The 72,089-nt window shown below is 39.2% G+C and overlaps 1 protein-coding gene across 2 annotated transcripts; it reads right to left on the bottom strand.

The window, feature by feature from the left end:
• Window positions 1-29,914: 29,914 nt before the first annotated feature.
• Window positions 29,915-70,013, bottom strand: HNMT (histamine N-methyltransferase). Of its 2 annotated transcripts, none has more exons than XM_055397464.2 (6): window positions 69,576-70,013; window positions 59,489-59,541; window positions 43,217-43,252; window positions 41,587-41,717; window positions 37,312-37,405; window positions 29,915-31,086 (listed from the first exon to the last, which is right to left on the bottom strand). In XM_055397464.2, the coding sequence occupies exons 1-6, from the start codon at window positions 69,710-69,712 to the stop codon at window positions 30,731-30,733; spliced, it is 807 nt and encodes a 268-aa protein (XP_055253439.1). In that variant the 5' UTR covers window positions 69,713-70,013; the 3' UTR covers window positions 29,915-30,730. The 2 variants fall into 2 exon arrangements, with proteins under 2 accessions (XP_055253439.1, XP_055253438.1); XM_055397463.2 differs by having other exon boundaries at window positions 43,145-43,252; window positions 69,576-70,005.
• Between the last annotated feature and the right edge of the window lie 2,076 nt (window positions 70,014-72,089).

The following is a 72,089-nucleotide window of genomic DNA, read 5'->3' as shown; positions in this document are numbered from 1 at the left end:
TTATCCTCCACAATAGATAATCCCATAGCTTCTCCTATTCTTCTCAGTTATTAAATTCTAATTCAGTGAAACATTTACACTTCAATTTCTTAGACTTATACGTCTTAAAGCTTTTTACATTACTCAGCTTGGGCCTGCCTTAGGCTGTAAAGACTGCACTGGGCAAAGAGAGCAAGATCAGCTTCTTTACTATTTCCCTAGTTTGCATACCCTCCTCCCCCCACTGAAGGATATAGGCTTCCTGTGTCTTCTTTAGGATTGAAGCAAGGGCAGAGCAAGATGGGACATAAAAGGAACTTATTCTACTTGGGTAATTGTAACCTGGCATCAGGGCTGTCTACATGTTGTAGACCTGACTGTGACCTCCAGCTAGGATGCCTTCTCTTCAATTTTCTGATATAGGTAATGCCTTAGATGCTCGTTGATTATACCTTCTTCAGCTCCTGGCTTCCTGTGGCCTCTTCCACCCAAACAGCTGTACTGGGGTCTCCTCGTTCCTTTGTCCAATATACTTTTGAGATAATCCAAATACAGTTCCCTTTTGCAAAGACTATATCTGGAACAGAGAAAATTATTCAGCCTTACATTGCCAACCCCAGCACATGCAAGACTGTCTCAATCCATTCAGTCTGCTACAACACAAATACTAAAAACTGGGTACCTTATGAACAACAAACGTTTATTTCTTACAGTTTTAGAAGCTAGAAAGTCCAAGGTCAGAGAGCTGGCAGATACAGTACCTGGTGAGAGCCCATTTCCTCAGTAATTATCATCTTCTCACTGTAACCTTACATGCTACGGGGGCAAGGGAGCTCTCCAGAAACTCTTTTATGAGGGCACTAATCCCATTCATCAGGGCTTCACCCTCATGACCTAGTCATTTCCTAAGGGTTCCATTTCAAAATTTTACCACATTGGGGATTAGGTTTCAACACATGGATTTTGGGAGGACATATTCAGATCATAGCAGAGACATATAAATGAAACCTGCTACCAAAGGTTTCACAGGATTGGTTGGAGGCACAAAGCCATAAGTAGTAAGATATCAGAACCTACGTCTCCCAGACACATGCTTTCTGAGGATGAAGGAATTGGCTCCCCAACACTGGGCTGCACTCTGCCAACACGCTATCAATCTGTACCCCCAGTCCTCTTTTGTTTCCTGTTCTTCATAGCCAGGAGGTGAGTGTTGAAACAGATGGCAGAACTGACTCTATCCAGTCTTTTTGCAGAGCCAGCATAGATGGTCTAACACTAGATTTAGAATTTGGAGTACATTACACCTGCTATTCTCAGCTTTAAGGCCTCAGTTAAACTCTAAGACAGGGAAAGCCCCATTTAACACCCTGTTATTCTTCTCCTTTGGTCTATAACTCTCACTAGACTATATACTATTAAAACTGGTATCCTGTCCATCTGGTGCTAGATGACTCCTCATCATCTAGCTCAGTTACTGGCACATATTTGTGACCAGTAAATATTTGGTGAGAAATTTATAGTGCTGCACATATAAGCATTTTTCTTAGTCCCTTTATCTGTAAAGTTTGTTTAAAACTTAACTCTCAAGAAAAAAAAGACTCAAAATTTTGCATACAGAGAAAAAGTAGGGGACCGATGTTTGGATTATAACCTTTATTTAAGATCTGAAGGGTCTCAGAAGTCAGTATCAGGGATTTACAACCCCCCATGGATTCCCTACAGGTCTTTTGTTTAAAATGTAGTATTTAAACTCTTTAGTACTTTTTTCCTACCCAATTCCTGGTAAAATCTTCCCATCATTCATCTACACACTTGTCCTCCCTAGAAGAACTGTTCAACATAAAATGGTCTATGTACTGATAGTTCTGTAAGGTAAGAGACCTTTTCTCCCATCAGGCAGGAGTCAGTTTCACCAACCCTGTCCTGCTTCAGCTGTCCCTGCCTCCCTCCCAGGAGTTCAGAGATCCAGAGCTGTAGCTCTCTGTCTTTACCTGAGGCAGGAAAAAGAGAGTTCCCTGGAAAGTTTCCTCTGTTATTGAGTGATCAACCAATCATAGCTATGATAATAATTATTATCATCAGTATTATCATGTAGTTGTTTTTGTTTAGTTGCTCAGTTGTATCTGACTCTGTGATCCCACGGACGGCACCGTGCCAAGCTCCTCTGTCCTTCACTATCTCCAGGAGTTTGCTCAAATTCACGTCCATTGAGCCAGTGATGCTGTGTAACCATCTCATCCTCGGTCACCCCCTTCTCCTCCCGCCCTCAATTGTTCCCAGCATCAGGGTCTTTTCCAATAAGTTGGCTCTTCGCATCATGTGGCTAAGGTATTAGAGCTTCAGCATTAGTCCTTCCAATGAATATTTAGTATTATCATGATATGTTAGTAAGCCACCCTGCCAGAGTCTATTATGTCATGAAAGTAATGAACCTCCTTTCATCACTACTTTCCTTTGTCAACACATATTGTTTCTCCAGCTAAATAAGAAAACTAGTATGTATTTTCATGGTCAGAGTGAGCAATATGTTCTGTAAAAAAATGTTCAAAAGGATGGAGTGTCTGTCAGGAAGGCCTGAAGATTCCACCCTGGAAGCTTAGCTGTCTAAGGAGAGGGCCTCAGCTCCCTATGGGACTCCCTATGTGTCAGATAATGATTTTGCTGGATCAATGCAGGTGAAAATGCTGGGAAAGTGAATGGTAAGTGTTGGGAGTAGAGGGCTGTAATTTTAAACAGAAAGTCAGGGAAGGCCTCATTTAGTATGAAATTTAAGTAAAGACCTGCAGGAGGTAAAAGAGAGGGTCATAGGTCTTCTGAGTAAAGAGCATTCATGCAGATAATAATAATTATTATCATCAGTATTATCATGCAGTTGTTGTTGCTCAGTTGCTCAGTGGTGTCTGAGCAGAGAAATGTAGCGGTATGAATCAAAGAGGCAACTCAGGAAGGAACATAAGGTTTCCGGCCAGAGCTTTTGGAAGGATGGCATTCTTATTCATTTAGATGGAGCAAAGATGAGGGATTAGATTTGGGGAGATTAGGAGTTTAATATTTATGCATATTAAATTTGTGTAATGCCTATTACATGTTTAAGAAGAGATTCCACAAAGGTAGTTGTGTCTGTAAATCTAGAATTGAGTAGAGATCTCAGAGTTGTCAGCATATCAAGAGTACTTAAATAAACCAAATGAAAATCTCCAAGGTAGTAAGAGTGAGCATCAGTTCAGTTCAATTCAGTCACTCAGTCATGTCCAACTCTTTGTGACCCCATGGACTGCAGCATGCCAGGCTTCCCTGTCCATCACCAACTCCCAGAGCTTACTCAAACTCATGTCCATTGAGTTGGTGATGCCATCCAACCATCTCATCCTCCGTTGTCCCCTTCTCCTCCCGCTTTCAATCTTTCCCAGCATCAGAGTCTTTTCAAATGTCAGGCCAAAGTATTGGAGTTTCAGCTTTAGCATCAATCCTTCCAATAAATATTCAGGACTGATTTCCTTTAGGATGGACTGATTGGATCTCTTTGCAATCCAAGGGACTCTCAAGAGTCTTCTCCAACACCACAGTTAAAAAGCATCAATTCTTCAGCATTCAGCTTTCTTTATAGTCCAACTTTCACATCCATACATGACTACTGGAAAAACCATAACTTTGACTAGACGGACCTTTGTCGACAAAGTAATGTCTCTACTTTTTAATATACTGTCTATGTGGGTCATAACTTTTCTACCAAGGAGAAAGCATCTTTTAATTTCATGGCTACAGGCACCATCTGCAGTGATTTTGGAGCCCACAAAAAATAAAGTCTGTCACTGTTTCCATTGTTTCCCCATCTATTTGCCATGAAATGATGGGACAAGATGCCATGATCTTAGTTTTCTGAATGTTGAGTTTTAATTCAACTTTTTCACTCTCCTCTTTCACTTGCTTTTTTTTTTATTGTATTGTCTTTTTGTTTTCCTTTTCAGATTTTTAAAAATTTTTATTTATATTGGAGGCTAATTATTTTACAATATTATATTGGTTGGTTTTGTCATACATTGACATGAATCCGCCCTGGGTGTACATGAGTTCCCCCTCCTGAACCCCCCTCCCATCTCCCTCCTCCCCTTATCCTCCCTCTGGGTCATCCCCGTGCACCAGCCCCGAGCATCCTGTAACATGCATCGACCCTGAACTGGTAATTCGTTTCACATATGAAAATATACATGTTTCAATGCCATTCTCCCAAATCATCCCACCCTCACCCTCTCCCACAGAGTCCCAAAGACTGTTCTATACATCTCTGTCTCTTTTGCTGTCTCGTATACAGGGTTATCATTTGCATCTTTCTAAATTCCATATATATGCGTTAGTATATTGTATTGGTGTTTTTCTTTCTGGCTTACTTCACTCTGTATAATAGGCTCCAGTTTCATCCACCTCATTAGAACTGGTTCAAATGCATTCTTTTTAATGGCTGAGTAATACTCCATTGTGTATATATACCAAAGCTTTCTTATCCATTCATCTGCAGATGGACATCTAGGTTGCTTCCATGTCCTGGCTATTATAAACAGTGCTGTGATGAACATTGGAGTATATGTGTCTCTTTCAGTTCTGGTTTCCTCGGTGTGTATGCCCAGGAGTGCGATTGCTGGATCATATGGCGGTTCTATTTCCAGTTTTTTGAGGAATCTCCACACTGTTCTCCATAGTGGCTATACTAGTTTGCATTCCCACCAACAGTGTAAGAGGGTTCCCTTCTCTCCATACCCTCTCCAGCATTTATTGCATGTAGACTTTTGGATAGCAGCCATTCTGACTGGTGTGAAATGGTATCTCATTGTGGTTTTGATTTGCATTTCTCTGATTATGAGGGATGTTGAGCATATTTTCATGTGTTTGTTAGCCATCTTTATGTCTTCTTTGGAGAAATGTCTGTTTATTTCTTTGGCCCATTTTTTGATTGGGTCATTTATTTTTCTGGAATTGAGCTGCAGGAGCTGCTTGTATATTTTGGAGATTAATCCTTTATCCGTTGCTTCATTTGCTATTATTTTCTCCCATTCTGAAGGCTGTCTTTTCACCTTGCTTATAATTTCCTTTGCTGTGCAGAAGCTTTTGATTTTAATTAGGTCCCATTTGTTTATTTTTGCTTTTATTTCCAATATTCTGGGAGGTGGGTCTTGGAGGATCCTGCTGTGATTTATGTCAGAGAGTGTTTTGCCTACGTTCTCCTCTAGGAGTTTTATAGTTTCTGGTCTTACATTTAGGTCTCTAATCCATTTTGAGTTTATTTTGGTGTATGGTGTTAGGAAGTGTTCCATTCACTGTTGCAACGAAAAGAATTAAATACTTAGGAATATATCTACCTAAGGAAACAAAAGACTTGTACATAGAAAACTATAAAACACTAGTGAAAGTAATCAAAGAGGACACTAATAGATGGAGAAATATACCGTGTTCATGGATTGGAAGAATAAATATTGTAAAAATGAGTATACTACCCAAAGCAATTTATACATTCAATGCAATCCTTATCAAGCTACCAACGATATTTTTCACAGAACTAGAACAAATAATCTCACAATTTGTATGGAAATACAAAAAACCTCGAATAGCCAAAGCAATCTTGAGGAAGAAAAATGGAACTGGGGGAATCAACCTGCCGGACTTCAGGCTCTACTACAAAACCACAGTCATCAAGACAGTATGGTACTGGCATAAAGACAGAAATATAGATCAATGGAACAAAATAGAAAGCCCAGAGATAAATCCACGCACCTATGGACACCTTATCTTTGACAAAGGAGGCAAGAATATAAATTGGAGAAAAGACAGTCTCTTTAACAAGTGGTGCTGGGAAAACTGGTCAGCCACTTGTAAAAGAATGAAACTAGAACACTTCCTCTTTCACTTTCATCAAGAGGCTCTTTAGTTCTTCTTTGCTTTCTGACACAAGGGGCATATCTGCAGATATGCTGATGACACTTATGGCAGAAGAGTGTGCACAGGTAGACAAAGCAGACTCACGATAGAATATTTGGCACTCCAAAAGGAAGAGGTCAGGGAGATGAGGAGGAACTCAAAAAGAAGCTGTGTGAGTCAGGGTTCTCCAGAGAAATAAAACCAAAAGGAGATATAGACATCCTTTGTTGCTGCTGTTGTTTAGTTGCTAAGTTGTGTCTGATTCTTTGTGACCTCTTCCCATGGGATTTCCCAGGTAAGAATACTGGAATAAGCTGCCATCTCCTTTTCCGGAGGATCTTCCTGACCCAGTGTCTCCTGCATTCACCACTGAGCCACCAGGAAAGCCCACAGACATATTTAGAAAGAGATACATTGTGAGGAACTGGCTTACATTATTGTGGCAGCTAAGAAGTCCCATGATGTCTGCCCATAAGCTGGAGGCCCAGAAAGACTGATAGTGTAGTTTCAGTTCAAATCCAAGGGTCTTTGAACTAGGGGAGTCAGTGGTGTAAGTCTGTCTGAAGACCGAGAGCATTGATGTCTGAGGGCAGGGAGAAATGGATGTCCCAGTTCAAGCAGAGAGCAAATTTGCATCCTCTGCCTTTTTATTGTATTCAGGCACTCAATAGATTGGATGATGTCCACCTGCATTGGCAAGGCAATGATCTTTACTCAGTCTACCACTTCAAATGTTAATCTCTTCCAAAAACACCCTCACAGACACACCTGAAAATAAGGATTTGTCATCTATCTGTGCATCTCTCAGCCAAGTCAGTTGACTTGTAAGACTAACACAAAAGCTTAGAAGTAGCGGCAAATGAGGTTTAAGGCAAAAAGGAAAAGAGTTGTCCTGAAGGTCACAGGAATGTGTTTCAAGATAGAAGGTAACGGTGCTGCTAATAAATAGCATAAGTTGAGGACTGAAGGCTTACCATTACATCTAGTCATCCACAGATCACTGGTGATGCTGAAAAGAGCAGAATCTGTGGAGGAGCATGAATTACAGAGGCTGCGTTTATGGGAGAATGAAATACTATGAAAATGAATGACAGCGAGCATCGAGAAAACTTGAGGAAAGTTTCCGTAAAAGGAAGGACAGAAATGTAGCTAGAGGGGGAGGTAGAATTAGTTAAGACATTTTAACATAGGAGAATAAACAGTAAATTATGATGTTGATAAAATGATCTAACAGAGAAAAGAAAATCATGGTTCAGGAAAAAGAGGCGGTAATTGCAGTGTCTTTGAGCAGACAGGAGGGGTTGGCACCCAGGACACAGGTAGAGGCATTGGTGTTAGCTAACAGCGTGGATAGTGCCTCCAAAGTACCAAGAGAGAAGGTGAATAGGAATAGGCAAAGATAGGTACAAAATGTGTGGGGGATTGAAGGAGTTCTCTTTGGATGACTTGTATTTTTCTCAGTAAAATATGAAGCTGAGAAAGATGAACTAAGTCATCAACTAACAAAAGAGGATGGGGAAGAGGTGTTGGAGGTTTCAAGTATGGAATAGTCCACTGGTAGAGTGGGAGAGAAACAGATATGGAAATATAATTTCCAGTTAGCACTAAGAGCACATTTGAGATAAGTGGATGAATCGATAGTTTTATGCTTTTCTTCAATAGTGTTGAGATGCACAGTTGCAGGCATGGATATGACAGTTGGATTTGATTAAGGGCTGTGTTTTTGCCTATAATGAAGCTGAAGAGGGGTTAAGAAGCCATGGATATATGCAAGGGAGGGTCACAGAATTATTGGTCACAGAACTAGCCTGAATGAGAAAGGGAGTGAATCCAAATAAATCAGGAGAAATGAATCATTGCTATCATTGATAGATTTTAGGTCCTGAATGGACTTAAACGTAGGTTGGAGGGAAGATACTGGAAGGAGTGGGATGGAAAGATAGGTGGTTATCAGACAGTGTGATGCTGGGAACACAGAATATGGAAGGGACACAGTTTGGATAATGACAAGGTCTATGGTATATTCATGAGAACAGAAGGCTGAGGAATACAGAGGAGTGGATCCTGGGAAGAGACGAGCTCAGGGACTAAGAAGCTGGGGTACTAGAAGGATCATATTGGACTAGAAGAGCACTGATATCACCAAGAAGCAGAAATGGTGCAAAAGAAAGTGATAAAAAGCCAGGATCAAAAATCTGCAAAAATTCAGAAGTGGCATGAGTATGAATTGATGATTACTGCAAGGAGAAGTGGTGTGTGGAAACACCTGATCATCTCAGATTCAAAGTGTTTTTGTGGAGAAGGAAGAGAAAATACAAAGGAAGGCGCAATGAGGGATAAAAGGACACTCATGCCTCCTATAAGCCCAGTGTAGTAGACTGCAAAAGAGCGAACAGTTATCATCTGAAAGGGATATGGGGAAAGAGGTATTCCTGAGAGAGAGTCAGGGAGCTTCAGTTATAATAGACTGGGCATTCATTAAGTCTCAGTGGAAAAGTTTAGGAACTGGGGGGATTCCCCAGTGGCTCAGTGGTAAAGAATTCACCTGCAATGTGGGAGACCCAGGACACGTGGGTCTGATTCCTGGATTGGAAAGATCTCCTGTAGGAGGAAATGGCAACCCACTCCAGTATTTTTGCCTGGGAAATTCCATGGACAGAGGATCCTGGTGGGCTACAGTCCAAAGAGTTGCAAAGAGTTGGATGCGCTTGAGCACAAGCACAGTTAGCAGATACACTCAGAAAATGATTTTGTGGTATTTCACATATGAAATATAGAGAATGATGAATTCTATATGATCTGTGTAATGGTGGAGACCAGGATTTCTGGGGTGGCTTTCTTTTGTTGAAACTTTGAATTTCTTTAACTGCTGACTGATAGCTTTGTCTGATTATGGAGGGACTAATTTCTTCTCATGGGGCAAGATGCACAGGCCTGAATACATATGTACTGGGCTGTGTTTAAGCAATAATCTTCTCTGCACTGTGATACACTGTGCCTAAGAAATAATGTATGGAAATTGTGTGGAAAGCAGAGTTTCATTCAGGATAGCAAGATCTCTACAGATTAAAAGAAATTTTCATGAAAGTGGGAAGAAGGGCTTATTAGAGTGTAAAACAACATATCTGAAATCAAGCCTGTCTTATTGTTATGGGAATACTCCTTCCACTCGCCCATCAGGAACAACATGACATGCCCTGGTATCAATAGATTTCAAGGGTTAGTTGAATTCTTCCATGAGTGACAGATATTTTGCAAGTTGCAAAAGCAGAATTTTAACTTATTTTTTCACAAATTGAACTTAGTTCCTCTCTCTTTCAATTTCATTTCCACCTAAGGATGGGAATGTGAAAAGGGCTTCTCTGGTGGCTCAGGCAGTGAAGAATCTGTCTGCAGTGCAGGAGATCTGGGTTCGACCCCTAGGTCAGGTAGCTCCCTTGGAGAAGGGAATGGCAACCCACTCCAGTATTCTTGGCTGGAGAATTCCATGGACAGAGGAGCCTGGTGGGCTACAGTCGAAAGGGTTGCAAAGAGTTGGACGCAACTGAGTGGCTGACAAGTGGGACAAATAATCGATTTGTCCAAATTCAGACAACTGATATATTACTTAGCCATTGGAGGAAAATTTCAAATTCAGAAAGTATTTCTCTACCCATCCCTCTCTGTAAGTTTGGAGGGAGGGAGAGTTTGGCTTTCCCTCTAAGGGAGAATCAGCACTGATATTTGATCTGCACAGTGAGAGTCAAGTAGACAAATCAGTGCTGCAGCTTCTGTCAGCAATGTTTCCTGATCGCTGGCATCCACTGTGCTCTCAGTGCCTTCCAGCCCCTCTCCCCAAGCAACCCCCTCTGGGGTTCTGATCTTCTCAGTATCTACAAAATATCTGATGAAGACTAGAGGCTATTTCTTAACCCTTGCACACATTGAGTATTAGAGGGCAGAGTGGATATGGATCTTAGAAATGCTTTTCTGTGCCACTCTTGGGCTTTTGAGAACATCCTGGAGTGTGGTGTCTTCCATTCCCCTCTCTTGCTCTTATAGGTTGAGCCGTGCTGTGCTAGAAGCGACAGTTTTATTTTGCATAGCTGCCTATGGTTATAGAAAGATTGCTCTATGAGGATTGCAGTCTCCCCTGCTTTCCCAGGATGGAAGACCCAGATACACTGTACTCTCAAATCTCCATATTTAAAAAGGATCTTTTGTGTTACCTTACCTATTTGACATTGAGTCGGGCTTGTGTCGGGCTTATTGGGGTTATTTCCATCCCCCAATAACAAGAATTCTCTCAAGACTAACATTCCTGTTTTTCCGATAACTGTAGTTGCCATTCTGAATTCAAACCATCTTCAGCTCATGAAGACATGGGAATTTGTTTGGGCAGAGAGGAAATCATTATTTACTGAAGTCATATGCTTTGGTTCTTTATTCTTTGGTTCCCATGATGAGAAAACTTTGGCGATATCATTGGATCTGATACACAGTAGGTTTTTACATTCTCCTGCAATATATATTTTTTATTTTAATAAGATGCTTGGGTTGATAAACGAAATAATGTACCTGGCAATTGGCGAATTTTTTGCAAGAAAGGTGCTATGGTAATGGGAATAATTGTTTTAAACTCTTGAGTATGGGAAAGAGAAAATGAGCAGATGGTTCATCATGCTTTCATTGGCTTCCAGGTTGGTTCCAAATGGCAATCTATTGCCTGGGCAAATATTTGGAATCAAAATGACCCTACTCCATTTGTTCAGAATATTTCGGTACTCTGTGTACTATGCAAGTCATGTTATCGTTATAAAAAGGACATAAAACTTGCTAGGAAAAAAATGTGATTTATTAGAGCACTAGGATGGCATTTGAAAGAACAGAGATCTATCACCAGATGGCAAAAATGCTAACAGAGGAAAGTAAGGGTCTGAGCACATTGTGAAATTTGAAGTTAAGATGGCAGAATATTTTATCTAGGTATGGGCAAACTCAATGTGCTTCATTGTTACAGGTCAAAAGTATTGTCAAGTGAAAAGTATGTCTTGAACCATGGATTTTGTTTTAAATAAGTCAAACAGAAGTGAAGTGAAGTGAAGTGAAAATCGCTTAGTCATGTCCAACTCTTTGTGACCCCATACAGTCCATGGAATTCTCCAGGCCAGGAGTGGGTAGCCTTTGTCTTCTCCAGGGGATCGTCCCAACCTAGCGATCAAACCCAGGCCTCCCACATTGCAGGTGGATTCTTTACCAGCTGAGCCACAAGGGAAGCCCAAGAATACTGGACTGGATAGCCTATCCCTTCTCCAGCAGATCGTCCCGACCCAGGAATCAAACTGGGGTCTCCTGCATTGCAGAATGATTCTTTACCAGCTGAGCCACAGGGGAAGCCCAAGCCAAACAGAATATTGTGTAAATTTGATAGAACCAATAATGTTTGAGTAAGAAACATTTAATTTTTTGCTTGTAGTTAAATATGAAATCACTGTATTTTTGGAAGAGTTCTTGAGAATAAAAAGGGCAGAATGATATATGAATGAAAGCATCGGTCAAATTACTTGGAGAAAGAAAGAGGGAGAAAAAGAGGGAGGGAGAAAAGAAAGAAAAAGAGGGGGGAAGGAAGAGAGGGAAGAGGGAGGAAAGATAAAGCATAGTACTTAATACTTGGAGAAGGCAATGGCACCCCGCTCCAGTTCTCTTGCCTGGAACATCCCATGGATGGAGGAGCCTTGTGGGCTGCAGTCCATGGGATCGCTAAGAGTCAAACACGACTGAGCAACTTCACTTTCACTTTTCCCTTTCATGCATTGGAGAAGGAAATGGCAATCCACTCCAGTGTTCTTGCTTGGAGAATCCCAGGGACGGGGCAGCCTGGTGGGCTGCCGTCTATGGGGTCGCACAGAGTCGGACACGACTGAAGTGACTCAGCAGCAGCAGCAGCAGCACTTAATAACATAAACTGAGTTTTGGCTGGTGGGAGCTGGCTCTCTCAATGTTCAACTTTATTTCTTCAGATTAACTTTAAAAATAGCAATTGGGGAGAATAGAGTGTGGCACAGCCTGTATATAGTGTGGTATAGACGCATTGTGCCACTTAATAGCTCTATGATAGTAGGCAAATCTTAACCTACTTTAGGTTCTACAGCTTGCCAAAGTATCAGTTTTTCCCTCTATAAAATGGAAATATTAAAACCTTCATGATTTGTAGGAACACAGTGAGATACATACATTGCTTAGCATACTATCTGGGACATGAGCTTAGGATTTTTGCATCCAGTCCTTCTTAGCGAAGATGCTATGCAGAGACTGCTCTGATATCCCCTGAACTATTTGCCTTTTCTTTCAAAGACTTTTGGGAATAAATTCAATAAAAGAGCCCATTTGCTCTACTTTTTTCCACTTAATGATTGAATAAAACTGAAGGCTCAATATGCCGTTGAAAGAGACTAGAAGAACCTAATATTAGAGTTTCCCTGAAATAAAAAGCAGATTTATTCCTTCTGGCTACAGTTTAGTTGTTCCTCACTCCCTCTAAGCAATTGATACATTCTGGCCACAAGGTGGGCAAACAGAAATTAGTCCCTCCAACCCTAAGTTAATGGTCATTCTTGAAACAGGATTCTATTATTCTCCTCTTTTTATGACTTATCCCAGAAAAGGGATTTGTGCTAGGTGATGGGGTGCGATCGGAGTTGATAAAGAAAAAAAAAAAAAAGTGATGTAATTCTCCAAGATCCTGCACAAAACTGTCCTGTCTCTGAAATTTGTTTCTTTCATTCTCTAATACGAGTTAATTGTGTTACATTCACCCAAGCAGTTTCTACAGCTCAGTTTTGCATTTCTGGCTCACTTTATCTTGTGTTATATTTTTCTTAATTGTCAATTCACCTGAGTAACTGCTGTCATAGATTGAGCTTCTTCACCAGCACTTTCCCATCAAACCTAACTTTTGGTCTTGTGTACAAGTGTCCAAAGTCAGCCCCTGTCAATCATTCCCTCTGTGCAGAACCCCAAGACTTGAGTTTCTTGGTTACAGTGATCATAGTCATAGAAATGCATGTTCTTAATTTGGGACCTGGGGAGATTTTTTCAGGTAACTGTAATTATCTAATTCCCCAGTTTAAAGTAAGAAAGATCGAGGTTTATGGAACCAGTTGCATAAAGCCCCTTTTGGCCCTGCAGGCTTCCAGCTCCTTGGCTGAGAAATACTAGACTGGTAAATCTCGCCTCCAAGCCAAAGGCCTATCTATTTACACAGTTGTAGCTATTTCTGTTTCAATATTACATTTGCTTTTCCCATGATCCTTTCCCGTCTCAGTAATGTTTTCTCACTGAACCATGTAAATTCTTTTACTTTTCAGGTTATTTTATGAAAGGGGTAGAAATGGGGGGCTCTTGCATGGAAGAAAAAATCACTTGGCATATGTCATTACCCTGAATGCCTGACATTTGAGTTTAGTTGTTACTCTCCCAAAAATTAAATAATGTCTTTTTAAGGCACAAAATTGTGATGGTTATAAACTCTGATTTTAAATACTTAGGTATCTGGGCCAGATCTAAACGTATTTTTTTTTGGTGGAAAATGATTATGTTTCACAGGTCCCTTCAAAACTGTTGTGCACATGCCAGCAGACTTCTGTTCCTTTTGATTGGAAAATGTAAATCATACTTAAGAATTGTTCCAAAAAGAGTCTTGAGCTGAGTCCTTAGACACAGAGTTGCAGCTCACCACAGATTCTGATGGTTGAGTTACAACTCACTGAAAATCAGGGTTTTAAAATGGAAGCACAGACAAACCTTCAAGCCAGGGCAGCACAAATGGTGCCTTGATAATTTATAATCTACAGGCAGCTCTTGGGTTTATTATCACAATGACAAATGCATTGTCATTGTTAATAGGATATTTCCCAGCAAGGACTTCTTGTTATGCAAGCCAGGTTCGGTATGTCATGCAGCACGATAGCAATAAAGTCTACAAGAATTTGTAATGAACTTCAATTACTAATAGATTATGGTTAATGGGAAATATGTGCAGTAAAGATATGGGTTTTTATATTCGCCTTCTGGTATTCTACAAGGCAATGATTTATGCAACAATTTATGTTAACATTTTCTACTATGAAAAGGCCCCATTTGGTAGAAAGCCTCTTCATCCATAACAAATATTTAAGATAATTTTGCACATAATATAAATGAAGGCATAAAATTAGATATTAATCTATTTAATTTTAGCATTTTTTTAATTGAAAATGGAGATTTTTTTCTCTCCTGAGTAGCACTGTTGGTTAAAAATTCTTGCTGTAAAACAGAAGCATGAGATATATTGATGTCTTTGAGTTAAATGTAACATTTTTGCATGTTAATTTCTTTTTTTAACTTCCTGCTGTAATTAGGGACCCACTTAAGATTTGATTTATTTCTGGTGTCTTGCTTATGTAAGTATTATTTTAAATTTAGAAAATCCACAAGTATACATGTGAAATTAACATGAATTTGTAATCCACATCATGATTCTCCTTTCCACAGAGATTGATAGCTGTAATATGTGGAAGTGCACATATAAATGATTCATGTTCGTGTGTAAATGGGCAGGTTGGAGGCTGGCATACACACACACACAGACACACACACACATATATGGTTTATATACATATATGCATGCTAAGTCACTTCAGTCGTGTCCGACTCTGTGTGACCCCATAGACGGCAGCTCACCAGGCTCCCCCGTCCCCGGGATCCTCCAGGCATGAACACTGGAGTGGGTTGCCATTTCCTTCTCCAATGCATGAAAGCGAAAATTGAAAGTGCAGTCGCTCAGTCGTGTCTGACTGAGCGACCCCATGGACTGCAGCCTACCAGGCTCCTCCATCCATGAGATTTTCCAGGCAAGAGTACTGGAGTGGGGTGCCATTGCCTTCTCCATATATATACACTTTGACAAAAATTGACAAAATTGAACAGTGCTTACCACAGCCAAGTATAGATCAAAAAAATTAATACAATTAAATTACAAAAAAATGAAACAATTCACTAAAGGATTTTGAGCTAAATGATAGTGTATTTAAAATTATGAAACAGAACAGATACAATCTTGGGAAATTACTAAAAACATTTTCCCATCTATCAGATGTGTGTATGAACATGTTAATGGCCAAGATGTTTTATAGAAAGCTTGAGTTTTAAACTTAGAAAAATATTTTTAATGCTCTTTCAATTCCTGAATTCATTTTTATTTTTTTTTCCTGAGACCAATATGGTACCTTGCAAATGGCAGATGTAGACTAATGAACACATGTGTACTCACTACTGTCCGTACTTGAATAGCCATTGAAACATGACTTTTCTCCCTGATCAACGATAGTGCTAAGAATGTGGAGAGGCCTTAGTATCTCAGAGTTACGCTCCTGGACTTTGGAGCAGAGACCCAGGTCTGCCATGTCTTCAATTGTATTCAAGTCCATTTCAGCTTACCAAACCTCATTATCTTCCTCTATAAAATAAGAACAGTTTGTTTTTTAAAAAAATGCCTTTTTTTTTGAAAATTAAATGAAACTACGTGTCAAAAATTTTATATAGTGCCTGATACATAATCAGTGCTCACTTCATTTTATATGCTGTTGTTTGCAACATTTAGAGGATACTGGTCCAGATATATCAGTGAATGATGTAATATTTCTATAATTGTTACTATTGCGCTAAGTCACTTCAGTCATGTCTGACTCCTTGCGATCCTACAGACCGGAGCCTGCCAGGCTCCTCTGCTCTTGGGATTCTCCAGGCGAGAATACTGGAGTAGGTTGCCATGCCCTCCTCCAGAGGATCTTCCCAACCCAGGGATCAAAACTGCATTTCTTAAGTCTCCTGCATTGGCAGGTGCTTTACCACTAGTGCCACCTGGGGAGTCCAATTACTACAATTGGACTAAGTACAACAGTCCAATTACTATTACACGTTTTTATTACCAATGTTCCGTACAAACTTCCATATCTCGTAGGTTTTGAGGCTCTGATGGGCCAGACAGTCACCTGACTGGTTCATAAAAAGACAGATTCCTGGGCCTCACACATGGTTCAGATCTAGGGTGGAACCAAGAATTTTGCATGACTAATAAGCCTCCCAGGTGATTATTCTGCCCACTGAAATTTTAAAAGTAGGGAGCAAGTATGATTGACAGAATTTATTGATGTTGATGTCTCTGTAACTTGTTGAAATGAACTAAATAGCAATACTGTGATGAATAAGTAATCTGCTAGGTGAATATTTGATATGAAGATTAAGCATCTAGAATTCAGGTAATTGATAAAATAGGTACACTTATCTTGATATTTTGGCTCTACTTGGGGAAAAATAGATTTTTCTTTTTTTGGTAAAAATAGTCTCCTATACGTAATCTGTGTTGTATTTTTCAAAGTTTTTTTTCTTATATCCTCAATATGTCTTTGGAGTGACTTATAGATTAAAAAAGATTATGAAAAGGATGGAAGGACTTGGTTAAGATAGGGCATGGAGTCAGTCACTGTTATTTCAAATAAGTTAGCCTTGTGTGTAGGAGGCAGAGAGTTATATCTGTCTCATAATAGTCTGAAGGTAAGCAGTCCACTCCCTAATGTGGTAACTCTGCTCCATCAGGTCCAGCGACCCAGCTCCTGTTGCTCTCCATTCCCTAGGGCATTGCTCCTCTTGTCTGCATAGTCTGAAGAAGCTCACTATCACATCCACATTCCAGTCATCCAGAAGCAAAAAAAAAAAAAGCAGATGAAGATAACATGCATCTTCCTTTGTTGGCATATACCACAGTGTTAATTCTCACATCCCATTGGCTTTCACTCAGTCATGTGACTATATGTGGCACAAAGGGAGTATGGGAAATATAGTCTTCCTCTAAGAAGCCATGCACCTAATTTAATATTAGATATTATATTATCACAGAAGAAGGAAGAATTGCTGTTAGAAAACAATATCTGCCATATTACATTCAACTCTCTGCCAACTGGAACTGGCCTGGCCTTATGATTTGCCATTGCAAAGTTTCTTGTGTTATGGATACTAAGTGAAAATATGTGTACACAAGATTAAAATAATAAATCAGTCCTCTGGGATTGTCCTGCCCAAGAAGGTAGGCCCCAGCCACATAGGAGCTGCTTTTGAAAATAATAAAATGTTGATCAAAGTTGATCAAGTCAAAAAACTGTTCTCTTTGAACCAGAGCCACCAGATGAGATCAGTCCCCAGGAGATAGAATGAAAATTCAAAGCTAGGAGATAATTCCTATAAGGAAGCTTAGAGAGTCAGGAGAGAAAGGAATCAAAGAAGAATCAAAGATCACCATTAGAGGCAGCCAAGCTATGAAGACTAAGAAAATGATCTCTGGGGTTTTATCTGTATGGGTTGGCATTAGCTGTGAGAATGTGGGGTAAGTTATATAAGCAACTTTATAAAACTTCATTATTTGTGAAATTGTGATAAAAATAATTATTCCATAAGCTTATTACAAGGATTAGATTAAATAATGTAACACAATACCTAACACATAATCTCTCAGTAAATATTAACTATTATTAATGTGAAATCCTCAAAATTCTTTAAGGTCTGTTTTATTTAGCAAAGGCTCTTTCTCCATGATCAACTCTTTTTCAAGCTGGAAATCTATAAACTAGAGAAACCAAAGGAAACACAGTGAAGCAGCTAAGCCTGGAAGCCAATATTTACTCCACCATTCCTAGGACACACAGATGGCAAACCCATGGGTTGCCAACCTTGTCCAGACAAATCATTCCCATGAGGTGTCTTCTGAAGCAGCAAGCCCTAGCTAATTTCCTTGTGCCATTTTCTCATTATCTTTTATAAACTGAGAAAAAAGTCCAAACTCTTCCCCAATAACACCTGGAGAAATAAAATAAAAACCTAATAAGAATAATAATAAACAAACCACAAAGACTGTTACACTTCTCCCCACTATTGTGGGGTAGATGAAGTCTGCGCTTGGAAAATGTGCAGAATGGTAGCAGTCTCTTGAAAAATAAGCCAAGGTTGCCATGTGCTTGTGCTGATAATAAGTAGCATGGTACAACTGCCTCTTCTTCAAAACCCTAGGATTTATGTCCAGTCTGCCTGCATCGGAGACTACAGAATTAACTCATGAAACCCATCCATCAACACATAGAAAAAGGAATCACAGTATCGAAATGAAATTAGCATAAAATTAGTTAGCTGCAGGACATAAATAAAGGTGCTGACATTTTCCGGCATCTTCTATATTAAGTGTCTTTGGAGAACTCACCAAGCTTGGACTGTGGTTGATAGCCTCTGTGATTTATTTCAACATTTTATACCCTAGGCAGATTGTTTGCAAAGTCCTTCAAGTATCATTAAGACAAATCAGGAAACATGGATAATTCTACAGGAGAAGAATATGATCATGGGAAGACACTGCTCATATCAAATATCCACAACATGTCTTTGCAGCCTCTAGAACAGTGCATCACTGTGTTTATTAAACCATTGCTACAGAGAGTGCAGCAATCTGACATGGAGCCCTAATGAATTTTTGGCACATTTGGAAATTGTGACTCTTGTTGCCCAGGGAGCCTCTTAAATCAACCTCCCTTTTACTGCAGTTGCCTTTTCACAGTGTATATCACATTGAGAAATGGATTACACAATCCATAGCTTTAACTCCCCTGCATTAGTTGATTGCATACTATGAATGCATACTGCACAGTGTATGAATCACAGGGAATCTAGGATATAGGTGACAGATTATTTAAACATGAAACAAATGGGTGATGCCTGGAACCTGAGGAATTTTGTTTTTGTTGTTTAGTTTCTAAGTTGTGTCTGACTCTTTTGCAACCCAGTGGACTGTAGCCTGCCAGGCCCCTCTGTCCATTGGATTCTCCAAGCAAGAATACTGGAGTGGGGGTTAGCATTTCCTTCTCCAGGGGATCTTCCCTACCCAGGGATCAAACCCAGTCTCCTGAATTGGCAGGCAGATTCTTTACCACTGAGCCACCAGGGAAGTCCCCTGGTAGGAATAGAGAAAAAAATCAAAAGTTGAAGCAAATGGATCAGAGAACCCAGGCATTTAGGAATGGATTAAAACTAACTTATTAGTTAAGCATAGTGTTTAGAGAGAGTGCTAATTCACCATTCAAGGAAGTGATTTTTTTTCATACTACCCTTTCACCATCCTGTTTCTTCTTCTTTTCTGCGATGAGATCCCATTCAATTTGCAGATGGACATTTGGGCAAAGGCAATATAGTCTGATGAGTCTTACTCTGTAAAATAATCTGCATCTATGATGACCAGGGCTTCCCTGGTGGCTCAGACAGTAAAAAAAATCTGGCTGCAATGCAGGAGTTGTGGGTTCAATCCTTGGTTTGGGAAGATCTCCTGGAGAAGGAGATGGCAACCCACTCTAGTATTCTTGCCTGGGAAATCCCATGGACAGAGGAGACTGTCAGGCTGCAGTCCATGGGGTGGCAAAAGAGTCAGCACAACTTAGCAAGTAAACCACCACTGCCATGATGACAGAGGGTCATCAACTTAATTTTCCCAGTGTATAGATGGAGAGTTGGAATACAGACTACCTTACATTCTTTTGCAAACTGATTTTGAGAGCTGGGCAATTCATTTGATTTAGTATCCCAGCTTCCTCACCTCAAAAATGTGTGTGTGTGTGTGTGTGTGTGTGTGTGTGTGTTACTCGCTCAGTCATGTCTGACTCTGCGAACCATGGACTTGAACCCTGCCAGACTCCTCAGTCCTTGGGATTCCCCAGGCAAGAATACGGGAGTGGGTAGCGATTCCCTTCTCCTGGGGAACTTCCTGACCCAGGTATCTAACCCAGGTTTCCTGCATTTCAGGCAGATTCTTTACCATCTGAGACAACAGGGAAGTCTCACCTCAAAAATGGGATAATAATAATCAGTCTTTCAAATTCATTAAGTAAAAATTAAGTGAGATTCTTCCTAAGTGATCAATGCAAAGAAATACAGGAAAACAATAGAATGGGAAAGATTACATCTTTTCAAGAAAATTAGATATACAAAGGGAATATTTTATGCAAATGTGGGCACAATAAAGGACAGAAACAGTATGGACCCAACAGAAGCAGAAGATATTAAGAAGAGGTGGCAAGAATACACAGAAGAACTATACAAAAAAGATCTTCATGACCCAGATAACCATGATGGTGTGATCACTCACACAGAGCCAGACATCCTGGAGTACAAAGTCAAGTGGGCCTTAGGAAGCATCACTACGAACAAAGCTAGTGGAGGTGATGGAATTCCAGTTGAGCTATTTCATCATCCTAAAAGATGATGCTGTGAAAGTGCTGCACTCAATATGCCAGCAAACTCTGCAGTGGCCACAGGACTGGAAAAAGTCAGTTTTCAATCCCAAAGAAAGGCAATGCCAGAGAATGTTCAAACTACACATAATTGCACTCATCTCACACACTAGCAAAGTAATGCTCAAAATTCTCCAAGCTGGGCTTTAACAGCACTTGAACCAAGAGATTCCAGATGTTCAAGCTGCATTCAGAAAAGGCAGAGGAACCAGAGAACAAATTGCTGACAGCCACTGGATCATAGAAAAAAGCAAGAGAATTCCAGAAAAACATCTACTTACGCTTCTTTGACTATGCTAAAGCCTTCAACTATGTGGATGACAACAAACTGGAAAATTCTTCAAGAGATGGGAATACCAGACCATCTTGTCTATCTCCTGAGAAACAGTTAGAAATGGACATGGAACAACAGACTGGTTCCAAATTGGGAAAGGAGTAGATCAAAACTGTACATTGTCACCTTGCTTATTTAACTTATATGCAAAGTACATCAGGCAAAATGCCGGACTGGAAGAAGCACAAGCTGGAATGAAGATTGCAGAGAGAAATATCAATCACCTCAGATATGCAGATGACACCACCCTTATGGCAAAAAGCAAAGAGAAACTAAAGAGCTTCTTGATGAAGGTGAAAGAGGAGAATGAAAAAGCTGGCTTAAAACTCAACAGTCAGAAAACTAAGATCATGCCATCTGGTTCCATCACTTCATGGCAAATAGATGGGGAATCAATGGAAAAAGTGACAGACTTTATTTTCTCAGGCTCCAAAATCATTGCAGATGGTGATTGCAGCCATGAAATTAAAAGACGCTTGCTCCTTGGAAGAAAAGCTATGACAAACCTAGATAGTGGGTTAAAAAGCAGAGACATTACTTTGCTGACAAAGGTCCGTCTAGTGAGAGCTATCATTTTTCCAGTAGTAATGTATGGATGTGAGAGTTGTACCATAAAGAAAGCTGAGTGCCGAAGAACTGATGCTTTTGAACTTTTGTGTTGGAGAAGACTCTTGAGAGTCCCTTGGACTGCAAGGAGATCAAACAAGTCAATCCTAAAGGAAATCAGTGCTGAATATTCATTGGAAGGACTGATGCTAAAGCTGAAACTCCAATACTTTGGCCACCTGATGCGAAGAACTGACTCATTGGAAAAGACCCTGATGCTGGGAAAGATTGAAGACAAGAAGAGAAGGGAATGACAGAGGATGAGATGTTTTCATGACATCACCAACTCAAGGGACATGAGTTTGAGCAAGCTCTTGGAATTGGTGATGGACAGGGAAGCCTGGCATGCTGCAGTCCAACCAGTTGCAAAGAATCGGACATGACTGAGTGACTAAACTCAAGTGAGATCTTACATGCTCTTCTAACTAGGATATTTGGTGGGCAAGAGTCCGACACCCATATGGATACCTTGGAGGAAGGGGTGCTTGTTTTCAGGCTGAACTCAGACAGGAATTGGAAATGGTAAGGAGAATGACTTAAGACAGCCAATGTGCATCTCCTGTTCAAAGGGCATGGGGTCTTATTATCTCTGTGGGTCTGCTTTGTTTCTCCCTCTCTTAACTGTGGCATCCTAGTGAGGTCCTCCCACATATGGCCACAGCAGTGGCTACTCTGGACTAGAATAGATCTCATGACTTTTCAGCTCACTTATTGTAGAAACTCACCTAGCCTTCTGACTGTCTTTAAGATGTGTCAAGCTCATTCCCACATCAGGGACTTTGTACTTTACATCTTTCTTCCTGAAATGCTCGTCTCCGAATTCTGCACGGCCGCTCCTTCAATTCATTTAAATCTCTGTTCAAATCTTACCTTTTAAAAAAAGTAAGAGGAATACACAAAAGAACTGTACAAAAAAGATCTTCACGACCAAGATAGTCACGATAATGTGATCACTGACCTAGAGCCAGACATCTTGGAATGTGAAGTCAAGTGGGCCTTAGAAAGCATCACTACGAACAAAGCTAGTGGTGGTGATGGAATTCCAGTTGAGCTATTTCAAGTCTTGAAAGATGATGCTGTGAAAGTGCTGCACTCAATATGCCAGCAGATTTGGAAAACTCAGCAGTGGCCACAGGACTGGAAGAGGTCAGTCTTCATTCCAATCCCAAAGAAAGGCAATGCCAAAGAATGCTCAAACTACCGCACAATTGCACTCATCTCACACGCTAGTAAAGTCATGCTCAAAATTCTCCAAGCCAGGCTTCAGCAGTATGTAAACCGTGAACTCCCAGATGTTCAAGCAGGTTTTAGAAAAGGCAGAGGCACCAGAGATCAAATTGCCAACATCCGCTGGATCATGGAGAAAGCAAGAGAGTTTCAGAAAAACATCTATTTCTGCTTCATTGACTATGCCAAAGCCTTTGACTGTGTGGATCACAATAAACTGTGGAACATTCTGAAAGAGATGGGAATCCCAGACCACCTGACCTGCCTCTTGAGAAACCTGTATGCAGGTCAGGAAGCAACAGTTAGAACTTTACATGGAACAACAGACTGGTTCCAAATAGGAAAAGGAGTGCGTCAAGGTTGTATATTGTCACCTTGCTTATTTAACTTCTATGCAGAGTACATCATGAGGAACGCTGGGCTGGAAGAAGCACAAGCTGGAATCAAGATTGCTGGGAGAAATATCAATAACCTCAGATATGCAGATGACACTACCCTTATGGCAGAAAGTGAAGAGGAACTCAAAAGCCTCTTGATGAAAGTGAAAGAGGAGAGTGAAAAGGTTGGCTTGAAGCTCAACATTCAGAAAACAAAGATCATGGCATCTGGTCCCATCACTTCATGGGAAATAGATGGAAAAACAGTGGAAACAGTGTCAGACTTTGTTTTTTTGGGCTCCAAAATCACTGCAGATGCTGATTGCAGCCATGAAATTAAAAGACGCTTGCTCCTTGGAAGGAAAGTTATGACCAACCTTGATAGTATATTAAAAAGCAGAGACATTACTTTGCCGACCAAGGTCCGTCTAGTCAAGGCAATGGTTTTTCCCGTGGTCATGTATGGATGTGAGAGTTGGACTATGAAGAAAGCTGATCGCCGAAGAATCGATGCTTTTGAACTGTGGTGTTGGAGAAGACTCTTGAGAGTCCCTTATACTGCAAGGAGATCCAACCAGTCCATTCTAAAGGAGATCAATCCTGGATGTTCATTGGAGGGACTGATGCTAAAGCTGAAACTCCAATACTTTGGCCACCTCATGAGACGAGTTGACTCACTGGAAAAGACTCTGATGCTGGGAAAGGTTGGGGGCGGGAGGCGAAGGGGACGACGGAGAATGAGATGGCTGGATGGCATCACCGACTCTGTGGACATGAGTTTGAGTGTACTCCGGGAGTTGGTGATGGACAGGCAGGCCTGGCGTGCTGTGATTCATGGGGTCGCGGAGAGTCGGACACGACTGAGCGACTGAACTGAACTGAACTGAACTGAACTGAAGCCTTCCTTGACCATTCCAACTAGTATTATCCCCACCAGTATGCTTTTCTGTTTATCTAGTTTTGTTTTCTTAATAGTGACTGTCATTATCTGACGAATATTTACATTTCAGTTCACCCTCCTGCTAGAAATCAGTTCACTGACGTTGGGAACTTTCTTTACTGCATTAACACCTTTGCCTAGAACAGTGTCTCATACAATTAGTATTGGTGGAATGTGTATTTCATAAATGAGTGAAAGAAGGAATGCTTAATTTTCCTAGATTTGGAATTCTAAAGTTCTAACAGAATTAAAAGGATCACTTTTGTATTTTTCAAGAGAAGCTACTGCAGTCAATTTCTGGCCAGCCTATGAAGTGCCATCCTTGGGGCAGCTGACCACCCTTGGTCTTCTCAGGATTGAGATGGGACCCCTTTTCACAGTACAGAGCACTGGTACTTATAGCATCAGGAAGGCAGATGCCCTCAGGTGGGGCTTGAGGGCCCAGCTCTGGTGGCACTTGGGCTTTGTGAAGCACCAGCTCAGCTCTATCAGCGAGGCCAGCTACCTTTGGCTAGAAATGTCAAGGTCAGGGACTAAATTGATTTCTCCAGGTCCTTGCTCTCTCTCTGGCCTCAGTCATAATTTTCCTTAGTTTTTAAAAATTCATTCTGCATTTTATGTTGAATTTTTATGAGCTGCTAATAATAATCATAGTCAATATTTTTGGATTCCCTATGAGCCTGCCACTTTAGGAGCATATTATGTAGCTTAACTCCTGGATCCTCCTGACTGTCCTCTGAGGTGGCTCTTAGGATTATGATCTTCATTTTGAAGATGAAGAAATGTAAGAATACAGAGAAAGTGAATTGCCTGAGATCTCTCAGTGAGTAATTAACAGTACCAGGAATTGAACCCAGGAAATCTGGTTCTACCTTACAATAACAAGACTGTTTTATTCAATCCCCTGTGGGGCTTAGCAAGAAGTCCTTATTTTCCTAGAAATAACATCCTGATGTGTTAAATACATTCAAATGTGCTTTTAAAATGAAAAAAAAATTCTGTGTAAGCTACTTTTATTAAAGAAATATTATAAATACATTAAATATTCATTTGGGACTGTACTGTTTCACAGACGTAAGATCTAGTGTTTTCTATGATCTTTGCATCTGTTTTTATGGCTACACACCAGAAATTTAAATGTTTTCTTTTGTCCAGATTGGCAGAATTTTCTTTTGTTTTGTTTTTTGGGTTTTTAAAAAATATTTTATTCAAGTATAGTTGATTTACAGTGTTGTAGTAATTTCCGGTATACAGGAAAGTGATTCAATTATATATATTGTTTTTCTTTTCCATAGTCATTTCCATTATGGTTATGACAGGGTATTGAATATAGTTTCCTGTGATATTCAGTAGGACCTTGTTGTTTATCTATTACGTATATATATATATAGTAATTTGTATCTACTACTTCCAAACTCCCAATCTATCTCTCCCCCACCTCGCTCTCTCTTGGCAACCACAAGTCTGTTCTTTATGTCTGTGAGTCTATTTCATAGATAAACTCATTTGTGTCATACTATGGGTCCACACTGCAAGGAGATCCAACCAGTCCATTCTAAAGGAGACCAGTCCTAGGTGTTCATTGGAAGGACTGATGCTAAAGCTGAAAATCCAATACTTTGGCCACCTCATGTGAAGAGCTGACTCACTGGAAAAGACTCTGATGCTGGGAGGGATTGGGGGCAGGAGGAGAAGGGGATGACAGAGAATGAGACGGCTGGATGGCATCACCGACTCGATGGACATGAGTTTGAGTGAACTCCGGGAGTTGGTCATGGACAGGGAGGCCTGGTGTGCTGTGATTCATGGGGTTGCAAAGAGTTGGACACGACTGAGTGACTGAACTGAACTGAACTGATGGGTCCACATGATAGTGATACGTGGTATTTGTCTTTCTCTTCCTGATTACTTCACTTAGTGTGATCATCTCTAAGTTCATCTGTGTTGCTGCAAATATCAAATGGCATTATTTCATTCTCTTTTATGGCTGAGTAATATTCCATTGTATATGTATCACATCTTTTTTATCCATTCATCTGTCAATGGACATTTAGATTGCTCCCCTGTATTGGCTGTTGTAAATACTGCTTCTATGAACATTGGGGTTCATATATCTTTTCAAATGAGTTTTCTCCAGATATATGCTAGGAGTGGGATTGCTCGACCATATGGTAACTCTATTTTTCATTTTTTAAGGAATCTCCATGCTGTATTCCACAGTGGCTACACCAATTAACATTCCCACTAACAGTATAGGAGGGTTCCCTTTTCTCTACACCTTCTTCAGCATTTGTTATTTGTAGAGCTTTTCATGATGACCATTTTGATTGGTGTGAGGTGATATCTCATTGTATTTTTGATTTGCATCTCTAAAAATTAGTGATGTTGAGCATCTTTTCATATACTTGCTGAGCATCTGTTTGTCATCTTTGGAGAAATGTCTCTTTAGGTACTGGGCCAATTTTTTATTGTCTTGTTCAGTTGTATGAGCTGTTTGTATATTTTGGAAATTAAACCTTTGTTGGTTGTAGAATTTGTAAATATTTTCTACTAGTCTGTAGGTTGTCCTCTCATTTTGTTTATGGTTTCTTTTGCTATACAAAGCTTATAATTTTTATTAGGTAATTCAACATTCAAAAAATTAACATCATGGCATCTGATTCCATTACTTCATGGCAAATAGACGGAGAAACGATCAAAACAGTGACAGACTTTATTTTCTTGGGCTCCAAAATTACTGCATATGGTGACTGCAGTCATGAAATTAAAAGATGCATGCTCCTTGGTGATAAACCTAGACAGTGTATTAAAAAGCTGAGGCATTACTTTGCTAAAGGTCCATCTAGTCAAAGCTATGGTTTTTCCAGTAGTCATGTATGGATGTGAGAGTTGAACCACAAAGAAGATTGAATGCCAAAGAGCTGATGCCTTTGAACTGTGATGTTGGAGAAGACTCTTGAGAGTCCCTTGGACTGCAAGGAGATCAAACCAGTCAATACTAAAGGAAATAAATAGAATATTCATTGAAAGGACCGATGCTAAAGCTGAAGCTCCAATACTTTGGCTACTTGATGTGAAGAACTGACTCATTGGAAAAGACCATGATTCTGGGAAAGACTGAAGGCAAGAGGAGAAGGGGATGGCAGAGGACAAGATGGTTGAATGGCATCACTGGCTCAAGGGACATGAGTTTAAGCAAGCTCTGGGAGATGGTGAAGGACAGGGAAGCCTGGCATGTTGTAGTCCATGCGTTGCAAAGAGTAGGACATGACTGAGCGACTAAACATTTTTTTAAATTTTATTTATATTGCCTTGGGAGACTGACATAAGAAAACATTGGTATCTATGACTTATGTCAGAGAATGTTTTGCCTATTTTCTCTTCTAAGAGTTTTATAGTGTCGTGTTTTAAATTTAAGTCTTTAAGCCATTTTGAGTTTATTTTTGTGTATGGTGAGAGATAATGTTCTAACTTTGTTGATTTACATGTGGCTGTCCAGTTTTACGAAAATGACTTGCTGAAGAGATTATCTTTTCTCCATTGTATATTTTAGGCAGAGTTTTCAATTAAGAAATTTGTCAATTTTCATAGTAAACAAAGTCAAGGTCCTAAAACACTTTTCTCCATTTAATATCTCCTCCTTGAATTTGACAGTACTCCCTAACAAATACAGAAAAGTTCAGAAACACTATAAAAAAGTTAAGGTTTATACTAATACTGAGTGTAACAGACAACTTTGTTCGTTTCCTCAAGCTCTGGTTATAATAAAAGTATAAACATATAGGTATAAGATAAATGCTTGAAAAAGAATTCACTGAGTGTTCCGTTACTTAGCGTCTTCCATATGCATGAATGTGAAAGTCCCTTAGTTGTATCTGACTCTTAGAAACCCCATGACTATAGCTCACCAGGCTCCTCTGTTCATGGGATTTTCCAGGCAAGAATACTGGAGTGGGTAGTCATTCCTTTCTCCAGGGGATCTTTCCAACCCAGGGATTGAACCCTGGTCTCCTTCATTGCAGGCAGAGTCTTTACCATCTGAGCCACCAGGGAAGCCCCCATATTAAACACTGGGAGATGTACAGTGATATATAAAACAACATTCCAAATTCATGCTGTAGGCTTCTTTTTCTGAAACCCAACAACAGACTAGAAAATTAAATATGTGACTGTCTCAAGCCCTGTGTAATATGCAAGACAAGCACAAGCCAAGAGTTCCATCCCCTTGCCCCTCTTGTACCCTTGTGTCTTTCCATCACTGACTGGCACTGAACTCCTGAGGATTTTCTCTTTCTAAAAAGACGATTATTCCCATTGCATTAGATTGAAGCAGATGAGAATTTATTTTTCCTTGTATTTTATAGTAAGGACTATATGAGGAAAAAAGACTATATTTACAAACATCCATCTGCTATTGTTTTTCATCTTGAAACAGCATATTAGTTCTATTCTTGCTTTCCACTTGTGCTTTTTAGAAACAGCCATCATTTGCTCTGCGGTTTTGATTTCTATCTTTTTGGTGAAGTTGCTCAAGGTCGTCATGGTCCATATCCATCAATCATGCCTGCTTCACAGATTTCCTTTGTCAGTAGTACATATCAGTATGATTAATGGTTCAGGGTTCATATTCAGGAATGTGATTGGATAACTGTCGTTTCATTTGTTGGAATTGGCAATTCAAAAAACATTGATGAAGTTGTCCAAGAATAGAGTCTGCAAGTCAATTTTACTTATTATGAACAATAAAGCTTGGTACTTTGCTGGTGTAAATAGTCTCTGTATTCCAGTGTACTCTGTGGGCCTGAAGGAGGGGCATTAACTCTTTTAAGGGACTATGCTGCAGCATTAAGTGTTAGCTCTGTGATGTGAAGAGGCATACCATGTTGAAGGCTTCATCACTGGAGAATTGGGGTCTATGAGCTCTTTAGTAAAACCTTACTTTTATTCTGCTTTTAACAGAGAGAATTATTTACTTACTTTAAAAATGTACGTATTTATTAATTATAAAATTAATTACTTAAGAGGTATGCTTTTTAAAAAAGAATCATAGATGTTTATTATTAAATGTGTTGTTGCTGTTCAGTCACTAACTTGTATTCGAATCTTTTGCAACCCCATGGACTATAGCCTGCCAGGCTCTTCTGTCCATGGAATTCTCCCGGCAAGAATACTGGTGTGGGTTGCCATTCCCTTCTCCAGGGAATCTTCCAGACCCAAGAATCAAGTATCTCCTACATTGCAGGCAGATTCTTTATCACTGAGCCACGATATGGAGCCCATATCTAATAGGTTTACATGCAATATTCAGGCTTGTATGATCTTCAATAATATAATTAATTAACCTTTAGACTAAATTTTCATATAAAATTAAATGATCTATTTTATACCATGAAACCACATCAAACTACCAAGGTTTTAATTTTCTCTGGGAGCTGGTAACTTTTAGCTACTTTAGGAATCGTTTCAAAGTTAAATTCTGATAGCACTGGATTAACCAACTAAAGGTTATCAAAAACTTTTCAGAAATTCTTTGAAATCTTAAGATGATTCTTGAGTGAAATAAGCCAGAAAGAGAAACTCCAATACAGTATACTAACACATATATATGGAATTTAGAAAGATAGTAACGATAACCCTGTATAGGAGACAACTAATCTTCGAATGTATAGGCATAAAGTTGTTTCTATTATTTATATTCTTAATGCTTCTATGAATAATTCCCATTTTGAATATTGTTTATTTGCAAGATTTTTCTTGTTGATTATTGTTACCTGATGTTTCCCTTTTTAGAGAAGTTTTTTAAGGAAGCTTTGACTCTGTTGAGCCTCTCAATTTTATTTTTATTGCATTAATACCTGGTATGTATTAGGGGCTTTCTTTTCTTTATGATTATTCTGCTTATCTTGCTAACTTCTTAAACTGGCTGTATACTTGTATACTCATTGCTTTTCCTTTTTATGTAAAGTCTACTACATTTAAGGCCTCAGTGGATAATGTTTACCATATCCTGTAGGTTTTAAGACTGTATTTTTGTTATCTTTCTTTAATGATGTTGTTTTTAAATGCCATGTACTCAGTGCATGATATAAACACATTGTAAATTTCAGTTTGCTAATAAAAAATAAAAAAAAAGATGATTCTTGCTCTTAGAGGAGATCTTTGTCATAGAAGGGACTATGAAGTATTAAAATAGACTCAAATATTTTCTAGGAATTTAGTAAATGATAAAAGATTTATTTTAAGTAGTTGGGGTTTTGTCAACTGTGTTGATATAGATGGTTTTCTTTTTGTGAAAAATCAGTTTGTTCTCAACTCACTCTTTATGTAAACTTCAAACAGATCAAAGACTTTTATACAGTGAAATTATACAATCATTTTGATAAAATATGTTAATATTTTAAACCTTGGTTTTAGAAGGCCTTTTAACATGTTTCAGAAATCCAGAAATTTTAAAAAAAGCTAAATTTGAATGAATAAAGAAAACTTCAGTATATCTAAAAACAAAACACTATACCATAAACAAAGTTAAAAGAGAAACCAAATCGCAGGAAAGGACAACACATGCCAGAGTTAGTTTTGTAACATCCTAAGTCCTTACTTTTAGTAACCACTAAAGTTAAGGATAGAAACTATAGCAAATAAATGCTTTCTTAATGTCTAATGTATCAGTAGGCATATACTTTACTAGTATTTTAAAAATCCAGAGCACATATATTATTAGTATTCTAGAAAATTCCATCACAGTTAATAAATGGAGTCGATTTTATTGTTAGTAAGCCCTCTGAAACTTAGTTGTCTCATTTTTCAGATTATGTGGTATGTAGCCCACATGTCATCTCTTTACCTATAGGAGAGATAAGACCAGCAGTGTCATATATGATTCTATATGGAAGTCCAAGAATGTCTTAACACTTTCTAGGTTTTACATATAAGAGAAGATGCTTCTATAGTTTTAATACACAAATGAATGCTCAACATTGTTCAAATTATAGTTTTTTAACATTCTCATTATGTGTATTTATGCCTCAACCACTATGAAACTCAGACTGTTATTGAAAAGAACCTTTCCCTCTTTCTTTATACTGAATTCAGGCTTTTGCAGATCTTTCATAATTTCTGCTTTGAGATCAGGTGGTGCTGTTTTATTAAAGTTGCAGGTTTCCGTCAAAAAATCCCAAAGCAGGTCTCCGTTTTCATTGCCATCAATAAAACAGTCAGATATATCCATGGTGGACAGAAGGTCATAATACTTGTACTTAATCCCCAACTTATCCAGCATCTGAGTGAGGTCAGATGATGTGACATACTGGCAGAGGTCATTCCGGGGTAAGCGAGATCCATACTTTTTCCATAGCTTTTGCCAGCTGCTGGCTCCTGTGCAACCAAAAAACATTCATGTTTTCAGTTATTCTTCTTTTCATTTACCTACTCTGCAAGCAGTACATTAGATGCTTGGAATAGAGCAGTCCATTTAAAAAGTAGAAATATTTGACTTTTGTAGCTCAGTTCAAGGAGTTCAAGGGGTTGAAGGGAAAGTTAAATAAATAAGTTATACATCAGTGGTGCAAAGTGCTAATGAAAAACAAACCTAAGCAAGAGATAAGGGGGATCAAAGAGTTGGATGGCTTGCTGCTTTATATAGGATGGTCACAGACATTCTCTCTGATAATGTAACATATGAGCAGAGACCTGACAACAAGGCACATAGATATGTAGTAATCTATCAGGGGAAGGTTACTCCAGGTAGAGAAGAGCAACTGCAAAGGACCTGAAGCAGGGACATGCTTGGCATGTTAAGAACTAGCCAGAAAGCCAGAGAGATTGGAATTGAACCAAGGGGAGAATGGAAAGAGATGAGGTTGGGCGATGGTGAGGAGTGGATTGGGTGCTTAATCATATAGGAAAAGATGGGAAATCATTGTAGTGCTGTCTGTTATGGACTCTTGGACACGTTCCAAATTTGCATTGTCCAATATGGTAGCCACTAACCACTTTATGGTTCTGGAACGTGTGAACTATGGCTAGTCTGACTAAGGAAATGAATTTTAAGTGCTATTTCATTTTAATTCATTTCACTTTCAATAGCCAACTGTGACTTACATATCAGATGACACAGCATTAGAGTGACTTGACCTGATTTACATTTTCTTAAGGTCACTCTGGCCACACAGATGAGAACAGGGGCATAAAGACAGAAGCAGGAAGAGCAGTAAGAAAGCGACTGCAAAAATCTGGGTGATAGATGATGGTAAATTGAAACAGCAAGTTTAGAAATAATGAGAAATGGTTGCTTTATATATGTTTACACACACACACACACACACACACACACATTATATATTACACTCCTAGAGCCAATGCCATTTGCTAACGACTTGTATATTGTTAGCAATAACAATTTGGATAGTGAAAGAAAGAAAAGAATCAGTGATGACCCCAGTGATTTTGGCCCAAGCATCTGAAAAGAGACAACTGCCATTAGAAATGGGAAGAATGAGGGAGGAACATTTTTCAACGTTTTAGCACGCATCTTGTTTTGGAAGTATAAAAAGTTGAGCTATCTCTTGGACATTCAGCTTGTGATAGAGGAAGGCAATTGTTTACCTTAGTCTGGTTCAGAGGAAAGGGTCTGAGTAAAAACTGAAATGGAAGAAAGAGCACAGCAAAACAATGATAGTTTACTCAAACCAAAGATGAGATAGCCTCTCAGGTCTGTACACTTACAAGATGCTGCCTTGGACTGCAACACCTCAGTTGAGTTTAAAAAATTTGCCCCCAGCTTTAGAAGGTATATTAGCAGTGTATGATGTATTTAATTGAAAATCTGGCCCGTGTAGCAGCTAAGAGATACAGAATCTGAGGGAGAGAGAGGTTGGATTGTTCCTCTGACTCTTCATGAATGACATGAGGTTTGTTATTCAGCCTTTCAGAACCTCAAATTTCTTATCTATAAGACAGAGATAACTATACCTGTTGTTACTGCAAATATTAAATAAGATAATTGAAGTAAATCATTGCACCACGGTAAGCACATAGCAGATGTGTACTATGTACTTAGAAAATAAATGAACATTAAATGGAATTAATTTGATATTTCCACTGGTTGTAACCTTGAGACTGTGAAAAAAACGAACTTGCTATTCAAAAACCTATAAAAATAATAATAAAAATTAAAACAAAAGAGAATTTTATGGACCTTCTAATATAAGCATATAATACTGATGTTCCACTAATACTGCAGAAGAGAGTGATAACTTCAGGGTAAGCTTTAGGAGAAGGTAGAATTGGAATGAAGCAGAAAAATTAAAAAATAAGAAAGCTCAGTTCAATGAAAAAAAATCAGGGTCATGAGTATGTATTAAAAAAATGTTTCATTCCAAAGACAGTGATTGTCTGCCCAAATAAGTATTTGCCTACAAATAAGACTTTATAAGAAAATAAATATTTCAGTGGTTGAGGAGAGGCTCTGTTAGCATTATCATTATTATTTTTTAAACCTGGCAGAGAAAAAAAGAACAAAACACTAATTGCAGAGCATTTGTTGGTGTTAGTGTTTGGTGACAGTGCCATTTCTAAGCTGAGCAATTAGACACTTTCTGACTGATACATTATCATAATGGCTCTCGGTGGGCACAACATATGGTGTTACTTTTGTATTCAACATGATATAAACCAGGTCCTTCCCCCCGGAACACTGTATTAAAAATAACACACTATGATTTGCCTCCTTCCTTAGTCAAATAAGGAGAGATCAGGAAAGAAAACGTCACTGATCTCCCTTAACCAGATAAGTTGCATTTTAATTATTAATAGCAACTCTCTCAACTAATGTCTGGCTACTATATTTGCATAAAAACGTGCCACTGACTTTATTTTAGTGTAGGATACTCATTTTAAAAATCTGCCTCTTCTTATTTCTCTTCTTTTTCATCCCCAAATCAGATCTTTTGTCTCTATAATCAGACACTTCTGTTTGTTATGAATAAATGAGTGTTTACTCATGGGCTAATTCTTCAGAGGATTCTTTGGAACCAGAAGAAAGGTTCTGTTCCCTCAATGACCAAATATTCAAATAGGCTGACCAGTAAAACACTGTCATTTAATTCTGAATATAATTTCTCTTCCTTTTCCTAATTAGTTTCACTTGCCTACTCTTCTGTGCTTTTGTCTGCCTCTTTCAGCATGCACTGTTTGTGTGTTAATATGTGTATCTTCTTTTTTGAGTCTTTTACTTATGTTTGTTAAATCCATCTTCAAATCTCTAGCACTCTCTATATTCCCTGATTCCATGTCTATTATGTAGTAAATTTTAGCTAAAACATGGTCTCTCTCTCTTTTTTTTTTTTTGATGGACATTCAGAATCAGTTGTTGTTAGGATATTGTAAAGAAGAAATAATAAATAATTATTCATTTCGACCACTGGGTTAAGAAAATCCCCTGGAGAAGGGAATGGCTATCCATTCCAGTATTCTTGCCTGGGAAATCCCATGGACAGAGGAGCCTGGTGGGCTACAGTCCATGGGGTCACAGATGAGTCAGACACTCCTTAGCTACTAACACTTTTATTTTTCAATTCAAATACATTCACTGGGTATGTTCTTCTAGGTGCCAAGGGTTTTGCAAAAATCTAGGACTAGAGAGCAGAACTCCTGCTCTTCAGGAACTCTCCTTAAAAACTCCCCATTTACCTCTGATAGGAAATTAGCATACTGCTGAAAGTGTTTACACCTCTCAATCCTCCATTGGATTAGGAGTCTATCAAAGGCAGGGGAGGAGTAATAGTCATCTTTGCAACCTCAGAGCCTAGGAGTGATGAACTGTTGTTCGGTCATTAAGTCATGGACAACTCTAATGCGACCCCATGGACTGGAGCATGCCAGGCTCCTCTATCCTCCACTATCTCCTGGAGTTTGCTCAAAGTTATATCTACCTAATGATGGATTAGAGGAGCTCAATAAAAGCTGAATGAACCAAATCTGCACAATAGCTATCCTATTCAGACAGCCTGAGACCAAGACTACAAGCTATATTTTGAATATGCTGAACGCACCTGTCACCTTAACCAAGCTAGGTGCCCTGCATAATTAAGTCTAGAAACAGATCCCATATTTCATTATCTTACAGTTGAATAAATTGCAAAAATGGGTTTCCATATGGTACTCAAATAACTGAGTAATTCAGTCTATTCAGAGAGATAACACATCAGTTCAGTCACAGGTCACTGTCTAACTGGGATGGACAGGCAGAAACCTTAGCTAAGAGCATATTTAAGATGATCATTAGAGCAACATGTTAATCCAGACATACTATTATGTGCCTTGCTGAGAGGCTAAATTTAATTGAGTAACTAGTGGTAGGCTTCTCTGAGTCTGTTTGCAAGGAGCACTCAGTTGCTATATGGTCATGAGGCTATGGATGGCAACATTGCTGACACAAAGGAAATATATAAACAAGCTTCTTCACTTCTAGGTTGTTGCTGTTTTGTCACTAAGCCATGTCTGACTCTTTTGCCACCCCATGAACTGTAGCCCGCCAGGCTCCTCTTGTCCATAGGATTTCCCTGGCGAGAATACTGGAGTGGGTTGTCACTTCCTTTTCCAAGGGATCTCCTCAACCCAATATTGAACCTGGGTCTCCTGCATTGGCAGGCAGATTCTTTACCACCAAGCCAAAGCCACTTCTAGGTAATAATGACCAAATTCCATTTACAAAGTGATCTCAACAACCTGAGTAAAAACAGAGCCTTGTGTGAGCCATTTTGGTGTAGGTCTTCCAAGTTTTGCTCTTTTTAAAAAGGGAAACTTCAGCTGCTTCCTTACACCAAGGGTCCGATACAGTTTTTCTCAGAGAAATACGTTATTGTTAAGATAGGTTTATAGGTGAACAGGTTTATCTAGGTCAGAGAGGAAGAGCAAAGGGGAGTTAAACCGCTCTATGTAATGAGTAAGAAGTGGTGAAAGGGGAAAGTGAAGAGTTGGTATCTTAGGAAAAGCACTGAGCTAACAGGATTATCTGTTAACAATGTTTTCTCTCTGCGACACCTGCCCTCCCACTGTGTGCAGTCATGAAGAACTGTAAGCTCTGTACTGAAAAAGCTAGTAAATATTTCTACCTTCAAATGCAGAATGAATAATTTTTTACTCAAAATACTTTTGTGATGAAAGCTAAATGGTTTTCGATTCTAGTAACTATTCATGATGTAGCCAGCAAAATACTGTTTCCATAAGAGCACTAAGTCAATTCTCAGTTGCTTGTAGACTACTTGTGCTACTTTGCAAACCTTAGGCTGGTTTTTTTTTATTGGTAGGTGTATATTCACAAGAGAGCTGCCTTCTGACACGCAAATACATAACTTCTGAAAAATTTTAAGGATAAACTAAATATAAATAAAGTGGATCTTCATTTGATGTGGAATATATTCTAAAATCAGACATATATGACTGCTGGATGAACTGTTATTTCTGTCTGCAACACTCTCTCTATTATTCACACAGATTATCAAGAATAGACTGAATTATGAACTCAGTGTTGATAACTAAATTTACTTTTGTATTCCTAAATGTTCAAAGTGCTTTATCCAAGTGTCCTCATTGGGAGAGAGGTTAGTGGGAAGCATCCAGTTTACATAAGCCCTCCTAAATGGGAAGATAGAACTTTCCCACATAAATGAGTATTTTTAACTAACCTGAGATAAAAATAGTATATCAAATGTTCCCTTGCAGAAGAGGTTGTGTACAGGAACTTTCATTTGCCAAAATCCCACATAAATTCAAAGCTAGGATTATAGGCAACAACTATGTTTGCCATCCTTAAAGCCATTCCTCATATTTAGGAATAAATGAATTTTATGACTTGGTTTTTGATTATAGGGTCTGGTATAAATTTAGGAAGACAGAGGTTGCTGTATATCTAGAGTCAACCTGAATAGCACTGTGTGAGCAGTCCATAAAGACTGCTGAATGAAGTAGTGAATTAATGAATTCAACAGTGTCAGTGTTTTATTTGCTAATCTGTTTATTTAGGTTCTCTGTGTGATAATTAATTGTATCACTGGAAACAAAGGATGATCAAATGCTGTCTTTGGAAAATAGCACAACACAAAACCAAACAAGTGAATCATTACCTATTTATGATAGTTATTTGAGAAAACCTATAATGAACAACGTTGACAGTGGCTCTAGAAATGCAAATTAATCAAATATGACAGTGTCACAAGTATTTCAACCTTTATTTCAACATCACAGAAGGGAAAGAGACACTTAAGGGACAAAAAGGAGGTAAATAGAAATATTTTCTGTTTTTAGTCTCAAAAGAATTCCTATCAGTTGTATTTGCTTTATGTTATATAAAAAATAATTTATATATGGACAACAAAGATATACTTTCTCAAGAGGAAGAAGAAACAGATATTTATTTCCACTGGAAATCCTAAATTGAAAGTCTGAAGGACTTTCCTAATACTGTGTTAATTAACTGACTATGACCATAAGCCAGGTCAAGAATTTCATAATGAAGATGAAATATACCATTAGCCTTCAAACACATGCATCCATGAACTATTGTTTTTTTTAAATTTAGGTGGAAGGAAAATAACTTACCTGACACAAGAATAATGAGAATCTTAGCATTGGTAGCTAAGAGACTATGGAAGAATTTCAGGGTGGCTGGGATGTCTTTAACATAATACAGCATCTAGAAATGAAGGAAAAGAGAAATGAGGCACTTTTCTATGTCAATGTCTTTGTTGCTCAGACTAGATACTCACTAGAAGATTTGATTTTCAAGCTGAGTGGGTTTTTACTCAACAAAACATGTAAAAAATTTAGAAGTTAAAGATGTTATATGGAGAGATAGAATAGTAATGAGAGAAAATATTCGGGGATAGGGGAAACTATGGTATTTACTCAACAAGAATCAAATAGTTTAAAATTTGCTCCTTCTGGCTTCAGTAACACAGACATTTATAGCTTCAGACAGTCTCTACTCCACATGGGGGCATTGATTCTGTGCTTTCTCTATATTTTGTGAATTGTAGTTCTTCTGGGAGAAAATGGTGCTGGCACCATAAAAACATTCCATTTCATGGAACGTTGCTTCAAAATTAAGCCCTTTGCACTAGCTTTACCATATGCTCACCAATGCTTTTTTTTTTTTAAATCACAGGAAATGTGACAAGCTTTGATGTCGACAGATTCTCTGGGAAAATGGACTGGATAAAGCCTAAGGTTGCAGCATCATCACAAGGGGATAGGTGTCAGTCCACCCATTTCAAATAACCCTGAATGACCTCTGGTGAATTGCAGGGAGAGGTCTTTCCACCTAACAATGATAGAGCCTGGCATTATACACGGGTAATGGAAATTTTTCCCTGAGGGCTTATAGCCCTGGAATCTACCCCACATAGACACTTACTTTTTATGTCTCATCTTCTACTCTTTAGACAAGAATTCAATATTTTATTCAGTTTTTTATGGGCTTCCCAGGTGGCGCAGTGGTAAATAATCCACCTGCCAATATAGGAGATGCAAGAGACATGGGTTCAATCCCTGGGGTGGGAAGATACCCTGGAGTAGGAGATGACAACCCTCTCCAGTATTTTTGCCTGGAAAATTCCATGGACAGAGGAGCATGGCAGGCTCTATGGGATTACAAAGAGCTGAACATGACTAAGCATGCACACACGCATGATAGAATTTATTGCATAAAGCAAAAATAACCTGAGCTGAAGCAACAGTTAGAACTGTACTTGGAACAAGAGACTGGTTCCAAATAGGAAAAGGAATACATCAAGGCTGTATATTGTCACCTTGCTTATTTAACTTATATGCAGAGTACATCATGAGGAACGCTGGGCTGGAAGAAGCACAAGCTGGAATCAAGATTGCCGGAAGAAATATCAATAACCTCAGATATGCAGATGACACTACCCTTATGGCAGAAAGTGAAGAGGAACTCAAAAGCCTCTTGATGAAAGTGAAAGAGGAGAGTGAAAAGGTTGGCTTGAAGCTCAACATTCAGAAAACAAAGATCATGGCATCTGGTCCCATCACTTCATGGGAAATAGATGGAAAAACAGTGGAAACAGTGTCAGACTTTATTTTTTTGGGCTCCAAAATCACTGCAGATGCTGACTGCAGCAGTGAAATTAAAAGACGCTTACTCCTTGGAAGGAAGGTTATGACCAACCTTGATAGTATATTAAAAAGCAGAGACATTACTTTGCCAACCAAGGTCCGTCTAGTCAAGGCTATGGTTTTTCCCATGGTCATGTATGGATGTGAGAGTTGGACTGTGAAGAAAGCTGATCGCCGAAGAATTGATGCTTTTGAACTGTGGTGCTGGAGAAGACTCTTGAGAGTCCCTTGGACTGCAAGGAGATCCAACCAGTCCATTCTAAAGGAGATCAGTCCTGGGTGTTCACTGGAAGGACTGATGCTAAAGCTGAAACTCCAATACTTTGGCCACCTCATGTGAAGAGTTGACTCACTGGAAAAGACTCTGATGCTGGGAGGGATTGGGGGCAGGAGGAGAAGGGGACGACAGAGAATGAGATGGCTGGATGGCATCACCGACTCAATGGACATGAGTTTGAGTGAACTCCGGGAGTTTGTGATTGACAGGGAGGCCTGGCGTGCTGTGATTCATGGAGTCGCAAAGAGCCGGACACGACTGAGCGACTGAAATGAACTGAACTGAACTGGGTATATGCCCAGTAGTGCGATTGCTGAGTCTTATGGTAGTTCTGGGCTTCCCTGGTAGCTGAATTGGTAAAGAATACACATGCAATGCAGGAAATCCCAGTTTGATTCTTGGGTAGGGAAGATCCCCTGGAGAAGGGATAGGCTACCCATTCCAGTATTCTCAGGCTTCCCTGGTGGATCAGATGGTAAAGATTCCAATTTTAATGCAGGAGACCTGAGTTCAATCTCTGGGTTGGGAAGATCCCCTGCAAGAGGGCATGGCAACCTACCCCGGTATTCCTGCCTGGAGAACACTGGAGTGGGCTGAGTATTCTCCATGTAGACTGTAGCCAGCCAGTCTACATGGTGTGACCACATCCCTGTGGTTTGGTCAAAAGAAAAAAAACAATTTAAAAAGAAAAAATTAGCACACAAATGGACCCACATAATTCAAATCTTTGTTGTGCAAGGACCAACTATATGAGAAGATAGAAAAGTAAATCTAGTAGAGAAATGTCTTAGGTTTGCTGGGCAATGTTAAAAGCACTCCCTTATAGTTAAAAGATTTTGTCTGCTAAGAAAGCAAAGATGTAGAATTGCCTAGATATGCCAACCCTGAAGTCATTTCTTCCTGTAATTTTTAGAAGTCTATTCCTTTGGCTTAACCTCTAAAATATACAAACAGTTCATACAACTCAACAACAGAAGACACAACCCAATCAAAAACTGGGCAGGATATTTCAACAGACATTTCTCCAAAGAAGACATACAGATGACCGTTAGGTACATGAAAAGATGCTCAGCATTACTAATTATTAGAGAAATGCAAATCAATGAGTCACCACTTCACACTAGTCAAAATGACCATGATTAAAAATTCTACAAATAACAAGTATGGAGAGGGTGTGGAGAAAAGGGAATCCCCCTACACTATTGATACAACCACTATGGAAAATATTGAGGTTCCTCAGAAAATTAAAAATGAATTACCATATGATCCAACAGTCCCATTCCTGGGAATATACCTGGATAAAACTATAATTCAAAAAGATACATGCATCCCTACATTCACAGTAGCACTCTTTACAACAGCCAAAATATGGAAATTTCCTAAATGTCTATCAACAGACAAATGGATAAAGAAGATGTGGTACATATATACAATGGAATGCTGCTCAGCTGTAAAAAAGAATGAAATAATGCCATTTACAGCAACATGGATGGACCTAGAGATTATCATACTAAGTGAAGTAAGTCAGAAAAAGAAAGACAAATACCATATAACATCACTTACATGTGGAATCTAAAATATTGCACAAATAAACCTGTCTACAAGACAGAAACAGACTCATAGACATAGACACCAGACTTGTGGTTGCCAAGGGGGAGGTGGGGAGGGAGAGGGATGGACTGGGAGTTTGGGGTTGGTAGATACAGGCTATTATTAATACATTAAGAACTGATAATCAACAAGGTCCAAACATATAGCATAGAACTATATTCAATATCCTGTGATAAACCACAATGGAAAAGAATATAAAAATAAGAATATCTATAGGTGTATAACTGAGTCAGTTTGCTATACAGCAGAGATTGGAACAGCATTGCAAATCAGTTATATTTCAATTTTTTAAAAATCTACAAAAAAGTTTATTCTTTTGGGATGACTGTACTTGTAGACTATAGAAAGCAAAAAGCAACTTGTTCATCATGGTTTTTCTAAAATACGTACATCTTCTAATGGTAGCTAATACCCAAAGCCTATACACCTCTATGCTATTCAGATACATCAGTGACCTCTGGAAATATGTCCCCATATCATCTACTGAAAAGCCAATCCCTTTACAAGAAATACAGTATTGTATTTCTAAGAAATACACTATTAGTGCTGGACCACGGAAATAAATTCTGGCAGAAAGACTGATGTCAGTAATACCTTGTTGACCTGAGGAATCACCTAGCCTGTCCTGTTGTTGCACACACACTAGCCAGGTCATGAACAGAAGGCAAAAGCAAGAGGATTCAGAAAAACCCTGGGATCTTGGTCCATTCTCAGTTTGGACAGATAATGTTCACTTATAAAATCAGAAATCAGATTTTCATTTTTCTTTTAAAAGTTAGAGTATTAACTACTCTGAAATATTTCTGAAGAATCTTTTTTTCTGAGAGTATATAACAATAAATATTTCTTACCTGAATCATATGAATAAAGTCCCACCTCTGAAGTTCTTTTTTCTCCATCATTCTATTTTGATATTCAGATGATGTCTCCTTATGCCAAGCAAACTTTATGTTCTCAAGGTTTGATGTCTTGGCTACAAGCTCTAAAATATGGAGAAAAGGTGGCTCACCATCAATTTTAATTGCAAATTTGGAACCCATTTCCATTTAGAATTTTAATGCAATCAATATTATATACACAACAGATATAAAGCACATTTTTCTTTTTTATGCAGCTCCAGAAGACCAGAGAGTTCATCCTAGTTTTTCCTCTAGCATTAAATGAAATTAGAGATAACTAAAGAGCCAATAAGAAATAATTATGAGAATACTGATCAGACACAGGCAATATTGTTGCTAAGTCACATCTGACTCTTTTGTGACACCATGGACTGTAGCCCACCAGGCTCCTTTTCCATAGGGTTTCCCAGGCAAGAATACTGGAGCAGGTTGTCATTCCCTTCTCCAGGGCATCTTCCTGACCCAGGGATTGAATCTGCCTCTCCTGCACTGCAGGAGGATTCTTTACCACTGAGTCACCAGGGAAGCTGTGTATAGGCACATTATCTCAAGTGTTAATGGGAAATCAACTGGTGAATTTTATCAATGGAGTGTTGACATAAAATAAGTAATATGATTCTATAACTCAGGAATCAGTAAACTGTGGCGTGGACCATATCTGACTTACTACCTATTTTTAAATAGACTGCAAGCTAAAAATATACATTACTCTTCTCCCCGACTTCGTGCTTCTGTCCTTCATATTTTGTGCCATTAAACTGTTAAATGGTTGAACAAAATCAAAAGAAGAATAATACTTCATGATAGGTAAACATGATATAAAATTCAAATTTAATGTTTATAAGTAAAATTATATTGCAACATAGCCACACTCGGTGTATGGATTGTCACTGGCTGCCTTTGGTGTTCAGTGGCAGAGCTAATTAGTTGTGACAGGAATCATGTGGATGAGATGGTTGGATAGCATCACCAACTCAGTGGACACGAATTTGAGCAAACTCTGGGACCAGATAGCGGCGGACAGAGGAGCCTAGTGTGCTGCAGTCCATGGGATCACAGAGTCGGACACGACTTAGTGACTGAACAGGTGGCCTAAGTCTAAAATACTTCCTATTTGGCCCTTTTCAGATAAAAGTTTGCTGATTTCTTGCTGTTACAAATTACACATAAGCTTGTAGGGTAAGGTTTCTGTTTAAATACCTCTGAATGAATTAATGACTGTTTCTAAAATAAATATCAAAAATAATGGTTGATGACCAGGGGGTGGATGGTGAGACAGTTAAAAAAAAAAAAGGATTTTAGTCACTATTTATATTCTGAGGTGTTTAAGTCATGCCTGCCAAGAAAATAATTAGGTTCTTCTCTCCATAAGCTTACAAAGAATGTACCACAATAACCATGTTGTTAATGACTGAAGGGACGCGTGTGGGATGACAAGCCTTTCAGAATAGGAGTTGATATACCATAAGCAACGGAGTGTGCACACACACACATCGTGGGTTACAAGTACCTTTGTATTTGGTGATTTGTTCAGCACTTGGTTCAACAACTTCATTGATGATATGAACTCCTGGGTACTGACCTTGCACTTTGGAGAGAATCTGAAGATCAATTTCACCTAGAAGAAAAGCATATAGAACAGTTCACCTTGGCCCAGAAAAGAAAGAATAGAATGGAATAGAATAGAAAAGAAAAGAATAATTTCAAGTAGTTTACTGTCTCTAGGAAAGTCCAGCATAAATAAACAGTACTCAGCTGTTGCCCTGACACAGTGTCTGTGATGAAGAACAGCTAGGTTAAAAATGTGATTGGAGGTGGGTTATGGTTGCCATTCATTCATTCATACTGTCGTTGTTCAGTCACTTAGTCATGTCCAACTTTTGGCGAACCCATGGTTCTGCAGCATGCCAGAATTCCCTGTCCTTCACCATCTCCAGGCGCTTGATCAAACTCACGTCCATTGAGTCGGTGATGCCATCCAACCATCTCATCCTCTGTTATCCCCTTCTCCTCCCACCTTCAATTTTTCCCAGCATTAGGGTCTTTTCAAATGAGTCAGGCCAAAGTATTGTAGTTTCAGCTTCAGCATCAGTCCTTCCAATGAATATTCAGGACTGATTTCCTTTAAGATGGACTGGTTGGATCTCCTTGCAACCCAAGGGACTCTCAAGAGCCTTCTCAAACACCACAGTTCAAAAGCATCAATTCTTTGGCACTCAGCTTTCTTTACTATCCAACTCTCACATCCATACATGACTACTGGAAAAAAACCCATAGCTTTGACTATATGGACCTTTTCTGGCAAAGTAATGTCTGTGTATTTTAATATGCTGTCTAGGTTGGTCATAGCTTTTCTTCCAAGGAGCAAGCATCTTTTAATTTCATAGCTGCAGTCACCATCTGCAGTGATTTTGGAGGCCAAGAAAATAGTCTGTCACTGTTTCGTTGTTTCTCCATCTATTTGCCATGAAGTGATGGGACCGGATGTCATGATCTTAGTCTTTTTAATGTTGAATTTTAAGCTAGTTTTTTCACTCTCCTCTTTCACTTTCATCAAGAGGCTCTTTAGTTCCTCTTCGCTTTCTGCCATTAGGGTTGTGTCATCTGCATATCTGAGGTGATTGATATTTCTCTTCACAATCTTGATTCCAGCTTGTGCTTTATCCAGTCTTGCATTTCACATGATGTACAATGCATAGAAGTTAAATAAGCAGAGTGACAATATACAGCATTGACGTACTCTTTTCCCAATTTAGAACCAGTCTGTTATTCTATGTACACTTCTAACTGTTGCTTCTTGACCTGCATACAGGTTTCTCAGGAGGTAGGCAAGGTGGGCTGGTATTCCCATACAGTTAAGAATTTTCCACAGTTTGTTGTGATCCACACAGTCGAAGGCTTTAGTGTAGTCATTGAAGCAGAAGTGGTAAACTGTATTGAATACCTTTTGTTGTATTACACAATTGCGCTAATCTCACACACTAATAAAGTAATGCTCAAAATTCTCCAAGCCAGGCTTCAGCAATACATGAACCGTGCACTTCTAGATGCTCAAGCTGGTTTTAGAAAAGGCAGAGGAACCAGAGATCAAATTGCCAGCATCTGCTGGATCATCGAAAAAGCAAGAGAGTTCCAGAAAAACATCTATTTCTGCTTTATTGACTATGCCAAAGTCTTTGACTGTGTAGATCACAATAAACTGTGGAAAATTCTGAAAGAGATGGGAATACTAGACCACTTGACCTGCCTCTTGAGAAACCTGTATGCAGTTCAGGAAGCAATAGTTAGAACTGGACATGGAACAACAGACTGGTTCCAAATAGGAAAAGGAGTACATCAAGGCTATATATTGTTACCCTGCTTATTTAACTTATATGCAGAGTACATCATGAGAAATGCTGGGCTGGAAGAAGCACAAGCTGGAATCAAGATTGCCGGGAGAAATATCAATAACCTCAGATATGCAGATGACACCACCCTTATGGCAGAAAGTGAAGAGGAACTCAAAAGCCTCTTGATGAAAGTGAAAGAGGAGAGTGAAAAGGTCGGCTTGAAGCTCAACATTCAGAAAACAAAGATCATGGCATCTGGTCCCATCACTTCATGGCAAATAGATGGGGAAATAGTGGAAACAGTGTTAGACTTTTTGGGGGGGGCTCCAAAATCACTGCAGATGGTGATTGCAGCCATGAAATTAAGACACTCCTTGGAAGGAAAGTTATGACCAACCTAGACAGCATATTAAAAAGCAGAGACATTAGTCAACAAATGTCCATCTAGTCAAGGCTATGGTTTTTCTAGTAGTCATGTATGGATGTGAGAGTTGGACTGTGAAGAAAGCTGATTGCCGAAGAATTGATGCTTTTGAACTGTGGAGCTGGAGAAGACTCTTGAAAGTCCCTTGGACTGCCAGGAGATCCAACCAGTCCATTCTAAAGGAGATCAATTCTGGGTGTTCATTGGAAGGACTGATGTTGAGGCTGAAACTCCAATACTTTGGCCACCTCATGCGAAGAACTGACTCATTGGAAAAGACCCTGATGCTGGGAAAGATTGAGGGCAGGAGGATAAGGGGACAATAGAGGATGAGATGGTTGGATGGCATCACTGACTCAATGGATACGGGTTTGGGTAGACTCTGGGAGTTGGTGATGGACAGGGAGGCCTGGCGTGCTATTGTTCATGAGGTTGCAAAGAGTCCAACACAACTGAGTGACTGAACTGACTGACTAACTCTATTACAGTAAAATGTAAGATGCCATTGATTATAGGATAGAAACAACCCTTCTTTTATATCACTAAGTCAGAAAATAAAAAAACCCTGTCAATTATGATTGTAAGATTTCACCAACTGGAAGATAGATATCAATCTGAAATATTATGAAAAAATATGCTGTAGAATTGATAAATTAGGCTAGATCAGAATTATATAAAATATGTCAGGTATAAAGGAAGGATAAAAAAGTGTATCAGACATGTGCCCTCAAACACATCATGTTTCTCGTGGAAGAGAAAGACACGGAAAGAACCCTGGCTTGGGTTGGGCCATGGAGGGAAGAAGGAAGGAGATGGTGATGGAGAGGGCAAGATAAGAGGTCAGAGAAATGGAAAGCTGCATGGCAGACCACTCTTGAGCTCTGTGTTACAGGTTAAGTGGAAGTTAGCCTGGGGACTTTTGGGGAAATGGGAATTGCAGGCAGAGGACAGGAAGTGGAATTGTATATATGGGACTGTTGGCAATTCAGTGTTTTAGAATGTGTAGGTAAGGCAGGGCCTCTAAGAAAGAGGTGATTCCAGAGAAGTAAATGGAAAGGAGGTTATGGCAAAACAGATATTTATTCATTCACTCATGTACCAGTGATTCATTATTTTACTGTGTGCCAGGCACTATACTAGGCTCTAGCAAATGATAAGAGGAGCAAATAAATACCTGCCCTGATGAAACTTTAGCCTGTAGGTGACGATGTGAGAGAGACTGTGGTTAAATTGGATAGACTTGAATTCCACACCTGTCTGATCCACAGACTTGATATTACGACCTTCAGCCATTTGCTTTCTCTCTCCAAACTGTATTTTCCTCATCGGAAAAACAGCAATAATGATAGTACATAATTTATTGGGTGTGAGGATTAAATGAGGCAATGCACATAAAGCACACTGCAAAAGAGAGTTGGTACCTAATAAATGTTAGCTGTTCATTATTTTTATTGTTATCATTGAGTTCCTCTCTTTAAAAATCTCTCTTCTTTCTCTATTACTAATGCCTCCAAATTAAGTTTTGCACTTTTATTCTCTTAGTTATGGTGTTGACCTTCACTAAAATACTTATGTGCTGGCAAGACTAGCATATGAAAATGACACTAGTCTTTAACATTTTGGCATAAATGGCATTAACAGAACCTTTCCAAGGTTAGATATGGCAAGTGAAAAAAAAGCATAGGTCATAAGACTGAGCAGGCTGGAAGGAGATGAGGCTTATAAATCAGGAACAAAAGATGCCTGACTAGGAAAAGAGAGTGTTCTAATGGTATAATGAATGTCCCAGGTACTGGTGATGGGAGTGGGTGGGGAGTAGGGTAGGGAGGAAGTAGGGGAAGGAAGCTGAAGTGGAGAATGAAGAAATCTATTTGACAGTTTTCTCCAAAGCTGGCCTGATCAACCTGAAACCTTTTAATTCTTCCTTAAGTTCCACTCTCAGAGGTTTCAATTATATGTCCTTCTTCAAATATAGGAATGATGTGTTTAAAATATGGCCCATATGAAAATAAGATGTAATCACACAAAATATCTTACTGTAAAATTAAGTAAAACAAGCAAAGGCTTGATTCCAATGAGTTTGTTAAAGGGTATCAAGGACTCAAATGCTAGTTTGAGCAACTGAGCAACTCTGAGTATCAATCACTGAAAAGCATGTGAAGGGTTAACAGACTATAGTACCATGAAAGTGAAAGTCACTCAGCCTTATCTGACTCTTTGTGACCCCATGGACTATACAGTCCATGGAATTCTCCAGGCCAGAATACTGGAGTGGATAGCCTTTCCCTTCTCCAGGGGATCTTCCCAACCCAGGGATTGAACCCAGGTCTCCCTCATTGCAGGCAGATTCTTTACCAGCTGAGCCACAAGGGAAGCCCAAGAATACCAGAGTAGATAACCTATCCCTTCTCCAGCAGATCTGCCCAACAGGAATCAAACCGGGGTCTCCTGCATTGCAAGAGGATCATTTTACCAACTTAGCTATCAGGGAAGCACCATAAGCCAGCAGTAAGAGATTCAAACAATGGCAAAAAAAAAAAAAAAAAAAGGAAGATCATTTCTTCTTTCTCAACTGAATCCTTCTGAGTAGGGGCCATAACAATATGAATGTGTTCCAATATTAGATATTAAGCACCTATAAATGCTTTTAAAGAGCACACAACACGCTGGACTTGCCTGGTGGTCCAGTGGTTACAAATATGTCTTCCAATGCAGGGGACATGGGTTTGATCCCTGGTTCAAGAACTAAGAGTCCACATGTCCTGGGGCAACTGAGCCCTCATGCTGTAACTACTGAAACCTATGCACTCTGGAGCCCAAGTTCCGCAATAAGAGAAGCTACCATAATGAAAAGCCCACGCACCACAACTCAAGAGAAGCCTCCACACAATACAGTTAGAGAAAGCCCGTGAGCCACAATGAAGACCCAGTGCAGCAAGAATAAATTAATTAATTTTTTTAAAAAAGCTGCTGCTGCTGCTGCTGCTAAGTCACTTCAGTCGTGTCCGACTCTGTGTGACCCCATAGACGGAAGCCCACCAGGCTCCCCTGTCCCTGGGATTCTCCAGGCAAGAACACTGGAGTGGGTTGCCATTTCCTTCTCCAATGTGTGAAAGTGAAAAGTGAAAATGAAGTCGCTCAGTCGTGTCTGACCCTTAGCGACCCCACAGACTGCAGCCTACCAGGCTCCTCCATCCATGGGATTTTCTAGGCAAGAGTACTCACGCAAGCCAAATTAACATGCTGAAAGAATGGGGGAAGGTAACTAGAAGCGACTCAATCAAATAATTCAGAAATTCTCAGCAAATTCAGGGGTAAACAGAAGAAATGTAGAAGCCAGCAGCCTGCTGCTTTTATTGTGTATAACAAAGCCTTCTGGGAATCTTAACTGTCAGGTCCACAAAACCACATTTAAGGGGAATAAAGCAATACTTGTTCATTTTATGGTCAATCTCTGCTCTAATATGATCTCTTATTGCTTAATGATGATTCTGACAATTGTAGACTACTTATTGTTGACATCCTTAGCTTTTAGGCCAACAGCTGTTTCAGTTAACTAAAACCTTTCTGTGCGTTTCTAGTTTTGGAACAAAATCTGCAAAGTTTCCTGTGACAAATGGAAAATTATAGTGATTAAGCAACTTTATTCCCATATGCAATCTTCCTTTCTTTTCTTTTTCTTTCTTCCCCACCCTCACCTCCTTTTGTGTCTACCAAAGCAAATCAATTATTTCGGAGTCTTGGCATTTTATGATGATGTAACTGATTTTCTCAGTTTATCAATAAGTGAAGCTTGAGCAAAGTTAGGAAATCCTAATGTGTTGGCATGAATCAAAAATTATTTTCAATTAGCCTGGTTTGTGGTTTTTTTTTTTTTTTCCCTCTTCTGTTCACTCCTGTGTTACTTTCTATCAAACAGAATATGTTGACTTTTTGATTCAGAAAGTTAAATGAAAACTAAAATTTTTAAATTGCCTTCTTGCAAATCTCTTTCCTTTGTATTACCCTGTACATCAAATCAGCCACAACTTTAGAATGACTTCCCATGTCTCTTTTCTGACCTATGTTGAGTGTTTCACTTCATTTTACAGTCAGATATTTTTGTGATTATATCTTGCTTTCATATGGGCCATATTTTAAATACATTATGCCTATATTTGAAGAGGGATATATAATTGAAACTTCTGACAGTGGAACTTAAAGAAAAAGTTCAAAAATACTGAGGCAGAAATTGTTAGTATAGGACTCTGAGACCTCAGTTCCCTTTTTTTAATTTCAATTTTTGTCTTCTCAAGTAAGCATCTCACTTCTTTAACCTAAAGCTAAACTCTTTGTTCCAGTTTCTAGGCATTCAGAAGAATGTTTCCCTGGTCTGGAGGGTCATAATACATTCAGACCCAGGATAAGACAATCATTAACTGCTGTTCAGTTTATCAAGGAAAAAAAAACTCCAGGTGGACCACTAACTCCTAAACATACATCTGGTCCCTAAAAGATGGTCTGGAGTCTTGAGAATGGGTCTAGGGATGGCAACACGATGTCTGGGGAAACTGAGAAACTGGGAACCAAAAGAAAGCCATAAAAATGACAAACTAGATATTGCAACATTTAAACTGGTTAGTCAGAAATTACATGCATCTGGCCCCGAACCAACCAAAAACAAACAGATCAATTCTAATAAAGATACAAACTACCGCTATCTGCACCTTTTGGGGTTCTTCACCCCTTCTCAGTGTCTTAGAGTTTTGTATCTCTATCCTTTAAAATAAACTTTGCCTGTATGTTTACAAGTTTTTAGAATTCATTCTTCAGCTCCAGGTCCATGAACAGAACTTGGTTTCCCATTTCAATAGGGAAAGGGTGGAGTCCATATTGTCCAGACAGCTTTTCTTCATTTCCTGAATTTCAAGGATATATTTAATGAGATAGCAGAGGAATGTTGCCTTTTTGCTTAAAATCCAAGGTCATTGGATTAAAAAGGAAAAGTTAGAGGCTGTAAAGAGACAAAATTGGACTCAAATTTAGTATTCAATGGAAATATGCAAATTTGTTAATATCTCTGCCCTTTACATATCTCTAAATTAGGGATAATATGGTCTATGCTGCAGGGTCATTGTAAATGTTAAAGGCATTATATGGATATAATTTACCACAGTTCATGATATATAGTAATAATTCATAAGTTGAAGCTACCATACATTAATTCAACAAATACTTTTAAGCACCTACTAAATGCTAGGTTCTAATCACTGGAGATACAGCAATGAATAAAATAGACCAAAACATTCAACATTTTCGGATGGTGATAGTCCTAAAACCAAGGGAAAAAAGAGCGAGGGGAAGCCATGATGGAGGGTTGGTCATTTTCAATTGGGTGTTCATGTAAGCTTCCCAGTAAAGGTGACATTTAAGAGAAGTCTGAAGGAGGCTGGGAAAGAAGGAAATGAAGATGTGCCTTTATAAATGGGCAGCTCCATAATAAAAAGACAGTTTGAAAGAGCACTTATCATGTATTCGTGATGGCTTGTCTTACTGACTGAGCTACATTAAATGAAACACAAAGCCCAGCCGGAGAACCCTGAGGCTATGCCCCAAATAAAAACAGCCTCCAGGTCAAGAAATTGGAGGATTAAAGGCTAGTCACAGTATCTCCAGCCATTTCATTTCCACCTATTCTAGCTTCATTTCCCACATCAAAATATATATGAGTTCTTTAGATTATCAGCAGGAAAAACTTTATTCTATTACATGTTGCATTAAGATTACAATCTTCCTTGTTCCCTCTACCAGAATATCAGGCACGCGCGTGCACACAGGCACACACACAGACACACACACACATTGTCTCTAGGGAGAAAAATTGCCCAGATAACTCTCTGCTTAGTGATGAAAAATAATTTCAGCTATGAGTTTGCAACCAGAGCAAAATCAGACTTGCTTCTGAGCTGCAGTGCAAAAGATAAAAGATTATTGATGAGATCCCTTGTCTTGTCTTTTTCTTTTCCCTCTCCCTTTCTGTCTCTCTCTTGCGCCACCCCCCCATACCCTCTCTCTCTCTCTTTTCTCCACCCACCTCTACACTGGGAGCCTCAGTATGGAGGCAGTTCTGTTGGTATAGAAAGATGAGAGTAGAATATTAAAATAGCTGGAGAGTCTCAGGAAGGGGATTATAAATATAAATTCTGAGCAGAAAAGGGCATTGCCATTTGCTTTCGTGTCTTCTGGCTGTTGGCCCAGGAAGAATACCGCCTGAATGCTTTGCAACTGCAGAAGAAAAGCCTTACTACCAAAATATTCTCTGAGACACAAACTTAAAGAAAATGTCCCAAAGGGTTCTGAACATTGAGGTGTAGTGATATTCAACAAAGAACTAAAAAAAAAAGACTAAATTTTGCCTTACCTTTCAATTTACACTTTTTAAATACAAAGATATTTGCTACTTCAGTACATTACATAGAAAGGTAAACTCTATACTTACAATATTGTGATGTTTAAAAGGTATATAGTTAGTTACACTTAGTTTTAAACGTTTTGCTATTATGAGGCATCTCACAATGAACCATGAATTATTATGCAAAATCTTTTTGCATATTCATACCAAGAACCAGAATTAATGGTTAAAATGAGAACCTTGATCTTTGGTGATACTAAAACAAAACCCAAAACAACAGGTCTCAGATGCCAGCTCTTTCAAAGGACACAGGCTGACGAACTATAGAAGATTCTCAGAAGACCCCCGGGCAGGTAAGACCAGTCCCGTTGCCGGGTACCTTAGAGGCCGGGGGCTGAGATACATAGAATGGGGAGGATGTACAGACTGTACAAGGAGGGACTGAAGAGCAGCAGGGGCCTTGTTGGGACTGCAAGGATTGGCTGTTTACGAAGTATGTCAGTATTATAACAACTAGTGTCACAAGCTCCTTGTGATTAGGTGAATCTTAGAACTGTTCTACTGTTCTTGATACATAATGCCATGCTACTTTCAGGAAAATTTCATTTCATTTCCTACTCTTACCTTTTGTACATGAAAGCTTTCATGCCACTGTAACCTTATTATGGCATATTTGCTTTTTAAATCTTGTCAACTTGTTCTCAGTAAAAATTTTCTTCAAAATAGATTTCTTATAGTTTTTATGTTAGTAGCTTACTAATCCAATATTTTCCCCCATTTCTATCAGTTTGCTATTGTTAATAGAGACAAAGCCTCAGAAGACCCTGGGTTTTGACCCCCAATCTCTAGGACTGCTCCCTGCCCCCAACCTCCTTGTGGCATATATGATTAGGATGAAAATGAGGATGGAAATAGACAACCTATACCAAGGTTATATGACTGTGTGTATTAAATCACAAAGTTTTATTCAGTAGTGTATGTCAAGTAGAAGCACATTCACCAACTAAGAGAATGTGTCCTAAACTGGCATAAGAACTGGGAAGATACAAATCTGTCCCTTAGCAAAATTACAGATAGCCACATGCCATGAACTTTCTGAGTACACTGTAAACGGCCAACCTGTAAATGAAAAACATTAAAATGCTGGCAGAAAGAAATGCGGATCTACCATACTGCTTTCTTCCTATTTTACCTGTATCAGGCCATTACTACATTCTTATTGTGCATTCTTATTAATTGTAAAGCTGCACAACTGAGTTTATTTGCTTTTCTAAGTATACAGTCATTTAATCTGCAGATAATGATACTTTTGTCTTCACTCTGCTCATTAGTCCCTGTTTTCCTGCTTCAGGCCTTATTGAATTAGCCAAAACAATCTTGTTTACTTTGGTTTTAATGATAGTGGTGCCAATATTGTAGTATTATGCTCATGCCTCTCAATTCTGTAGTATACCTGTCTTTAACAATACTTCACTCAAAGTTTTAAATACAATACAATGAGGTAAGCTATTTTGGTAAATTTACATATGGAGAATAGTTTATTTTAAAATAGCATAGTTATGAATACCTTTAAGAATACTTTACTTCTTAGGCCCCAAATTATCTGAAGTAGATAGCCCTAAAGCCTACAGGTTAGTGATTAACTAGAGCCCAGGTCCATAACCTTCTGGTTGTGAAGGAAGTGCTGTACATAAGTGAACCAGTTTTACTCAGGTCAAGTTATAAAGCAGTTCAAATCCAGCCTAAAAATAATCTGCATGTCTAGAAGTTCTATTTGAATTTCACCTCTTTAGTATAACCAAAAGTGGTGCCACATAACTCTTTCTAGAAGGTTACTCATAAGAGCATAGGTTTACTGGACTGAAAGCACCTTTAATAGCCCAGATACCCAAGATGTCAGTGCCTGAGTCCCTTGAATAGCATATGTGAAAAGTATTTTTCCAGCCTAAGCTAATACTCCTAACATGACAGGTAGCTCTTTATATCCAAAGACACGTGCTTTCAGAAGTGAAAGCACATATCTTGATCATTTATAAACTCTAATACTGAACAACAACAAAAAACCTTCTCTTTCAACCACTGGCTCTTTACGGCCAAATATTCTGTGGTTTGCTTAATAGGAAATATCTGAAGACGGCAATAAGCATATTCAAATTCTTTTTTTCCAGGCAAAAAAGACCTTTCATTTCCTTGTATTTCCTCAATCATTCCTTAGTTGCTGATGTAGACTGTCGGCTTACCTGAGGACACTGGAAACATTAACCTTCGCTTCCTACCAGCTTCTGCTTCTAAACTGGATATACCAACTTTTCCAGTTCTTGCCTTAATTACATTCATTTCTACTTCTATTCACCTCGCATAGAAAATTAAACTTCAGGGTCACCTTAGCATGTCATTTACAAAAGAAAACAAGATTAAAAATCTGATAAAATTAGATTTCCAAATAGTTGGTCCTTACTAAATACCCAGTCCCTCTTTTTCCAAGTCAATAATTAACTTTTATATATGTTTAGTACAGTTTGTTGGACTGTTATTTTTTCAGTTAAGAGACCTAGTTTTATGCTTTGTTGATTGTTCTCAGGTTTTTAGTTTGTAGAATGAGAATGTTGATGTTCTCTAAATTCTCTTCTATATTTTAATCTGTCTTGATGTTTACATGTCATAGAAGAAAACCACCTAACCCCTCTCAACATGTCAGTATAATTATTATCAGAAAAATTATATAAGAGGGTCCATACCACCTGTATTTCATATGTGAGTTGCTTCAGTGGATTGAACAATTTTGTATAAATATATTCACTATTATATAAGGTATGACAGCTGATTTGGTACATAATAGGTTAATAAAAGGAAGTAGAAAGCTGGATACAATGAGATTATGTAAGTTATAGTCCTGTTTGCTGCTAAGTCACTTCAGTCGTGTCCGACTCTGTGCGACCCCATAGACGGAAGCCCACCAGGCTCCCCCGTCCCTGGGATTCTCCAGGCAAGAACACTGGAGTGGGTTGCCATTTCCTTCTCCAATGTGTGAAAGTGAAAAGTGAAAGTAAAGTTGCTCAATCGTGCCCGACCCTTAGCGACCCCATGGACTGCAGCCTACCAGGCTCCTCCATCCATGGGATTTTCTAGGCAATAGTACTGGAGTGGCTTGCCATTGCCTTCTCCGATAGTCCTGTTTAAACCTTATAAAATTTTCTGGCATTTGAACATAAGAATTGAACAATGAAACAGATAAAAATGATTCTCGTTTTAGCAGAGCCCAGAGCAAGGAGAACACATTGCCCATTACTGCTTTCTGGAACATTTTTCCAGGCATAAGTGTGTGCACTGCAAATTAATAGCACTCTCCCTTACCAAAAAGAATATGGGTTTCTTTTTCTCTATGTACCATCAAACATAAAGACAATACTCATTAAAAGTTGAATAATAAGCTCCATTGGGTAGTTTAATTTTAGGAAGCATCAATGTTGACAATGGACCAAAAAGCATATTCTGTAAGGTTTAGAAGACAATGTGGTTGCTCACAATATCTAAAAACAGTTGCTGAAATCAGCACGATACAAATGCTCTGATACCTCAAATAAAGCATTCCCATTGCTCACTTTATTTCATTAAAGCACACAAATTCATGCACATATACAACTTTACACTCCTTTATTTTGCCTCTGGGCTTCCCTTATAGCTCAATTAGTAAGAATATGCCTGCAATGCGGGAGACCCAGATTCTATTCCTGGGTCAGGAAGATCCCCTCGAGCAGAAAATGGCAACCCACTCCAGTATTCTTGCTGGAAAATCCCATGGACAGAGGAGCCTGGCAGGCTATAGTCCATGGGGTTGCCAGAGTTGGGCACGACTTAGCAACTAAATCACCACCCGCACCATTTGGCCTCTGTAAAAACTACATGGTCTGTATTTCTGTACATGATTTTTGTTTCTCCTGATTTCCTCTCTTTCTTTCTTTGACGACCCATAGTATTTATTTCAAACATTCTCCTAACATGAAACATGTAATCTATGAATAATAATGTTGCTTGTTAATTGTATTTTATTGATGTGGTAGATCAGTTACGGGCAACATCGGAAAATTTTCCATCAATTTCCTTTCTTTTGAACTGCACATAACCTTAATAATTGGTTGGTGTCTGAACTGAATTGCCAAATACCTTTTTCAAAATGCTTACATTCTCCCTCAGACTGTCAAATCCCTCTCCACCCAATACCAATTGAGTTAGTGGTAAAGAACTTGCTTGCCAAGGCAGAAGATATAAGAGATGTGAGTTTAATCCCTGAGTCAGGATACCCTGCAGAAGGGCATGGTAACCCCATCCAGTATTCTTGACTGGAGAATCCTATGGACAGAGGAGGCTGGTGGGCTACAGTCCACAGGGTCACAAAGAATCAGACACAACTGAAGCAACTCAGCAACAACAATAAACAGAAGAGACAAAAGACAGAAAGGGGGCATAGCACCCCTACTCATGGTTCTGAGAAGAAAATCAAATAGGTCCCCAAAGAGCATGAACATTCAGTAATATAAATGCAGGAATCTGATTTAGGGAAGTTTTTAGTTTCTTTTGGTAGATTTTTTTCATTGTGATGGTAAGAAGTGGTAGCACCATTATGAATGCAGAGAGAACATTTGCATTAAATATATGCAGAATATGATCTACAGGTGCCTAGGCATCCAAGAAGAAAACATCTAGCAAGTGAAACCAGAGAGGTTCATAAGCTAAGACTGGAGCAGAACCCTGTAAAATGCGTTATGGGAGCAGAACACAAGGTATAAGACAGGGCCAATGACCTTATCTACTGGGGACTGGAGTTCAGCAGGGGATTTTTAAGGATACATAAGCCACAGGATCGGAGAAGGCAATGGCAAGCCACTCCAGTACTCTTGCCTAGAAAATCACATGGACAGGGGAGCCTGGTGGGCTGCAGTCCATGGGGTCGCTACTAGTCGGACACGACTGAGCGACTTCACTTTCACTTTTCACTTTCACACATTGGAGAAGGAAATGGCAACCCACTCCAGTGTTCTTGCCTGGAGAATCCCAGGGACGGGGGAGACTGGTTGGCTGCCGTCTATGGGGTCACACAGAGTCGGACACGACTGAAGTGACTTAGCAGCAGCAGCAGCAAGCCACAGGATAATGCAAAATCTCAGGAACACTGTAACTCGTGAAACATGCTGGGAGACCATTTCTCTAAGGCAAGGACAGAAAGTTCCTCACCATATAATAAAGTGTGTTTCTTCTGTGCACCCAGTACTTGCATTTAGTCAATGACAAACTATTAGATAAATATCTCCCAGTTGGTATATAAACACTCAAACTAACTGAGTGGGGTGTCCTTTCCCTTCAAACACCTTTCTGCTCTTTCATGCCAATGGCTTTTAGACCTAGGGATTTTAAGTGTATTACTTTTGATTTCATATCTTACTTGAGCAGTGAGGGCTAAGTATTTACAGCTTGAATTTCTCTTGCAGTTCTTATGTTTTTGATCAGTTTCTTATGAAGAGTGACCTTAAAGGGCACCCATATTCCCCCCAAGGCAGAGCTTGTTATTAATACAATGTTAAGGTTCAGTCAGAAGAACACCAAGCATTAGTCCCTCTGTTTTGAAAAGTTCTCTATATTAGCCCCTATTTGCACCTTTATGTAAGGAATCACTGTGTGGGGCAAATGTTCCTTTCTCTAGATAGCTTATAAGCATCTGGATAAATTTACATTAGAAATTCAATTAACTTTATATTAAAAGGTCAATTAACTTGGCCATGGTAGAGACTGTTTTTAATTACTTTTCCTTGTAGGGCTTCTCTTCTTGTCCAAGCACAAGTGACACTATCAAATGATAGTCTCATTGCCTGTGGTTGCCTTAAATTCACATGCAAAACACACTGGAAATGACTGTCTTGGTTAAATGAATTAATAGGACACTCTTTGAGCAATTCATCACTCTTATAATCCTTAGGACATAAAATATCACAAGCAATAATAGAGTATTTTAGCTTAAACACAATGTATTAGATCATTCATGACAGTATCTTTCATTACCTGTCTTTGTTGGTTTCTGTTTTCTTGCTGAAAGATGATAATAAAGTAAAACCACTTTAACAGTCAGTCCTTATTATATTATATCACAGTGTATTTTATGAAAAATGAGCAGAAGATGACATAAAAAACTATCCTTTTCATTAGAGGGCTCTTGGTTATCTTTGTGTTAAGATGTGTTGTATTGCCACAACTGAACTCATTCATGTAGGTTGAGAACAATTACACTTAAGAGACTCAAGAAATCACTATTTAACACTGTGTGACAAGTGGTAATGTACTGTTCACTTGTTACCAAGTGGTAACCTTTACTAACCATCACTCCATGATTGTTTTAAAAGAAAACAATAATAAGGATATCAACACATAAATAATATATATGACTCTATATTATTATATATTAATACATTATGTAACATAAATAATATGCCTATATATTATGTTACTATATATTATTATATATACTATATAATATATATTATCATTATAGTAACTCAGACTTTTAGACGACTAGCAACTTTAAATCAAATACTACTCAGGAGTTTGATATGTGGCAAAGTCTGGAGATAAATTTTCTTATTTTATTTTGTAGAATGGACCTACCTGCACCTTATAAAAGCAGTTTATAAACTTATCTGTATAAATCTCACTACAACCTATGAAGCATAATTCATTGCCCCCATTTTACTGATGGGCAAACTGAAGCTTGTGTTTCAGGCAGGTTCACACAGTTCATTAGCGGCAGAGTTAGAAACTACACCCTCATTAATCTGCCTGTCCAGACTTCCCATTTCCCCTTGGATAAAAGTACTGGTTCTAAGTAGTGAGACCATGAACTACTTATGAAAGGGAGTTGGAGAGTGTGTTGAATGCTTAGAGGGCAGCTGGGAACCTGAGTCAGAGGAAAGGAATGGTTTAGGCTGCAGCAACTCAAAGAGTGGGGCCACAAGAGGGTAAATTAACTATGTCATTAAGCATAGTTTTCTCCACAGTGATGCTTTCTCAATGAAAGAAGCTGTGCATTGATTTACATTCCAGGTGCTTATCTCCTCACACACTAGCAATGGTTCGCAAGTCACCAACCAGTCTATGGATCTCGTTTAAGTGGCATAAGCTTAAGGAATGTCTTTTGAAATTTTCCTTTACTATGAACAGTTAAATCATTTGGTTCAATGTCATCCTCAAAATTATTCTATGTTTTTCCACGCTTTTTATATGTTTAAAAAAATAAAAACATACTTATCCCTATTACAGATAATAATGAAATCTGATGTCCTAGACCCCATAAATATATGGGGACATTAGTCTTAGTTGAAGTGATATGGCTCTTACTAGTTTTAATAAACTAATCTCTTCCAAAAGTGAAGGAAAATGGCTTTTTAAAGAATGAACAAAATTGCCATCAAGCAGCATGATGTCTGGTGGTTTAGTCGCTAAGTCATGTCCGACTCTTGCAAACCCACCCACGGACTGTAACCTGCTACTCAGGCAAGAATACTGGAGTGGGTTGCCGTTTACTTCTCCAGGGGATCTTCCTAACCCAGGAATAGAACTCAGGTCTCCTGCATTTGCAGGCAGATTCTTTACCAACTAAGCTATGAGGGAAGCACATGACATCTGAAGTGAAATACAAATTTTAAAATGCATTGTTCATACCTGCACCACCGCCAATGCTTAGAATCTTAATTTCAGATTTTGTGTCTCCAATCCTGAAAAAAAAATTATACAGTTTAAGAAAAATGTGCCAGGAAGTTTATAAAATCTGATTATCAAGTCTAGTTGAAGAGAACAGATGAAAATTACAGTGAACAAAAATTAGGCCAATATGAAAGGTGTTGATAATTTCAGTGGTTATATTGCTGTCTTTACAAATCTTGGGAAGTAAAGATTCCACTCATTAACAATCTTAAACTGGGAGACTTTTAGAAATAGCACTATAAACATCTCAGAGGTAGAAAATGGCATTTGTTTAAAGACTGTTTGGAGAATAAAAGCAGAAAAAGTGACTTTTGAGTCTGGTCATTACAATAAGCCATTCATTATAAATGGGCTTCCCAGGTGGCTCAGATGATAAAGAATCCGCCTGCAATGCAAGAGACCTGGGTTCAATCCCTGGGTTGGGAAGATCTCCTGGAGAAGGGAATGGCTCCCCACTCCAATATTCTCGCCTGGAGAACTCCATGGACAGAGGAGCCTGGTGGTCTACAACCCATGGGGTGGTAAAGAGTTAGACATGACTGAGTGACAGACACTTCTTTCATTGTAGATGGGAAAAAAGCTAAGGTGATTCATAACTATCTCTATGATAGTTGTCTTCTTTCCTTCCTCTTGCTAACTTCCTTTCAATAGACAAATGTTAATTAAATATTTATTATGTGCCTGTCCTAGGCACTGATATATAAAAATGAGTAAGATACTACTTTTCTCTCAAGTTGAATTGTGAGATAATAAAAGCCAAGTATATGGTGCAATGGTGAGCCGCTCCAGTACTCTTGCCTGGAAAATCCCATGGATGGAGGAGCCTGGTAGGCTGCAATCTGTGGGGTCGCTAAGGGTCGGACACGACTGAGCGACTTCACTTTCACTTTTCACTTTCACACACTGGAGAAGGAAATGGCAACCCACTCCAGTGTTCTTGCCTGGAGAATCCCAGGGACGGGGGAGCCTGGTGGGCTTCCATCTATGGGGTCACACAGAGTCGGACACGACTGAAGTGACTTAGCAGCAACATATGATGCTGTATAGGAATAGAGTGGACTTGATGGACTGGGATGTGATAGTAGGACTTTCTTTAGACTGATGTAAAATATTTTTTAAAAAAATAATGGGTCAGAAAAAAGTAGGAGATGCACAGTGACTGCCACATGTTTCCAATTTGGATGACCAGGTGAAGTCTGGTATCGTAAAAGAAGCTGGGGGATGTAATTTTATGACAAGTTTATGTTTTGTCAGTTTTTTGCTTGTTTTGTGTTTTTAGGGTTTTGGTAAATCTGAATTCAGCAGATATTTGAATATGCAATATTGAAGCTGGGTAGAAGAAAGATTGGGATCAATGATGTATTCTGGAGAATTATCATAGAGTAATGGTCAAAACTAAGAGAATAGATTCTATCACCCAAGAACATTGCAAAGAGAAAAGTAGTGGGATCATGACACAGTACCAGGTTTTAAAAGTAATGGGATAATGGGGGAACACACAAAGAAGACACAGAGGGAAACAGCAAAGCTCAGAGAGATGATTGGAGAATAGAGAAGGAAAAAAAACCAATGATAGTGTCAGAGGCATAAGAATGTACAACTAAATAATAAAAAAGAAGACAACTCTTCGTTGAATTTGGCAATATGAATATCTGATAACAGCAGCTTTAAAGGAGGTTGAGAGTTGGAGTTAGATGGCAGTGGGATTAAAAGTGAAATCAATAAAGGAAAGAAGATACAGAGATTTTTGGAAAAGGATGAAAGAGTGAAAAGGAAAAAGAGGAGGCTGGAGGGGAAACATGAACTGAAAGAATGGTGCTTGTTTGTGTTTTCGGAAGCTAAACAAGCTTGGTTTTTGGCCAGAGAGATAGGAAGAACACAGATTCAACCAGGGTTCTTAAAAATACTAGAAAGCATAGAGTCAAGGACATCTGTGAATGAGTTGCCTTTCTCAGTTCTAATTATCTTCCAACTCATGATCGCGAGTCTTAATATACCCATCCCTGTCTGTGCACTTGATTAATTCTTGAAGATGCTTCTATCTGTGGATAGAATAGTGAGGTTACAGAGCAGAGCACCTAGGCACATAGGTTGAAATCGTAGCTTACTAATATGTTACCTTGAATGAATTATTCTCTGTACCTTTATTACTAAGAAATAGAATAATAATACCTCCTACCATATAGGGTTATAATTATAGTATCTGCTTTTTGAAAGAGTTGTGAGGATTAAGTGACATACTTTATGTGAATCCTTTAGAAATGTGTCTGCACATGACAAGTACCCAACTTATTATTATTCTAAGCACAGCTAAGTAATTTATATGAATCGTTTTTCTAAATTTTTATTATTGAAATACAGTTGATTTACAGTGTCGTGTTAATTACCATTTAGAGCATAGTGATTCAATTTTATGTTGATATATACATTCTTTTTATATTCTTTTCCATTATTATCACAGGATATCAAATATAGTTCTCTGTGCTATATGACCTTGTTGTTTATGAATTCTATATATAAAAGCTTACATCTGCTAACCCCAACCTTCTGCTCCATCCCTCCCAAAATCCCCCCTGCCCTTGGCAACCACCAGTCTGTTCTCTATGGCCATGATTCTGTTTCTGTTTCATAGATAGATTCACTTGTGCCATTTTTAAAATTCCACGTATAAGAGATCTCATATAATATTTGTCTTTCTGATTCACTTCACTTAATATAATCTCTAGTTTATCCATGTTACTACAAATGGCATTATTTTGTTCATTTTTATGACTGAGTAGTATTCCATTGTGTATATACACCACATCTTCTTTAGTCATTCATCTGTTGATGGACATTTAGGTTGTTTCCATGTCTTGGCTATTGTGACTAGTGCTTCTCTGAACATAGAAGTGCACATATCATTTCGAATTACAGTTTTGTCTGGATATATGCTCAGGGGTGGATTGCTGGAATCATATGGTAATTCTGTTTCTAGCTTTCTGAGGAACCTCCATACTATTTTCTATAGTGGGGGCACAAGCTTACATTCCTACCAACAGAGTAGCAGGATTCTCTTTTCTCCACATCTTCTCCAGCAATTGTTATTTGTTGACTTTTTAGTGATGGTCATTCTGATTAGTGTGAGGTGGTACCTTATTTTAGTATTGATTTGTATTTCTCTAAGAATTAGCAATGTTGGGCATCTTAACATTTGCCTATTGGCCATCTCTTGTGGGGTCACTGCTCCTTTCTCCTGGGTCCTAGTGCTCACAGGTTCTGTTTGTGCCCTTGCAGAGCCTGTTTCCCCAGTCCTGTGTAAGTTCTGGCAGCTCTGTGATGTGTTAATGGTGACCTCCTCCAAGAGGGCTTTTGCCATACCCAGGTCTACTGCACCCAGAGCCCCTGTCCCAACAGCAGTCCTCTGCTGACCCATACCTCCTCGGAAGACACCCAAGCAAAGTTCTGTCTCAGTCTCTGTGGGGAAATCTGAATGCAGGTCAAGGAACAACAGTTAGAACTGGACATGGAACAACATATTGGTTCCAAATTGGGAAAGGAGTACGTCAAGGCTGTATATTGTCACCCTGCTTATTTAACTTAGATGCAGAGTACATCATGAGAAACGCTGGGCTGGAGGAAGCACAGGCTGGAATCAAGATTGCTGGGAGAAATATCAGTAACCTCAGATATGCAGATGACACCACCCTTATGGCAGAAAGCGAAGAACCAAAGAGCCTCTTGATGGAAGTAAAAGAGGAGAGTGAAAAGTTTGGCTTAAAATTCAACATTCAGGAAACGAAAGTCATGGTACCTGGCCCCATCACTTCATGGCAAATAGATGGAGAAACAGTGGAAACAATGACAGACTTTATATTTTTGGGCTCCAAAATCACTGCAGATGGTGACTGGAGCCATAAAATTAAAAGACACTTGCTCCTTGGAAGAAAAAGCTATGACAAACCTGGACAGCTTATTAAAAAGCAGAGACATTTCTTTGTCAACAAAGGTCCATCTAGTCAAAGCTATGGTTTTTCCAGCACTTATGTATGGATGTGAGAGTTGGACTATAAAGAAAGCTGAGCACTGAAGAACTGATGTTTTAGAACTGTGATGTTGGAGAAGACTCTTGAGAGTCCCTTGGACAGCAAGGAGATCCAACCAGTCCATCCTAAAGGAAATCAATCCTGGATATTCATTGGAAGGATTGATGCTGAAGCTGAAACTCCAACACTTTGGCCACCTAATGCAAAGAACTGAGTTATTTGAAAAGATCCTGATGCTGGGAAAGATTGAAGGCAGGAGGAGAAGGGGACAACAGAGGATGAGATCGTTGGATGGCATCACTGACTCAATGGACATGAGTTTGAGTAAACTTCAGGAGTTGGTGATGGACAGGGAGGCCTGGCGTGCTGCATTCTGTGGGGTCGCAAAGAGTAAGACACTACTGAGCAATTGAACTGAACTGATTGGCCATCTCTAGTAACTCAGAAGGCTAAGAATCTGCCTGCAGTATGGGAGACCGGGTTTGATCCCTGGGTTGGGAGGATCCTCTAGAAAAGGAAATGGCAACCCACTCCAGTTTTCTTGCCTGGAGAATCCCACAGACAGAAGAGACTGGTGGGCTACAGTCCATGGGGGTGCACAGAGTCAGACATGACTGAGCAACTAACACTTTCACACTTTTCATCGGCCATCTGTAATGAATTAACTCTGAATTCTTACAACACCTCTGTGAGTTAGATACTATTATTATTCCATTTCATATAGTATGATGATAACTAAGAATTATTGAAAAGTTGCTATTTTCCAGGCAAGGATCTAAATGCGTTACATGTGACAACAACAATAAGCTACTATTTATAGCTATATACTATAGCCCTCCTCACTCTGCTCTCTATCTCCAGACAGGTGATTGAATAATTCTTCCCTGAGGAAATAACCCATCTCACTGATAAACTTATCTCTACTGGTACCTGAGAATCCTCCATCAAGAGCTAAGTCCATATCTAACTACTACAACGAAACAGCTGCTCAACAGACTATTTCAGTACATACGCAAAGAGGATATGGACCAAATTTTAGTGCCTCATTATTTAACTGGACGGACAACCAACGCTTATCAGGTAGTTGGGGAGCTCCCCTAACATGGTGGTGGTGGTGGTTTAGACTAAGTCCTATCCAACTCATTACAACCACATGGACTGTAGCCCACAAGACTCCTCTGTCCACGGGGTTTCCCAACCAAGAATACTGGAGTGAGTTGCCATTTCCTTCTCAATGGGATCTTCCCAACAGAGGGATTGAACCAGGGTCTCCTGCTTTGCAGGTGGTCTCAAGCATTGCAGACTGATCCTTTAATGACTGAGCTACCAGGAAAGCAATGACAAAGAGACCAAAAGAAAGAGAAAAGATGAATTCAGAAGAAACATGCAGAAAGCAGAAGAAAATTTTATAATAGAGAAAAGAAGGTAGACTATCTTTGAAAGATGAACAGGATGCTATAAAAAAGGAATATTCTTGGAAATTAAAAACACAATACCGAACAATAGAGGGCTGAAAGATAAAATACGGAGAAACTGGAAACGTAAGAAAATTAGAGAACTGATTTAGGAGGTCCTCTGTTTGATGAATAAAAGTTCCAGAAAGACCAAAAAAAGAGGGGAGGAATAATTAAATAATACGAAAGCTTCCCTGAACTGAAAGATCGGAATCTTAATTGAAATGGCCCAGGGACTACCCACAAAAATGGGTGAAAAACACCCACACCATAAGTCATTATCTTAAAATTTCAGAATACTAGATATAAGATAAGATTCTAAAAAAAGAACCAAAAACAAAACACAGTATCAAAAGGTCACAAGCTAAAGATGAAGAATCTGAATGGCATTAGGTTTCTCAGTAGTAACTCTAGTGGCTATGGCAGTGGTTTAGTCGCTAAGTCGTGTCTGGTTCTTGCAATCCCACGGACTGGAGCCTGCCAGGCTCCTTTGTCCATGGGATATTCCAGGCTAGAATACTGAAGGGGATTGCCATTTCTTTCTCCAGAGGATCTTCCCAAACCAGGAATCGAACCTGGGTCTCCTGCATTGCAGGCAGATTCTTTATCGACTAAGCTATGAGGGAAGCCCTCTAGTGGTTATAAGACCATGGAAAAATATCTTTAAATTTCTGGTTAAAATCATTTTCAGTGTAGAGTTTTATACCCTATCTAACTCTAACAAAGATGAGCAGAGAGAAGGCATTTTTAAACATACAAACTCTAAAAAAATTTACTTCCCATGCACTCTTTCTTAGAAAGCCCTTAAAGGATTAGCAGGGGGGAAAAGATTAAAGAAACCAAGAAAAATGCACCATGGAATTCAGAATCAGAGAATTTAGTATTGGAGAGAGGAGAAGAGAATTTCTATAAGGTGAAATAAATTCCCTTATCAGGCCAAAACCAAATCAAGCCAAACTGGGAAAAAAAGGAACAGAGAAGTCCAGAAACAATGTTCCCATGAGGAAAAATTAACAGATTACTTGATCTGTTGGAATATATTGAGAGATTAATATTTCTGTTTGGAGTATAAATAGTGATAGGTACATAGAAAACTAAGAATATAAACTAAAATCAATAGGTAACTCTAGGAAAAACAAAAAGTTATACATGAAATGGAATGTAATGGTAGTATAAATGCACTGTTCAGTTATGAATAATATGTACAGACAAAATGATATGATATAAACTAATAAAAATTTAGACATACGTAGGTTTTAGAAAAGGCAGAGGCACCAGAGATCAAATTGCCAACATCCGCTGGATTATGGAGAAAGCAAGAGAGTTCCAGAAAAATATCTATATCTGCTTCATTGACTATGCCAAAGTCTTTGACTGTGTGGATCACAATAAACTGTGGAACATTCTGAAAGAGATGGGAATACCAGAGCACCTGACCTGCCTTTTGAGAAACCTGTATGCAGGTCAGGAAGCAACAGGTAGAACAGGACATGGAACAACAGACTGGTTCCAAATAGGAAAAGGAGTACGTCAAGGTTGTATATTGTCACCCTGCTTATTTAACTTATATGCAGAGTACGTCATGAGGAACGCTGGGCTGGAAGAAGCACAAGCTGGAATCAAGATTGCCGGGAGAAATATCAATAACCTCAGATATGCAGATGACACCACCCTTATGGCAGAAAGTGAAGAGGAACTCAAAGGCCTCTTGATGAAAGTGAAAGAGGAGAGTGAAAAGGTTGGCTTGAAGCTCAACATTCAGAAAACAAAGATCATGGCATCTGGTCCCATCACTTCTTGGGAAATAGATGGGGAAACAGTGGAAACCGTGTCAGACTTTATTTTGGGGGGCTCCAAAATCACTGCAGATGCTGATTGCAGCCATGAAATTAAAAGACGCTTGCTCCTTGGAAGGAAAGTTATGACCAGCCTAGATAGCATATTAAAAAGCAGAGACATTACTTTGCCAACCAAGGTCTGTCTAGTCAAGGCTATGGTTTTTCCCGTGGTCATGTATGTATGTGAGAGTTGGACTGTGAAGAAAACTGATCGCCGAAGAATTGATGCTTTTGAACTGTGGTGCTGGAGAATACTCTTTGAGAGTCCCTTGGACTGCAAGGAGATCCAACCAGTCCATTCTAGAGGAGATCAATCCTGGGTGTTCATTGGAAGGACTTATGCTAAAGCTGAAACTGCAATACTTTGGCCACCTCATGCGACGAGTTGACTCACTGGAAAAGACTCTGATGCTGGGAAGGATTGGGGGTAGGAGGAGACGGGGACAACAGAGAATGAGATGCTTGGATGGCATCACCGACTCAATGGACATGAGTTTGAGTGAACTCCGGGAGTTGGTGATGGATAGGGAGGCCTGGAGTGCTGTGGTTCATGGGGTCGCTAAGAGTCGGACACGACTGAGCGACTGAACAGAACTGAACTGAAGGTATATATGCATGTATAAACACACACACATATACATACATGCTATATATGTACACATATATGTTGTATTGACATGGTGGGGAGAGAAATGTGCATGTTTATTTAGCACTTTTAATACATCAAAATTAAGGAAGAGAATAACATGTTATTTAAAATTAGGAAAGAAAATTACATAAGAAATAACTAAATGATTTCAGAATGTTGAAAGTCATTGTCTCTAGAGAGCATGAATCAGGAATGGGAGTGGTTAGGGCAGGAAACCACTATTTTTGTTGTTGTTGTTACTATAAAGTTTTCAGAATCATTTGACTTTTTAAAATATGAACATATCTTGCTTTAATAAAAATGAAAAAGTAAGCAGACAGGTTGCCTATTGATAACTGATAAATAACAGAGTCGGACACGACTGAGCGACTGAACTGAACTGAACTGAACTGAACAGCTTTGAAAGTCCTTTAGCTAAATTTCATTTCACATCACTTTCAGAAAAAAGTTTAAAAAAATATGATTCAGATGATTTCTAATTGGATATTACCACTATAAGGCAAATTTAGTTACGCCTTTGAAAATTCTTCAGTAGTTTACAGATTTCACATTCAGTATTTCAAATTAGATTGCATACACTTGAAGACAGGACAGGGGGTCACCATTCATTATGTTCTGTGCATCCATCATATGTCTTCAAACCAAACTGATGGCTGAAGTAAACTAAGGATCTGCATAACCACAGACTAGAACACAGATGCTTAGTACTGCAAAAGAACTCAGAAATCAACTTATTACCTTCAATTTTGGAAATGAGCAAAAAGACCCAAAGAAACTATAATTTGTTTTTGGACAAAAAATTATTTGCTGTCTGCTTTGATTTTTGCTTTATTTTCTATTATGTGTGTGCTCAGTCACTCAATCATCATGTCCAACATTTTACAATTCCGTGGACTGTAGCCCACCAGGCTCCTCTGTCCATGGAATTTTTTCAGAATACTGGAGTTGGTAGCCATATCCTCTTCTAGGGGATCTTCCCCACACAGGCATCAAACCTGTGTCTTCTGCATCTCCTGCATTGGCAGGTGGAATTTTTACCACTGCGCCACCTGTGAAGTCCTATTATCCTATTATTTATTAATATATAACACTCAGTTTAAAAAAAATTGAAAACTGAACCATGACAAACAAAAGATAGAAAAGGAAACAAAATTCCATATATTATATATCCAACAGTGCCTTCTCTAGTCAGGCAGATTTAACTGCCCTGGTGAAAGAATTTCAGGCCTATAACAGAAAAATCCAACAAAAAGACTAAAATATCAGTTGTTTTTTTTCTTTTTTTGGCTGTTGCAAATTGGATCCACAGTCATTTTCCCCAGTTTTCCATCATTATTTCCTGAAGCAGAGTCAGGTTACAGCAATCCGCCCCCAGATAGGTGATTTGATTATCTTTACCATGTGGAATCTGTTACTCTCATAATGCTTATCAGCTCTGGCACAAATTGAACACATTAATCACCAAAAAAAAAAGAAGCAGTCTGCCAGAAGGATAAGAACTAGTGAGTTTCATTGATAATGGAAAAATGCTTTGGTAGGGCCACATTGTTAATATTAACTTGAAAGTAAAAAGACAATTTTTCATTTGGAGAGTGGTAACTATGATAATGGATAAGGAAAATGAATTTAAATGGGTGTTAGAAGAATTGAGAGGCATCCACCCACTCAATCCCCAGGGGTAAACAGTATTTGGTAATTATTTGATTCTAATTCAAAGAACACTAGACTCGGATTTTTTGAAACATAAAATTTGGAGGAGGGCCGAAAAATCTCATCTCAAAGATTTGGATCTTATCTTTTCCCAAAGGAACGTGAATTTGTGTCTTCAAAGGGTTAACGCTTATCTCCGAGCAGCTTGAAATCCGCACAAATCAGAGCTTTTGAATGTTTCTAGCGATCGGCTCACTGAAACACGGCAGAAGGGGCGCAGGGCCGCTCGGGGACAAGCCGAACTGCCATCAGTTCCTCTTATCCCGCAGCCCAGCCTGCCGGCCGGGCATGACCCATCTATCACTGCACAGAGCGCGCCCAGGCTTGTCCCTTGCACAAAAGACGGCCTGTGTTTTCTGTTGCTGTTACCTTGCTATTATGCCCGGCAGCTTCTTGTCCATGAATTCCTGCATACACTGGTGCTCCGTGGAATTGATGAGAAACCTCCGGAAAGACTCAACGTATCTGCTGTGGTTGGTAAACAGGCTCCTCATGGAAGATGCCATTTTTGGTTTTCAGAGAGACAGGGAGGGAAGGGACGTTTGACTTCCTTCCTTTCCCTTCCTAGTTCCTTCTTTCTCTCCTCACCCCCCACCAGGCTCTATCCAAAAAAAAAAAAAACAAACCCCACAACAGGCCTGCTTTGAATTGAAAGTACTGGCAGGCTGGGTGTGCAAAAGCTGATAATAAGTCAGTATTCGAACAGGACTTTGCCCCTGAGACTTCACCCGGCCAATTACCTTAGAAGAAAAGGAGGTGGTAACGCAGAGCAGGAAACCCACTGCTGAAACTTGCTTTAATACTCAAGTTCAGAATGTTGTAAAAGCAGACAACATTCAAATCACTTCCTGTTTTGGCAGCAGCTGCCTCGGGTAAGTTCCCAATGGGAAAGTGGCCACCAAAGCGGTAACAATGACGCAAGAAACAGGCCAGTTCCAGGCTTTCCTTGTCTTCTAGAGAAAGCTGCTAATCTTTGACAATAGATTGTCATCTGCCTCCAGGCTTTCAGTAGGAGAGTTTCCTGCCTTCACACCGCAGCACCTTTAAACTTGAAACTCTGCTGCATTTCTTCAGGTGCTGGTTAGTTTGTTGTGATTCAGGAACGGAGCTTTTGGGTTGGCCATAAAGGTCATTCGGGGTTTTCCATAAAATGGTACACCGAAACCCTAAGTGAACGTTTCGGCCAACCTCAAATTAACTGAAAGGTCTGAGAAGCCTGTTTGGGGGATGAGGATGATGGAGGGGATGAGGAGTATGAGAGCCCAGTCTCAGGGAAAGAATGCAGGACACTAGAACCCTTCAATCCATTGGAAGCTTTCCCTAAGTACTTCTGAACAAGGGATCCTAGACTTTTAGGGCTGGATGAGTCTTTGGAGGCCATGTGGTGTCCCCTGTCAAAAGACTCAAAGTGTTTGAGCCTTTTACCTAGGAAATGGTCTTTAAGAAGGCCACCCCTATACCAACATGGGATATTAATAATAATACGATCCAAATCATGGAGCAGTTATGAGAATTAAATTAATTCATACACCAGTCTTAGAAATGTGTCTGCCTAAACCATTCTCCTCTTCTGATTCTGTTCCAAAGCTGCCCTCTCAGCATTCAGCACACTCCTCAACCCTCTTTTATAAGCACCTCATGGTCTCGCTACTTAGAGCCAGGGCTTTTATCCAAGGGGAATGGGAAGTCTGGGATGAACTGTGGGAACTTTACTGAAATACAGGCTTTGGTTTGCTCATCAGTAAAATGGGAATGAGTTATGTTTCAAAGGTTGTAGTGAGCTTTATATAGATAATATTTATAAAGTCCTTTAAACATGTTATTACTGCTTAAGGGGCAGGCTGGTCCTTTCTGCAATAATAAAACAACAAAAAAGCAGTTATTTTATTTATGGACACTGAAAATTGAGTTTAATATTTATTTTCCCTTGTACCAAATACTACTTTTCTTCAGATGTTTTTCTGATCATTTAACAATGCAAAAGTTATTCTTAGCTCGTGGGCTGCACAGAATCAGGTGCTGGCCTGCATTTGATCCTTGGGCTCTGGTTGTACTTGTGTGCTTGTGATCAGTCACTCAGTCATGTCTGACTCTTCGTGACACCGTGAAGTGTACCCACCAGTCTCCTCTGTCCATGGAATTTTCCAGGCAAAAATACAGGAGTATTAGACAATCCAGGAGTGGGTTGTCATTTCCTCTTCCAGGGGCTCTTCCCCACCCAGGGAATGAACCCCTGTCCCTTGCATCTCCTGCACCAGTAAGCAGACCCTTAATCTAGCTCCTAGGCCTCCCTCCATACCTGTAACTGCTTAACTCCCATCTCTATGCAGCCAGCCTCACCCTCTTCATGCTGACTCCCACGAGCTTTAATTCATCTATTACCATTATCCACTCTTCTATTTAGACCTCATTCCAGATCATTCATTCATGTAATTCATTTGCTGAACAAATATTTAATAAGGGTTTACTGTGTGCTATTCTGCTGAGAAAAATTAACCTTAATCTTGATCTTCCTACTGAAAACTACCTTTAACTAAAACTTCACTTGAGGCCATCACCGTCTAATTTACTGTCACATCTTCCCCAACAACCTGCTTTACAGATGTGGATCACTAGGATTTCCTCTCCATTCTCATTGCTTCCATGATGTTTGAGATTCCTGCCCACCCACCCTTTTTTTTTTTTTTTAACATATTGTGCTATTTTTCTTACTGGCTTTCCTGTACTGGGAGTCACACAGATCCTAGCCAAGTTTATTGTCACTGCCAAATTCAGTTTTTGAAAGCACAGTTTTGATAAAGTCACTCCTTTCCCCCCAGATATCTACTGTCTGTCTCCTCACTGATCCCCAAGTCCAAGACTCATTCTGTAACCCACCCCCAC

This window comes from Moschus berezovskii, chromosome 2 (genome assembly GCF_049115385.1).
Source record: "Moschus berezovskii isolate FMDL1 chromosome 2, NW_MosBer_1.0, whole genome shotgun sequence".
Lineage (NCBI taxonomy): Eukaryota > Metazoa > Chordata > Mammalia > Artiodactyla > Moschidae > Moschus > Moschus berezovskii.
The sequence above is the reverse complement of the archived record's forward strand: the minus strand, read 5'-3'. Positions and strand labels throughout refer to the sequence as shown.

Coding starts and splice junctions, on each gene's coding strand:
- HNMT (XM_055397463.2), bottom strand. CDS start 69,712: ATGGCATCTTCCATGAGGAGCCTGTTTACCAACCACAGCAGATACGTT. Junction 59,542..69,575: donor CTGCCGGGCATAATAGCAAG/GTAACAGCAACA, acceptor TTTTTTTTTCAG/GATTGGAGACACAAAATCTG. Junction 31,087..37,311: donor TCTCATTATTCTTGTGTCAG/GTAAGTTATTTT, acceptor TTGGTTGCACAG/GAGCCAGCAGCTGGCAAAAG.